This window comes from Myotis daubentonii, chromosome 6 (genome assembly GCF_963259705.1).
Source record: "Myotis daubentonii chromosome 6, mMyoDau2.1, whole genome shotgun sequence".
In the NCBI taxonomy this organism is placed as follows: domain Eukaryota; kingdom Metazoa; phylum Chordata; class Mammalia; order Chiroptera; family Vespertilionidae; genus Myotis; species Myotis daubentonii.
Genome location: NC_081845.1, coordinates 80,085,178 through 80,157,266, shown reverse-complemented (window position 1 = coordinate 80,157,266; position 72,089 = coordinate 80,085,178).

The following is a 72,089-nucleotide window of genomic DNA, read 5'->3' as shown; positions in this document are numbered from 1 at the left end:
GTTGTGGGCTTGATACCCAGTAGGGGGAAAACAGTAGGCTTCGGATTGATGATTCTGTCTCATCATTGATGTTTCTATCTCTCCCTGTCCCTTCCTCTCTCTGAAATCAATACAAAACATATTTTTTAAAAATGGAATTTGAAGCTAATTGTATTTTATTATGACTGCAAAATGCTTCAATGACCCCTAGAAAAACCCTGTCTGTCTGTCTGTGAAGAGCTCTCATTTCTAGGGAATTCTACCCGGGACTTCACTACTGCTTCTCTGGTAGATCTGGTTTAAGCCACTCAAATTTTCCACATGTTACTGTTGCTATCCAAAAAGAAAAGCTGATAATAACTCTTCCTTAGTCCCCTCAGAGGATATGTTAGAGTATGAATTACATGATTTCTTTAAGTTGCTTCCTGCTTCTACAGAAAATTACCCACAATTGAAATGTTAAATATAAATACCATATAAGACATCTGCTGCAGCATTTGAAACCACCCTATCATTAATAAATAAAAAGCAAGGCCATCTACATAATGGGTCAATAGCATTGAAGAAGCAGTCCCAAAAAAGTGAGAGTAGTGTTGGGTGAGAATGCTTTTTAATTCAATTATGTTGAAAGGTTGACTCATTTTTTCCTGTCTGTCACAGGACAAAAATGTGAAAGGCTGAGAATTACATGCAAAACTGAGGAGAATTGAATCTGAGATGTCTGATTTTGATTTGGCTAGCCCATGCTGCTGTACAAAAATAGCCCTGGGCATTAATCTGTCAGGTCCATTATTATGCCTATTTCTGAGATTTATACATTGGTTTATGGTAGCAATAGACATTTATTGAGTGCTGATCACCTGCCAAGCTCAGTGCCGCACACCTTAGTAGCAATGGCCCCAACCCAGTGGGTTTTCAATCTAATAAGACAGGCAAGGCAATTAAGATAGACTCAGAGGAAGAAAATGACTAATGCATGTAGAGGAGACAGAACAGCTTTCCATTCCTTTGCTACACCTTGTGGAGCCCACCATGGTGTCTTTGTTCAAAGAAGCTAAAGAAGTATTTTATAGACCAAGAGGGTGTGAAGACGGATGACAGCAGCATGCTTAGATCATCTGTTCACTTCGGATTTTTTGACATTGATGGGAGTAGTAGATTTTTAGATGTTTTACTAGTCCAATTCAATTCCTCGTGTGAGTTATTTTCTTATCCTCTTTGTTTCCTCAAATCTCATTTTATCCTCCTGCATATATACCATCATTACCATCTTTCTCTACCATGATTATTTAATATCTCTCTTCAAAATGCCTTAATGGCCCCCCTCCCTCATTCTGGGTCATGTAGCATCTTCTTCCTCAAAAGCATTTATTGAGACTCTCTATGCACTTGATAATAAACTTAGTGAATTAAACAGGTATGATCCCTGCCATAAAATAAAAAATAAAAAAATACTAAACCATTCATAGAATGTTTGTATAGCCTTAACAATTATCATAGAACAAATTGTTCATTAACTACCATATGTTAATAAAGGTGTAAGTGCAATCAAAGGAGCTGTGAGTGAAAAGAAAGGTATAGAACTTACATATTTTGAAAGGGTGGAAGTGACAATCATTAGGTTCTCTTTTCCTTAATTTTTAGGACACACCATAATATTCAACTTCATGGGTGGATGAGCATATCATTTAGGATTCTTTGTATTAGAGTGTGAACTTCAGTCCGAACACTTTCTTCACTAGCTGAAAATGTAACTAATTATTTCCAGCCAGGTTGACATCTCTTTTAGTTCAATAACAAAAATAATTTTATACAAATGCATTTCAGTAGTTTTACTTTTAAAGAGATTATAACCACTGGACGATATAAAGAGGACATCTTAAGACAATTTCATTCAGCAGGCAGAGCAGGAAAACATTGACTCTAGGGAAAGCAACTACACAATCCATAAAGTTAGAGACTAATGATTGAGTCTCCAGGGATTACAGGATACTCAAATTCTCTGCAATATCTCAAACTTAAGGTAATGCATTGGGCACACTACAAAACTCTAAAGAAAGAGTCCCTGCCCTTAAAGGAATTATAGTCAAGTTGGGAAAGAAACTAAATTCATTTAAAAATAACCTGATATATAAATAAACTAGGGGCTCGGTGCATAAAAATTCATGCACTGAAGGGGGGGTCCCTCAGCCCAGCCTGCCCCCCTCTCACAGTCTGGGAGCCCTCAGGGGCGGGAGGCGACCTGGCAATCAGGGGAAGGCAACGCCCCCATCGCACCTCTGCTGCTGCCACTGCCGGCAACGCAAGCCTCGGCCGACCCTGGTTACCTGAACCTCGGGCTGGCCCTGGGCAGCAGGGGGGCTGAGGGGACTGAGGGAATCTGGAGGCAGGCACGCAGCAAGGCAGGGCTGAGAGGACTGGGTGCAGCCATCTTGTGGCTGTGGGCGCCGCCATCTTTGAGGGTGGGGCAGTCAATTAGCATATTCCCTCCTTATTGGCTGTGGGCATCGCCATCTTTGAGGGTGTGGCAGTCAATTAGCATATTTCCACCTTATTGGCTGTGGGCACCACCATCTTTGTGACAGAGTGAGGGTCAATTAGCATATTCCCTCTTTATTAAATAGGATAATAAATCAATGAGACCAATGTGTAAGTATAATAACAGTATATGAGAAATTATGGTTTTGGTGGCCTTCAAAGAAATCCAAACCTTGATTAATCTTTTCTGTTTTATATTATTTAATTTTTAACCTCAGATGCATAGACTAGGATTGGTCTTGAAATATATTCATCATTGGTCTATACACAGTCTGTTTTGATTTAATGATTGAGAAATTAATATTGAATGGAAAAATATCAAATATCTATTGGTAGTCAGTCAGGGAAGTTAGGGTATAAGAGGGATCTAGGGCCTATTAAAATATATTTTATTGCATTTTTGCTTAAACTATGTCCCTGCTTTCTACTATTAGATCACATTACTCCCAAATACTCATGGCAAGTATACACAGAGATCCAAGATGAAAAAACATGTTTGCAAGACAGGCACGCGGGCGCGCGGGCGTGCACACACACACACACACAGGATTTTGGGGTATCAGATGTACTTAATTACAGAACTATATGTATATTTGATGCCAGATCTCTTATGTTGCCCTTGTCCCTAACTATGTAACTCAGGGCTTTAATTTTATTCTTCCTCAACTAGAAGTTATCCTCCTTTAACTTACTACTCAAACAAAAATGGAGTGGTTTTTAATTTGTAAGAATTCACTTAAGAAAAAAGCATTCTATTGTGAGAAGTAAGCAACTCAGGGGCTAATGTGAGATGCACATTTTACTGATACTGGTTCAAGGCTGTCCTAGTCTCCAGAGGCCTGTCCCATGTGATGATAATTAACTTTTAATGTAAGCCTGGAAGGCAAAAACACTTAAGAATCATCCAGTTTTCTCCAACAGAATGAACAGGTAAATGTTAACATATGTTTATCAATAGCTTATGTACTTAGCTATTATTATAAAAGAAAAGCCTTGCTTTTCCATCATGTTTGCTGCATTATTTCTCTCAATACAGTATCATAGAGTATTGGGTGGCTAATCTTTAGAAAGGTGTAGTGAGGTCATAGACTCTTAGAGATTAAATGGGTAACAGTAAGTAATCGGCATGCCTGCTGCCACACCCGTTTCTATGCTCATTTTTGGCTGCCATTGCTAATTCATCACATAGTCTTTTTCCTGACTCTGGACTCTATTATAGAGGACTTCATAATTCAATATTTGGAGTAGAAACTTGTACTCCATGTGACATATTTGCCATGTCTGCATTAGACCATAAATTCCCTGAATACAGGGACTATGGCTTTCTTGCCTCACTAATTAGTTTATCCACAAACCACATTGATCTCATTGAAGGTGCTCAGTAACACCTGTTAAGCAAATGAGATACAATAGATCTAAAGAAGCATTTGCCTAACCTAGATGATAGGTGATAGATGATAGATAGATAGATAGATAGATAGATAGATAGATAGATAGATACTAGACAGAGAGATGATAGATAGGTAGATAGATAAGAGAGACAAAAAGAAAGGGAAAATAAAAGAGAAAATATAGGTAGATATATATTACAATTCAGGAAACATTCATATATTAAATAATTTCCCCAACAAGGTAGAGGTATTAGGAATTCGGTCTCCTACTCAATTTGCAACAGTTCTTCTTTCCAGGACACTTCTTTTCTCAAACTAAATGTCACTATATATTTTGAAAAATTAAATGAGAACATTTCTACTTCATTTACTAGTAAAAATTAGAACTATTGAAAATGGACTATTGTCTATGTTTTTATTTTCTACATCATACATTATTGATTTAATTCAATTTTATTTAGCTTTTTATATTTCCATGAGGGTAAAATATACATTACCTAGTCCTTGAACTTTCCAGTATTCATGATCAAACAACTTATTAGCAAATGCTGGACATTTAATATATGGCCCACCCTGATAAATTTAGCCAAATAGTATTTTACATAAATGTCTAGTATGCATGAAACAACCAATTAAAATGGAACCTACTGTTTAACAATTTTTATTAAAAAATAAATAAATAATGAGAGGCTGAACTCCATGTCTAACACAACTCTCTAAATGTACCAAACCAGTGCTATATAAATGGGAAGTCTAGAAATATGTGACTACCCAAGGATACTCCCTCTCTGATTGGACCTTCCAGAGTGACAAACTGTAGTAGCTTTTGTCACACTCAATGTCACTTATCACCAGTTTACTCCAAGAGAGTTAGAAATTTACTTTCTACCAAATCCAACCACCTTTACCTTGGGCAAGAACTGCTTCCTTTTGTTGAAAGGGCACAGATATCAGGTTACTCCTCTTACCTTGAGAGAAAATAAACCCTGAGTAATAATCAACTTTTCACCTAAAATGTTAAAATCTGTACAGAAAAAACTATTATGTCTGAGTTTATACCTAATAATTTGGTAAATGGTTTCCTAAAAATATTGATTTTTTTCAATATGCTCAGATCAGAAATACTAGCCGAGTAGTAACATACGTAATTTGCAACCATAGGTCTCAATCAAAATGTTGATCTTTCCGTTGAGAAACTTAAAAGTCCAGTAGATATGTTTGGGAGAAAAATTATTGTTTTGAAGTAAAACTGACAATAAAATATAATAGTATAAACTATACTATTTCAAATTATACTTTATAAATAAGTACACCTAAAATTCATAGAAAAAAACAGATTTGCACCAAAAACTAAAAATAAAAAGACAGAGGAAAAACAAACCATAGATCAGTGATGGCGAACCTATGACACGCATGTCAGAGGTGACACGCAAACTCATTTATTTTTCTTTGTTAAATGGCACTTAAATATATAAAATAAATATCAAAAATATAAGTCTTTGTTTTACTATGGTTGCAAATATCAAAAAATTTCTGTAAGTGACACGGCACCAGAGTTAAGTTAGGGTTTTTCAAAATGCTGACATGCCGAGCTCAAAAGTTTCGTCATCACTGCCATAGATCAATTGAAATCCCACTGGTGTCTATAAGATATAATGAAAAATAAATCAGTTATAATAATTTTGATCTCAGAATTTTATATGGTTTGCACTTTTGGGAAAAGAACAAGTAGTATAATGTTAGCATCAAGAAAGCATTAGTAGGTGTGCAACAAGATAGTCAAAGACACCAAACCACTCACAGTATAACCTAACTGCTATGGCAGTAAAAGGTGAGAGACTTCATGGCTGCATTCTGACAAGGAATAGCTAGCCTCTATTGTACACTGCTCTGCAGGAGAAGAAACAAAACAAGAGGGCATCTGGGTTTTGTGTAACTAAATTCACCGATGTTTGTCTATGAGTTTCTGTACAACCAGATCTGCTTATTTCAGAGAACCTCCCTCCTATTGATTAGTTAACACTGCTGCCTGAGGAAACAGTGGACAGGGAAGGCAGAGTCTCACTCTCCTGGTTGTCTAGTTGAGTGTCTTTTGATTGGTGTCTTTCATGAATTCTTTTTCTTAGGTTATTTTCATAATCATTAAGAATGTCCAAGAGACTGAAACCCACCCAGAGGAGGAGAACAGAGATATTTTTATATAACATTTATGAGTTTCCTTTCCTTAGATATTCATAACTCAATCACAATTCCTTTTAAAACAAAATACCAAGTTACATAAACAGGTATCTTTCTAATAACATCTACATTCATTTAATTATTTATTTTTAAATTCATTCTTACAACATGAATGTTTTCAGCATCTACCATAACAGTAGAGACCCCATTAGTTGAGGAGAGTAAGAGAGGTCATCATAATCATGGCTATGATGCAGCAAAATAATAATCATAGCTATGACTTACTAGTACTTACTATATGTAGGCACTAAGCTAAATGTTTTAAGTACTACATAGGCAAGATCATTTCTAGTAACACTTTAGAGGAAGGCATTGCATCCTCTAAATCCTTATTGTGCAGATAAGGTCACTGAGACATGATAGGTTAATTCATCTGCACAGTGTTACATAACTACTAAATAACAGACCAACAATTTCATCACTGGCGTTTTTTTAATTAAGTTTATTAGGGTGACATTGGTTAATGAAATTATATGTTTCAAGTGTGCAATTCTATAATACATCCTCTATACACTGAACTGTGTACTCACCTCCCAAGGTCTAGTCTCCTTCCATCACCATGTACTTGACTCCCTTCACTTCTTCATCCTCCCCTCCACCCTCTTCCCCCAGTAACCACAATGCTGCTGTCTATGTCTGTAAGTGTGTTTGTCTGTCTTGTTTGTTCCTTTGTGGCTCTCTCTTTTATATCCCATAGGAGTGAAATCATATGGGTTTTACATCATGACCACATATTAAAGTGGTAAATTTTGCTGCTTTGCCTAAGACACGAGCTCTGTAAAACAACTATCACAGAGGATTCTTCTAAATTATAGTGCTCTTCATCATTATTCAAGAGACCTGGTGTTCAGCATATTACCTCTTTATATATATAAAATTAGGCTGGGATGACGTAATAGTCACGGCCGGTCAGGAGGAGGCTGCACATTCAGGTGAGGCCCAGAGCGGAGACAGAGACGGCGACAGAGACAGGGGGGTCTGGGGAACCTGGGGGGGTCCAGACCGCCGTGCTGGCTTGGGCAGCCCCAGAGAAACACAGACAAGGGAGACTGCTCCAGACACAGTGCACCAGCAGTCCCGCCTCTGCATGTGAGCTGCAGAGGAAACACCTTTTCTGACTGCTCATTGGCTAAACTCCCTGTACGCCACTCGCAGTGTTCTTAGTAACTTGGGTAATAAGAATCCAAGAAGGTGATCTAGGGTTTTTCCACCTCACTCCTGGAGGAAAAAACAAAGGTCTGCTGCTGGAGGGACTAAGAAATGTCATATCCTGCCCTAGCCAGTTTGGCTCAGTGGGTAGAGCCTCGGCCTGTGGACCGCAGGGTCCAGGTTTGATTCTGATCAAGGGCATGTACCTAGGTTGCAGGCTCCTCCCTGGCTGGGGCCCAGGTCAGGGCTAATGCAGGAGGCAACCAATCAAAGTGTCCCTCTCACATTGATGTTTCTCTTTGTCTTTCCCTCTCTCTTCCACGCGCTCTAAAAATCAATGGAAAAATATCCTTAGGTGAGGATAAAAAAAAAAAAAGAAAGAAATGTCATATTCTATGAAAGAGACATCTTGAAAATGCCTAAAGAAAGTTGTCATTTTTTCGTGGTGAAGGCACTGGAGTCCGTGTTGATGAAAACACCTTGGCGGCAGCAGCGGCCAGCAATGGCGGCAGCAGCAGGGTGATGGGGGTGGCACCTTCCCCTGATCAGCCAGTTGCCTCCTGCAGAGGGAGGCCAGACTGAGCTGTCAGTTGGACATCCCCTGAGGGCTCCCAGACTGTGAGAGGGGGCAAGCTGGGATGAGAGACACCCCCCCCCAGTGCAAAATTTCATGCACCGGGCCTCTAATAAGATATAAACAAGTAATCACATACAATAAGAATTTTAAGTAATACAAAATCTAATGAGAAATAAAAGGATGAGCCTATTAATAACATTTATTGAGTTTCTATTGGGTCTATTCTATGCCAGATACATATGCATTACGCCTTTTCTGCAATTTGAAAATCCAAAAAGCTCCAAGACTTAATTTTACATAATTAAATTAGCAATGAAGTCTGACCTGAAATTATGTAAAACTATTTAAACAGTCTTAATTAACCCCACTTCTATTCCACTGCAGAAATATGATGGTGTTTGCATTTCGGGTGCTGTCCTAGATCCCACTGTAGAACTGTTAAATATTATACAATATATGCACCATGCTGTCCTTCTAAAAGGCAAACTAATCTGAATTCCCAAACACATATGACTCCCAGTTTTTCAGATAATGAACCTTAGACCTGTAGCACTTTGACTGATTAAATTGCACATATCAGTCAATTAATACTGATTGGTCAGACATGGAAGCTGAGTCATTATCAATGCAAAGGAATAAGGGAACCATAAAAATAACTAGGCTGTCCACAATCATGGGTATTTCTGAGAAATAAAATCTGGAAGGAGGATTTAGAGTTTCAGAAAATGAGACACTTAACCATCCCTCCTAAAACTCTGTTCATTTTGAGAAAGGAGAGCTCACTGAAGGGTCTTTAGGATGTGGTTGCCTCTGGGTAGCTCTGCTTCTGTGGGTGTGAAGGCAAGTGCCTGGTGTCAAGCCTGAGGCTGCAGATGGAAAGGAGAGCTGCTTGCAGATCTTACAAATCCAGTGTAAGATCTGCTTAAGTAAGATCAAAGTGCTGCCCCTTCCTGGTGGAAGCAGTCCAAAGTCATCAGCCTGCCGCGTAGAGAGACACGCTACAAACCACCAGGGACTTCTTCATCTGTCCATCAGAGAGCAAAGCCTTCTGGGAATAATGCCCCATGCTTCCCTTCAGCCTCCCATATCTTAAGCAGGTCCTTCGCTGGTCAACTCTAACCTGAAATCCTCCAGAGAAGTGGGTTTAGGAAGCCTAATCCCCAGTTAACCAAGTTGGCAATAATACAACCCAGCACAACTTGGCACGAGACAGGAACTGGCAGTATGGGGCTTGGGGCGATGAAGTGAGGTGAGTTATGCAAGTGCAGGGCCAGAGCTTGTCTTCATTTAAAATTTTAATATTTTTTCATCATAGATTTTTTGCATTAATTTTGATTTTTTTAAAACATTGCATTTAAATATGGTTTATGGGGTTTTATGAATTTCTTTTTTAGTTTATTTTTAATATTTGTAATTGATATCAGCGAGGGGAGGGAATGGAGGTAGAAACACCAATGGTGAGAGAGAATCATTGATCTGCACACCCCCACTAGAGTTTGAGCCCATAACCTGGGCATGTGCCCTGACCAGGAATCCAACCATATGTTGACTCAGCCAACTGAGCCATGCTAGCTGGGCCTGAATTTCTTTTTTGATGTGCCCTTAAATTTTGCACCTAAGGTGGATGTCTCACTTATTCACTTATTTTAACCTGTTTCTGACCATGTGTGATCAGAAAACAGGTATTTTGAGTTGCTGCCTAGATATGTAATGATATGACAACCCTGCTCACCCCTGAATCTAGACATTTAGATAAGGACCCCAGTTTAGGATTCTTACCCCAGACCCTCGCTTTGCTTTTCTCAGGGCACCTTTTAAAATTATCACTTAAAGTTGAGCATATGGAAAGTTAGTGACATCCACCCCAACCACCTTATAAGTTATAGATGCCTGCTCCCCTGATCTCTGTCTCCTGTCCCTCATGACCTGGAATGGAGAGCTAACCTTCTGCTGGCTCATTGTGTCCTCTCAATCCCTCCCTTATGGGATCTGTAAGAAATAACTCTTGTGACTTTACTTCCTTTATGAGTGTACCGAAGCTGCGCTTTCAATCAAAATGTCCTTGGGGTTTTCATTTTCCCAAAGTGGGAGCTCGGAAGCTGAGGAAACTACCTGCCAACACTATGTAGGTGGCTTCTGCCTCCTCATTCAGCAGATTATACTCTGCATGTTCTTGATTTAATACACCAGCTACTGGTCCCTTAGTACACCATGTCATCTGGTCATGCATAGTTTCTTGACAGGTTAGGTGACCCCAAACTTCATTTTTGTGCCATTAACACTCCAGTCTGTATCATGGTATTATATTTATGCATTCCTTTTGTCACAGAACATGGGGGTATTCAGAAGTGCCCCGGAGGCGGGGAGGGGGGGGGAAGCTGGGGTAGAGATGGTCAAGGGGAAGGAGAAAGGGGGACATCTGTAACACTTCCAACAATAAAGATAATTTTTTTAAAAGTGCCCTAGGGGAACATCTGCATTGATACATACTCCTATATGCCTTCATGTGTTCTTGTGTACTAGCCATCTAATTTCTTGTTGATGGGTCAACCAATCATCCCATGAGTTTAGGTAGTGGTCTCAGCTTCCAATTTAATGGAACTATTGCCATGTTCTCTCTTGGAATTTAAAATCACTAAACAGCCCTAACTGGTTTGGCTCAGTGGATAGAGCGTTGGCCTGTGGACTGAAAGGTCCCAGGTTCGATTCCGGTCAAGGGCATGTACCTTGGTTGCAGGCACATCCCCAGCAGGAGGTGTGCAGGAGGCAGCTGATCGATGTTTCTCTCATCGATGTTTCTAACTCTCTATCCCTCTCCTTTCCTCTCTGTAAAAAAAAAAAAAAAATCAATAAAATATATTTTTTAAAAAAATAAAATAAAATAAAATCACTAAACAAAAGCCCAACATTATAGGGACAGGAAGCAAAAGTTTTGCTAGTGCAAAATTAAACATAACTATGAGAGGGGTCATTCCCATTTCCACTCCCATGTCTTGGAGCCATAATTCCTGGCCATGAAAGAAACAGTACAATATATTGGTTGCTGATTCAGCGTATATATACATTTTGAAGAACATTTCCCCAGTCCTCCAGCTGATGCCATAGCCAAGCCTTAATAAAAGTTATTCCACTATTTTATAAAGCCAGCTTCTTCACGGTATTGGGGAACATGTCACTATGGCCAGTGAATTTCATGAGCATGAACCCAATGCCATACGTAATTGATTGTAAAATCAGTTCTTGACCAGAGGCAATGTTGTATGGAATTCTATGCTAATGAATAAATCATTCTGTCTGCCCATGGATGGTGCTTTTGGCAAAAGCCTTGTGGTCAAGGATGAAAATCCAAAACCAGTGAAAGATCTGCTTAAGTAAGAGCAAAGTGCTGCCCCTTCCTAATGGGAGCAGTCCAAAGTAGTCAACCTGCTATGAAGTAGCTGGCTACTCCCTTCACCCAGGAAATTCTGCATCTGTCCATTATGTTTTTCTGACACAAAGACTTCCAAAGGATAATGACTGCTGCCTCACTTCCATCTCTCAAAACTCACCAATTCCTTTGCCCAGCTCTAGCCTAGAGCTCCTTAGGAAAGGGGATGCTGGAAAACAGACCCAGTTTGACCAACTCAACAATAAAGCAATCTTTCACATTAGCAAAGGTTCTCTGGACAATATTAATTTAGAAGGACATTCGAAATTAGCAAGTGAGGGTAAAAATACATCATTTTATGAAAGAATCTTTATATTAGCAAACACACAGAAACTGAAAAACATGTTTAGTAAATGGCAAGGGCTCAAGATTAGTTAAAACTTAAGCTATTTGAAGGCAGTAACAGTGATAGCTAAAGCAATGATTGTAGTTTGGCCAAATCATGGAGAATCCTGAATTTCAGGTAAGGTGACTAGACTTTATTTAGCAGCTAAAAGGGTGGCACAGAATTTTTGAGCAGACTGATAAAATAATGACAGTAGTGTTTTATGAAGAATTCCAATGTGACATTTTTGGATATACAGCATAAATTGAAAATAAAGCAAATCTTCACAGGAAGACATATTAGGAAAATTGTTAAGGTCTAATCATTAAGTGTCTGAAATAGAAAGTGTCATTCTATTTTCTCCTCCTCCATTCATTGGCACAATTATAAAACTGAAGCTTCAATCTTTTCTTCCTAATGCATTTTCTTTGTTATTTTCTTCATGAAGTAGAATTCTAATACTGTCTTCTCATCAAAAATTATCAAGAAATTATCTTAATAGATGGATAATATATTAATATACTTTAAGTAGAAGCAGTGCTAATTCTTAAAAGGTTTGGAACCACAGATACCTTTAAACTTAGTGAAAGGTAAGGGTTTTCTCTTTAGAGAAATAAATTTTCACACTGAAATATAAAACATTTCAAATAATTTTACTGAATTCACACATAGACTGAATCCTACACATGAATCCTTAGAAATACTATGATCTTAAGGTCAAGTACCCTTATCCAGAAAAAGAAAGTCATTCCTTTGGCATTTAAACATCCTGAGAAAATGGGACACTTTTTTCAGAGAAGTTTTTATGTGCCCCTAAAATCCTACTACTTAGACACCAACATCCCTTTTGCCTCTGAGAAACTCCACAGAACACAGCTGTAACTGGGTATACAGAAAATATGAGCTCCCTGCTTCCATCCTTCTTTGTCTGCAGATTGAAAACACACTGGCAACTTTTTAAGAAGTCTATTGCAGTTATCATAAAAAAGAACACACACATAAAAATAAAAAATAAATTTACTCTTTACTCCACTCAAGACTGAATCCCAGCTGAGCCAATGGCAGGGATAGGAGGGATGCATGAGGAATAGCAAAGAAATGTTTCCTCTTTGAAAGGGCCACTGCCCCCCCTTCTTAGTTAAGACCTCCTGCTATGCTTTCTCACTTATGATCATAATGCCAGGGACCCAAAACTAGCCAAGAGCACAGTTCGAGGTGTTTTCAGGGTTTGGGGGAGCAATGATGGTCTGCCAGCCTTCTTTTGAACTCAAGCACACAAATGAGCTCTGGCTGAGCAGGGTTTGAGTACACTGTTACCATGAAGCAGAGGGATTACTATACAGTATAGGCCTATTTGGATTCACTAGCATGAACACTAACTAGTTATATGAATTCAGGGCATAGCAACACATACCATTCTTGGTATAGGATAATATTCCTTTATAATATGAGGACCACTTGGTGACATTTACTGTAAAATAGCTACTTACTTGATAAGGGTTTAGAACGGAGAGTGTTATGGACTGAATGTTTGTCCTCCCAAAATTCTTATGCTGAAATATAATCCCTAATATAATAGCATTTGGAGATGAAGCCTTTGGAAGGTAATTAGGTCACAAGGGTGGAACCCTCATGATTAAGATTAGTGCTCGTGCCCTGACCGATTTGGCTCAGTGGATGGAGCGTCGGCCTGCAGATTGAAAGATCCCAGGTTCAATTCTGGTCAAGGGCATATACCTTGATTGCGGGCACATCCCCATTGGGGGGTGTGCAGGAGTCAGCTGATCAATGTTTCTCTCTCATGGATGTTTCTAGCTCTCTATCCTTCTCCCTTCCTCTCTGTAAAAAAAATCAATAAAATATATTAAAAAAAAGATTAGTGCCCTTATAAAAGGCCAGATGGGGGTAAAGGGTGGTAAATGGGAGACATCCATAATACTATCAACAATAAAAAATATATTAAAAATAAAGAAAAAGGCCAAAGGGCTTGCTCTCACTTTCCTGCATCATGTGAAAAAGTCAGCAGTCTGCAATCAAGAAAAAGATTCTTACCAGAAAGCAACCTTGTTGAAACCTTGATCTGAGACTTCTAGCCTCCATGAGTCTGAGAACTACATTTCTGGTGTTTAAAGGCCACCCTCTCCTCTCTAAGACACTTTATTTTAGAAGTCTGAACTAAGATGGAGAGAAAGGAAAAGTCGACTTCCTTTTATTAAATGCCAACTGCATTATTTAGGATCATGCTACTCAAAGTGTAATATGTGGGCCAGCAGCAGCAACAGCAGCACATATGGATTTATCAGTAATGCATAGTTTGGGTGTCATCTAAAACGGCAACATCTAAAACATATGACATGCTAAACTGCAACCAACATATTAACGAGGTCCCCAGACGATGCAGAATCAGGATCCAGCCTAGATTGTTGCACCAAGATTTAAAATACAGTGGCCTAAACAACACAGGAATGCATGCTTGTCTCACTCAACAGTCCAAGGAAGGGAGCTGATTAGGAGACTCTGCAACACATAAAACCTAGTTTCCATCTCGGTTTTTGTAAACTTTTAGTCAGGGGAGGATAAAGGACAAGAGAAATGCAGGGTCGTGTTTTTCCTTTAGTGGTATGACCAGAAGTGGTACAAATTTATGTCCAGAACTTACTAACATGGTTACATCTCCCACAAGAGAGAACACACAATGTAGTCTTAAGTGAGGTGACCCTAACCTCAGGAGTCCTTTCCTTTTTCTCTTTTTTAAGAAGGGAAAATCAGTATCGGTAGGTAGGCAGCAGTGTCTACCACACCTTTATAAGCCAGGCCATTTGCTATCTGGCTTTGACAACCCAATGAAGGAGACGGTGTCACTTTTCACATACACTGAGTGGCCAGATTATTATGACCACCCCATCAGTACAATGAAGTGAATTAGTTATGCAAATAATAATAATAATAAAACCTTGAGAGTATTTGCTTAGGAAGTTTTCAATATTCAGTATTTTTGGAAGTGTCAATGAAGTATTGATGGGGTGGTCATAATAATCTGGCCAGTCATAATAATCTGGCCACTCAGTGTATATTAAGTATGTGAAACAAGACAAATGGAACCAAGACAAATCGTTTAATCATCCTGGCCTTGTATGATTCTGGAGTGACCTAAGAGGAAATCAAGATTCACCTGGATTATATATCTGGAGAGATTTTACTAATATTGTGATACCTCAGATCTCTAAGTTCTAGGATGAAGGAAGATACCTAGATATCTCCTTCTTAGCTTATAAGTGTACTTTTTAATATTTTTTATTTTTTAAATTTATCTTTATTGTTGAAAGTATTACTGATGTCCTCTTCAGGTTTTTTTCCCATGGACCCTTCCACCTCCTACCCGTCCCTCACAGGCCTTTACCACACTATTGTCTGTGTCCATGTGTTATGCATACATGTATATAAGTCCCCCAGTTAATCACTCCCCACCCCTACCTTCCCTCTGAAATTTGTCAGTCTGTTCCCTGCTTCTATGTCTCTGAAAAAAATAAGTGTCCTTTCTTAAGCATGACATATAAATGAAAAAGACTGCATTCTCCTTTCATCCCAGGGGGTTTAGGCACTGCCCCCTGTCACGCTGCTCCAGGGGCCAGGAGGCCTCGTGGCTCCGCTGATCCCAGTGCTAGGAGGCCTCGCTGCTCTGCTGATCCCGGTGCTGGGAGGCCTCACTGCTCCATTGATCCCGGTGCTGGGAGGCCTCGCTGCTCCGCTGATCCCGGTGCTGGGAGGCCTCATGGCTCTGCTGATCCCAGTGCTGGGAGGCCTCGAGGCTCCGCTGATCCCGGTGCTGAGAGGCCTCGCTGTTCCACTGATCCCCGTGCTGGGAGGCATATTACCCTTTTACTATATAGGATAGAGGCCTGGTGGATGGGTGGGGGCTGGCTGGTTTGCCCTGAAGGGTGTCCTGGATCAGGGTGGGGGTCCTGCTTGGGTGCCTGGCCAGCCTGGGTGAGGGGATGATGGCTGTTTGCAGCTGGTCACACCCCCTTCAGGGTGGGGGTCCCCACTGGGGTGCCTGGCCAGCCTGGATGAAGGGATGATGGCTGTTTGCAGCTGGTCACCCCCCTTCAGGGTGCGGGTCCCTATTGGGGTGCCTGGCCAGCCTGGGTGAGGGGCTGAGGGCCGTTTTCAGGCTTGCGGGTGACTGAAGCTCCTCCCAACCTCTCCTTTTTTTCTTTTTTTTCATTCTGGAATTTATTTACCTTCTATGGCTGTCACTGGAGCTGAGAGCCAGTTTTCTCTCAGACCTCGGCTGCTGAAAGCAGGTTTCTGTGCTTTGTTTACCTTCTGTATTTGAAACTTTGTTCGACTCCAGCTCTGAGATCCCGGCTGGCTGAAAGCAGGTTTCTGGGGTTTTGTTTAGCTTCTATATTTGTAACAATGTTTCTTAGAGTTGCAGCTCAGAGCCCAGCAGCAGCAGGCGGGAAACCTGGCTTCCTCCGTTACTGGAGCAAGCAAGCCTCCTGTTCGCAGTCAGTAGCCTGGCTGCCGGCCGCCATTTTGGCTGGCAGTTAATTTGCATATCGCCCTGATTAGCCATTGGGAAGGGTAGCGAAGTTATGGCTAATTACCATGTTTCTCTTTTATTAGATAGGATATTTTTATTGATTTATTTATTTTCTAGAGAAAAAAGAGAAAGGGAGAGGGAGAGAGAAAGAGAGAAAGATTGATGTGAGAGAGAAACATCAATCAATTGCCTCCCATAACCACCCTGACCTGGGAACAAACCCGTAACCTGGGCAGTGCCCTGACCGGGAATTGAACCAACAGCCTTTGGTGTATGGGACAATACTCAACCAACTGAGCCTCACTGGCCAGGGCCAGAGTGGTCTGTTAACAGATAAAAGACAGAGATTAACAAAGGATGGTAACATTGCCTTATCTTAGAAACCAAAGTCTACACTCTAACAAAGGAAGCCCATATTCATATATCACCTGAGTATTTTTCTATATGCCTTGGACACCTCATCATTCAAATCAGGATGATAATATATCCCTCTTAAGCCTGCTCTGATGATTGAATACTAGTATAAGTAAGTTTCCTGGCACCTGAGTTCTCACTAAATTATAGTTTCCCTTATTATCACAATTGTTTATACAAAACTATTAGCAGTGTATCTCATTTGAATTGTAGAGAGTAAGCATAAAACCTTATTTCAAGACATAATTTACTTATTAACCACTCTCACTAAAAGTTTCATTAATAAAATATATTCTTTTCCAGAATTATGTTGTTTCTATAAGCCATAACCATTTCTTTCACCCTGCTACATAAATATTAGTCACTATGAAGTATGGCCCCATTATTTTATTATAAATTATATGAAATATCTGATTATATAAATTATATGAAATATCTGAATTAATTTTAGAACCACCAACCAAGACAATTGAAAAGGCGAAAATGTAGGTCTAAAGATCAGTCCAAAGCTCCTCTTAATTGCAATAATCAATTCTCAAACTTTTTGAGTTTAAACTTTATAATTTTAAATAGTTCTATCTATTGTAATGAATGAGTGAAATTCAAGAACTATGCAAGAATGGTTTTATGTACAATACCACTTACAAGGTGCTTCATAATCACTTTTTATCAGTGTCTCTTAATAAAAGTTCTTAATAAAAATAGGTCACTGATACATTTGTAATTTTGCAAATGTAAATGACAAGGGACCTGTCTAAGATTATACTGCACAGTGTTAGCGGCTTATAGATTTAAGTATTCAGACCCTGACATTCTGTTCTCCCACACCAGCCCACATTGCCTCACTACATTGTAAATTATTGATTTGAAACTGCACTGTTACCTTAATGAGCAAGGCGGGTGTTGTAAAACTTTATGGATTTACTTATTCTGACCTAGTTTATATTAATAATGCCTTACACTTTTATAGCACTTTATTGTGTTCAAAGCCATTTTAAATAATCTGCTTATTTGAGCTTACCACCCACACAAGGGAGGAACCAGATTCCCTGAAGAGAAGCTCGGCCCGAGTTAACCAGTTGCAGAGCTGAGTTTAGTTCTCATGATTCACTCTATTGTTGTCTCTGGTTTATACAAAAACACTCAGTATGTGTTGAGTTACTTATAGAAAAGTAATCCAATGTCAACTCAAAGAAAAAATAGTCCAATCTTTTATCACCTACCAATTGGGTGAGTTCCTTAAACTCTCTAAGCTTCAGTTGAAATTGAGATTATAATGCTTATCTCATAAGGTCATTGGGAGTACCAACTAGGTGATGGCCTTAGAATAGTGCCCAATGCATAGTAAATAATCAGTAAATTGAAGCAATTGTTTAGAAACATGAGGAGATTGCTTTCATTGGGGAAGAAGTATCAAATTAAAATACATTCAGAAAAGTTCAATAACCTGGTACATTAATAGTTGAGTTTGATTCCCAACTCTGACCCTATCATCCTATAACTTTGGGCAAATTATTTAACACATCTATGTTGGTTATTAAATGGAACAATTAATGTGTAGTCTTAACTGTTCTTTGTTATTTGATTCAGTACGTTTTCTGAATAACATTAGCTCTCTTTTTATTCATAGATAGCCACTGTAATCATTCCTATCTTGCTGACTACTGGCTTTTCAGGACATATTATATTTAAAATCTATGGATTCTTATTAAAGCTGTGTTTGCTGGCATAATTTCTCTGACATTGAGATACTAAGGCTATTATCCCAGAAACATTACTTTAATTATTTTCATGTGGTGCTCCAGATAACTAAGTTTAAAATACAGATAACAGGCAAAATTATTTGGAAAGATTTCAACAGAATTCAGGTCATTTGAAAACACCATTTCCATTCTGAATTATTTTAGTGGCTTTCTGTGAGAGTTAAATTTGAATTTAGGGTGTTTTAAGGCTCCTAACAATATTGGGCCAAAATACCTTTTTTTCTTCTTCTTATCTTTCCTTGGACCCTTTGCCTTTGCATGCTCTTTGCTGGTGTTCTCATCACTCCTATGGCTTCAGGGTTGAAATAACAGTTATCCTTGATTCGCTCATCCTTTAATTCTATATAGCATCAGTGGACAAATATCTTTGAGTCTGCCTCTCCAACACCTGTCATATGTAATTATTCATCATCTTCTTTCAAATCTGTTAATAATGTGCTGAACTGTCTCCTGCTTTAGGTCTTCACCACCATCCTACACAATATTACAAGAATATCTTCCTAAATACTTCCTAAAGGACAGTTGGATTATGACATTTCTCGCACTCCCTTATTCCCTACCTTAAACCTATGGAAAGAAAGAAGAAAGGGAGAGAGAAAGAGAATAGAAGGGAGTGGAAGAAGAAAGGAGGGATAGAAAGGATGAAAAGAAGCAGAGAGAAGGGGACAAGAGTGCTGGGGAGGGGAGAAGGAAGGTGTAAAAGTCCAGACTTTCAAAGTCACCTTCTGGTCCAAAGCAACCTTTTCTTTATCAATACTCCATCATGTATCAAATGATGAGTTCCACCTACATGACTTTGTTTACACTGTCCTCTCCAAGTAATATACTGGCTCCTCATCTCTTGCCTAATGAGATTCTATCATTCAAGGACAACTCAAATTGATGGAGCTATTCTTCATTCTATAAACTGGAAGTGATTTCTTTCACTGAACCCCATACCACTTGTTTGGATCATTTTGCATATCATAAGTAAATAATGTAGCATACAAATGTTAGTGCATATTTCAGTTGTTCTACTGAATTATTAGCTCCTTGAAGGTGGAGATTATTTTATTGATACCATGATGCCTAACCAAGCACATTTAATATTCTTATATTTATAAAGGTGAATTTATTTGAGATCATCTCAGATAATGAACTGAGAACTTATAAATCTGATGAATTTTAACCTCTATACAATAGCCAGGTTTGAAAGTTCTACATTTAATATAGCAATGTTATCACTATTCTAATGTTTGTAAATAATCTGAAGTCAATATTTTTTGGTAGGTACATATCTTATATAATGCAGTGCCTGGAATACAGTAAGTCTATAAATAATTGTTAAATGATTAAATGAACAAAGGAACATTTTGGGCTTATCTCTCTTGAATTGTGTCTCTAACAAGTCTGTTTAATAATGGCAAATGTTCATTTTTTGATGGCGCCTTTCCCTTTTTGAAAATAGCCATCAATTGTGAGGCAAACTTGGTGCATAATATTAGCAATCGAGCCAATACGTTTTGACCAAAGGAATGAGAAATTATGGAGTGAAAAGACTGATTTTTATGCCAACTCCAAAATCTGTTTTAACTATCATGTCAAACACAGTATTTATTTAGTCATAACTTACATTGATTCTACCAGAAACATATTTAGAAATAGACCGTCTCTTTTGTTGGCAATTTTGTATTTTGCTGATTGCTATTTCAACAATGCCATATAAAAACTTATTCCTTTGCCTACTCCTTCAATATTACCTGTCAACACCTGAACTAAATTAAATAATAAGCTGTATTATGTATTTAAATCACAGTACATATGAAGTCAGGATTGAGCACCATAGCTTATCAGGCTCTGTGAACGCATGGAATCTTCAAGTGGGAGCAGTGATTCCATTGAAATTGAGATAAACACTTTTCTTCATATAGTTTTATGTATAATCAGAGAAATCATGACAAACTGAACCATTCACATGATTCATAATAGCAATTTTGAAAAGATGTCTTTCTTCTTTACCAAACAAAATATGGGACAAATTACTAAAGATCTATCTGTGGAGAAGTTGAATTCTAGATTTTCTTAGGAAAAAAGCAAGTCTAGTGAATTTCAGAAGCATCAGATAGTTAAGATGGTTTATATATAGCCTTGTCTGCAAGGAGGGTGATATAATAAGTTCCCTGTCCAATTTATAAATAGATAAGATTTTTCCCTTTCAATTTGTTATGGTTGTGGTATTCTAAAATGGTAACAAGAAGCAGAAAAACTTGTGCATAACCTGGAGGATTGTTTGTTTTACCCCAAAGTACTCAATGTTTTACCATATCATCAGATCATTAGCTCCACATGGCAAAATGTACGCTTTGTTATTTTCTTTCAATCTATGCCACAATTTTTGACACAGCTTCTTACAGGTAGTTGGTATCAAATTCTACTTGCTGAAATGAACATGTTAACTTTAAAATATTGGAGAGGTATATTTTAATTTGGCAACACTAAAATAATAGACGATATAATTTCAATGCTGCTCCTCTTCATAGTCCAGCCTCACTAAAGAGTGTTCCATGAAACACTTTATACCAATTCCTTTAAAAAAGGATCTGCATTCAAATAAACTATGGAATTTGTGTATCTCTTAGCTATCCATAGTATTGACCCCAATATATCACTTAACTATCCAAAAATGAAGAACTCTCTTATTTTTTAATCCAAGCCCTCCCAAAAAAATATAATGATGGAAACTTTTGCAAAAAATTCTTATTAGCATTTCACATACATTCTGTAGCACTAGTTCAGAAGAGGCTATCTTAACTAACCATCCATTTCTGAAATACTAGGGAGGCTATTTAATCTAGCCTTATACAGTTTAGCAGAATCTGGAGCAGGGGTCCTCAAACTTTTTAAACAGGGGGCCAGTTCACTGTCCCTCAGACCGTTAGAGGGCCGGACTATAGTTTAAAAAAAACCTATGAACAAATTCCTATGCACACTGCACATATCTTATTTTGAAGAAAAAAAACAAAATGGGAACAAATACAGTATTTGTATTTGCATGTGGCCCGCGGGCCGTAGTTTGAGGACCCCTGATCTGGAGAAATATAAAGAATTTCTGGCTCATGATTTGCAAAGCACAAGCTTGTGGTGTCAAAGCAATTCTCCTTCAAGGACTCCAAATGATCAAATCCTTCTGGCTTGGCTGCTCTATGGTGGAAATCACCTCACAGATTGCTGAGCAGCATTGAGGCAATTCTGTCTCTCTTCTCCTGCTACGGTTAGGATGACGTGTTGGCTCCTTTCCACATTCTGCTCCCATTCACAGATGAGCATTAGAGAGATTTTGGAAATAGAGGCCTTTATGTCTGCCATGAACAAGGTCAATTCAGTGTGGCAGCTGCGAGCTGGTGACATAGACTTATATTGACACAACCCACTTTTTTGCTGCAGAATCACAAAGTGAAAGCACCCGGGGCTCTGCTGCCGTTTTCAATAAGATACGAATTTTTCCCTTCCTTGTATTAAGCAGAGATCTGTCATCTTGACTTGTACACTAAATGGTCCATTCTGACTGCCTTGTTTGTGTCCAATACCAGCCAGAATCCAGAAACATGTGTTAACACTCGGCCTGTTTGGGGGCTGGTTGGAAGGGCCTGAGGCAAGACTCCCTGATGCCTGCTGGAGGCTAGTCAATAATCATTAGCCCTTCAAGTGGTGGATGCCCAACCTAAACTGTATTTATTTATTTAAAAAAAAATCTTTACTTTAAGCCACAGGGAAAGGCATTTTAGAGAACGCAGTTTCCTAGCAGTTACTAGATTGGAATAAAGATACTGTTACAACTGAGTGGGAGGCTGACAGAGGGGGCGCTCTTCTCAATAGAAATAACAGGAAGTTATTAAAGTAAATTAATTAGGCTGTGTCCCACAATACTACTTAGAATCCTGCAGTTATTTTTTATAGCCAACATTTCAAAGTTCATCATTCATGCAAAAAAAAAAAAAAGAAAGAAGAAGAAGAAGAAAGAGAGATTTCTTTGCAAAGCAGAATCTCCAGCATGGTGGCAAAATAATGCATCAAGCTCTTATACAAAGCACTGCATCAGTCAACTCAGCACATCCTATATAATAAAAGGCTAATATGCAAATTGTCCCCTCGACCGGGAGTTCGACCGGGAGTTCAACTGGAAGTCTGACCAGGGGGCAGGGCCCAATGGCCAACCGCCCACAGCCTCTCCCTCTGGCCAGCCCCCCTCCTGATCGGCCCCCTATACTGATCTGGGGCAGGGCCAGCTGGCCAACCACCCATGGCCTCTCCCCCGGCCAGCCCGGGCCCAATTGGCCCCAATCAGGGCGGGCCAGCTGGACCCTACCCGTGCACAAATTCATGCACTGGGCCTCTGGTTAAATATAATCAGTGAATTCTTAGTGCTTTCACTCTGAAAGAAACAAACTGAGGACACTGAAATTAATACAAGGACATAGAAACACAAACAACTTTTTAAACACTGGCTATATCTCGGTTAAATAAGGTATCTTTTATGTGGCACAAATGTTTCTTTATTTCAGTAGTAGAAGGTAAAAAATGCCTATTGTATACAGAGTTTATTAGATAAGAAATTAGTGTTCATATTTGTGTTTTTTCCTCCTGTTAAAATCGATATCTCTCTCTAGATTCTAACATCACAACCTACATTGCACCATCTATGAGTCAAAGAAGCCATCAAGTGAGTTGTGGAGCGCATGCACATGCATTCATCCTTTAATTAAACAAAAACCTTGTAGCTCTGTACCTTAAACCCAGCTCTTTGCCAGGAACATATTTCCTAATTTAAAGCCCATCACTTCCAGCCAAGAAACACAATTGGCCATGCAGCTACTGGAGTAAATTTCCCAAAGAGTCAACAATAATAGGAATCTCAAATCTATACCCATTAATCTGTTGACTTTTATTTAGATAATTTATGCACAGTATCAGCATCAATTTTAAACCCGAGTACAAATGATCATGCATTTCTTCTGATCTGTCTTTTAGGTCCTTACTCAGATGACATTTCCACTTCAAGCTTTGCCTAAGAAGCATTCCCTATAGAACTGAGTCTCTCATTGGACATGGGTTGAGCAAAGACAAGTAGATGGAAATAAGGCTAAGAAGATGAAATAAAAAGATCCAGGGGTGAGGCTACAAGTAGTCAGGATGGAGAAGAAAGAGTCAGGACTACCATTGGGCTGAAGCAGGGTAGAGCCAAGCATCATCCAAAATACAGAACCTTGGAGAAGAGCCACAATACATCCAATCAGAGTCCACCTGAGCTCCCATCAAAAAGGTAAGAAGTGGAAGAGAGCTGCAATACAAGACAGAAACAAGGGCTTTCTGAATGAGGGGATGGGACCTGAAAGATAAGGAAATGAGCAGACCACAAATGGAATCACTATTACTTTGGTGAGAAGTTCTAACTTCCTGCTGGTAGTGACACTAGATTACTAAGAATGCTGAATTGGGAAAACTAAGGAAGGCTATGTCAGAAATAGAGGTAGCATTAAAGGCATGGAAAGCACAAACTTGGATTTGAATATTACTTCCAATTACCACCAATTACTACTTATGCTACTTTAGGGAAATTGCCTAATTTTTCTCTCAGTCTTATCTGGAAAATAACGATAATGTACCTTTCATCACTGCCTATGACAGGATTAAATAAAACAATTCATGTAATGAGCAAAACCTAGTGATTAGGATATAGAAGCATGCAGTAAATGGTTACCTGATATTTTCAATATTATTAATTTTATACTAACAATATTGTACAAGAGTTTTTATTTCCTACAGAGAGCTGTGGCAAAGTGAGAAAAAAGTTATTTTTAAGTCCATAGTCTATATCCTCCAAATCCTGAAACACCAATCAGAAAGAATATATGCATCCTTATGTTCACAGCAGTGTTATTTATAACAGCTAAGATCTGGAAAGAGACCAAATACGCATTGGTAGATAAATGAATAAAAAAGCTGTGATACATTTAGACAATGGAATACTATGAAACTGTAAAAAAGAAGGCTATCTTACTTCTAGGAATATATCCCAAGAAAATAGAAACACCAATCAGAAAGGATATATGCACCCCTATGTTCACAGCAGCACAATTTACAATAGCTAAGATTTGGAAACAGCCTAAGTGCCCATCAGCAGATGAGTGGATTAGAAAACTGCGTTACATCTGCACAATGGAATACTATGCTGCTGTAAAAAAGGAATTCTTACCATTTGCAACAGCATGGATGGAATTGGAGAGCATTATGCTAAGCAAAATAAGCCAGTCAGAGAAAGATAAATATCACATGATCTCACTCATTTGTGGAATATAATGAACAACATAAACTGATGAACAAAAATAGAACCAGGGTCATAGAAGCATTGAACAGACTGTCCAACTTATGAGGGAAGGCAGGGGGTGATGGGTAAGTGATCAACCAAAGGACTTGTATGCATGCATATGAGCATAACCAATGGACACAGACAGTGGGGGGGTGAGGGCATGTGCTGGGGTGTGGGGGCAGCTGGGGAGAGGTCAATGGGGGGAAAAGGAGAGTGAGGTAATACTTTAAACAATAAAGAATTTAAATTTTTTTAAAAAAGAGGCTATATTACCCTTTGAGACAGCATGGAGGGACCTGGAGAATATTATCCTAACTGAAGTTAGAGAAAGACAAATATCACATGATCTCACTTATATGTGGAATCTAATGAACAAAATAAATTGATAAACAAAATAGGTCCAGAGACATGGAATCACGGAACATACTGATGAATCACAGAGGGAAGGAAGGGGGCAGGAAGAGATTGACCAAAAAACTAATATGCATATATGCATAATCCATGGACACAGACAACAGTGAAGTAAAGTCCTGGGGTTGAGTGGAGCTAGATGGAGGAGTGTAATGAGGAAAAACAGGGGACATCTGTAGTACTATCCAATATAATAAAAGAGAAACATGTAAATTAACCATCCCTCCACTACGTTCACCAGCCAATCAGGAGTGAGTATGCAAATAAACCCAACAAAGATGGTGGGTTAATTTGCATACACAAGTGCCAGGCGGAGAGCAGAGAGGGAGAGCTGGCAGCTTGGGGGGACGTGGCTCTCTCAGTAGCTGGGCAGAGAGCAGAGCAGGAGAGTCGGAAGATTGGGGGGCCGGGGCTCCCACAGTCAATCTCAGTGCGGGGAGCAGCAGGATTTCTGGAAATAGTAGTTCTGATGGCAGCCCCAGGACCAGAAGTGGAAGCCTAGATCCTTGGGAGCACCAGGAATGCTGGGAATCATAGTTCTGGTGGCAGATGGATCTCCTAGACACCAGAGCAAAGTGAGCCTGGAGCAAGTTACTGTTGAGGTGGGGGATGGAGGGAAAGCAAAGGTGAGAGACATAAGTAAAATCAGAGTGTCTAGGAAAAATTAAAGGGAAGATATCCTCAACTTCCAGGAAGTCTCCACCAATGAAGCAAACTAAAAAAAAAAATGCCTCTATTATTCTGTGAGCAACAAACCAAACTGGGTTGGGGGGTCTCAGACAATTGGCTCATATGATTGCAAAGACAGACAGAAACTCCAGATTGGAGAAGGATCCCCTGAGGGCTCCCAGACTGGAGAGGGTGTAGGTCGGGCTGAGGGATCAACTCCCACCCCCCACCCCCACGCCACCTCTCCCCCCGTGCACAAATCTTCGTCTACCGGGCCCCTAGTGAACAATAAAGATCATTTTTTAAAGTCCATAATCAAGTCAGAGTGGCATAGCTTAGAACAGCCATGGGCAAACTACGGCCCGCGGGCCAGATCCGGCCCGTTTGAAATGAATAAAACTAAAAAAAAAAAAGACCATACCCTTTTATGTAATGATGTTTACTTTGAATTTATATTAGTTCACACAAACACTCCATCCATGCTTTTGTTCCAGCCCTCAAGTCCAGTTTAAGAACCCATTGTGGCCCTCGAGTCAAAAAGTTTGCCCACCCCTGGCTTAGAATCTCATTTACTTGCATTTTCTTTCCTCTCATAAGTTGTGAAAATATGTAATAACTAGAGGACCAGCACACGAAATTCATGCATGGGTAGGGCCGGCGATCAGAGCCCATCTGTGTGGCAACCAGTGGGGATATCAGGGGGCCCCCATTAGCACCCACCTTGGCTGGCCTGGCGCAGCCTGCTCACCAGCCCCACCCCCCGCCACCACCACCAGTCACATCCCTCTGCAGGGCGACTGGTGGGTGGGGGCCAGGGGGCCCCTGCTGGCACCCACCTTGGCTGGCCTGGGGCCTGCGGGCTTGGGGCAGCTCCTGCATTGAGCGTCTGCCCCCTGGAGGTCAGTGCGTGTCATAGTGACCAGTCATTCTACCAGTTGTTCCATTGCTTGGTAGATTTGCATATTAGGCTTTTATTATGTAGGACAGTCAAGGCCAATGTAATTTGGAGACACACATATGTGGAAAAGCATACTAGGGGTCATCAGAGAACATACTATGCAGTGCATCAGGAAGAAGTGGGAACTTCCCCCTGGATCCTAAGCTCACGATAAAAATTTAAAAAATGCCAAACTACCCAGAATCTACCAGCCCACAACACTGCCTCAATGACAATTTCAATGCAACTGTCATTGTATTTGCTGGACTCTTATAGCTAAATCTGACATATGAAGGAAAAATGATTGAGAAATAGATTAAAACCTGTGCTCTGAGTCACTTCTGGGCAGAAATTCCACTTTTCTTGATTAGCATCACAGGATTTTATATTCCAGGTCTTATTTTCTTTACTCGGGTGTGTTTTAAAATCAGTCATCAATGAGAGTTAGTTGTCTTCCTTTCTCTAGCAGAGAGGTTGCCATAAAGTGTTAAATCATTCTTCACTGAATGAATTGATAAATGTATTATATCACCCTATATATGGAATCAATAAAAAATGTGTGAAAAATACAAATTCCAATTACATCATGATTGAATCACTACTTGTTTTGCTTTCTGGCATTGTAATTTGATTTGATTTCAAAGATTCCTATAATGAGGTTCAACATTTTCATCACTACACTTGAGTTCCTCCTCCAAACATATTTGGATTGATTATGGTCTTTTCTTATTTGGTGACTAATTCCAAGTATATCAGAAAAGCATAATTAAAAACTATTTGTTTCATAAACTATTATATAATTTTCAAATCAATCAGTGTTTCTAAATTTGAATGAACAGCTCTTCTGCAATCCTAAAAGATAGTTTTTTTAAGTTCATTATAAACACACACACACACTACCCGAACTATGGAGCAAGAAGTCATAACCTTAAATCGACCTGGGCCAGTTAGAGTGCTGATACATAATCTACATTATGTGTATTGTTGGTGTGCACTCTCATGGAGTTTTTTAGGAAAAATGAACTTGCAGCACATTTATAAATCAGCATTATTTTCTGATTACAATCGCTTTCCCAATAGGTCAGAATGGGATTGCTAAGAGAATAGAGAAAAGCAGTCTAGGCACTGAGAGAAACCCTCTCTCATGGACACCATCCAGAAGCCCTACTGCGGACAAACTCAACTGAAAGCTGCAGCATCAGTTTGGAAAAAATTCCTTCCCTTCCCAAAACTGTTTCTAGAAGTCAGGATGTGGAAAGAGATAAACTATTAAAGAAAAGGATTTTGCAATTATATCAAAACGTAGAGCAATGTTTCTATTTAGAGAGAATAGGAGTTCTCTTGGTTTGTAAAATAAATTCCTATCCCAAATGCAATATGATGATTAAATTAGAATTAACTGGAAAGCAATAAAAGTAGAGCCACAAAGGCAAAGTTAATGCTTAAGTAGCACCCAGAGGTCCATAAGACTGTTGAGTATGAAGTGGAGGTTGAGGAAAAGGGGCAATAAGCGCCTTCAAGGTAACAGTGGAGGAGTCTCATGGACAATGATTAAAAGCAGGTGTGTATGAGTGAAAGTTTTGTTCAAACCCTGAAGGACTGGGAGGATTTTTCTGGGTTTTCTATATCTATGAATAAAACGAAAAAGGTCTTCAACTTTTCATAGCCTCGAGCTAGGTTCCAATGCCTGACCTTTTCCCCAGTATTCCATTGTCTTTGCTTGTTCCTGACGTGGATTCTTTTTCCTCCTCTGCCATTTCTTGCCTCGTCACTTCTGCACCCAAGCAGTTTTTCTCACTATAACCCAGACATTCTGTACCAGATAGATTCCTGCTGAGAATCTCACAGTTCAATTCTCTACTCCTCTCTTTCTATAAAGCACCTGGTTGCTGGGTAAAAAGAGTTAAATAATAGAGCAGAAAATAACTGTTCATTGGAATGTTCACCATCCAGCTGCTGAGATCCAATCTTTACTTTTTAGTTTTCTCATCTTAAAGTCATTTGTGGAAACCCCTTTTATGTAGACTGTTTCCTAACTTCCTTTGCTGTGGGTCAGAACCCCAAATTAAATAGCCTAATCTTCCAAATACCCATCCTCTTCTAACCATGTTTACAGAATCAAAAACAGGTACTTGTACAAATTAAAATGAACAAAGGTAAATATGTTAATGCCTTTATTCTTATCTGAAGTTTCCCAATCAATACAAAATCATTTATCACCACTTGGTTGTGTTGTCCTGGTTTCTTCATAGCATCCTAAAAGGACTTTTGTTCCTGACCCTAAGCAGGAAGCCAGAATATCAACATAGCAACTCACATTTGTAAACAACCTTAGTATTTCCAAGAAGCTTCATATAAACTACTATCTAATTAAAGATTAGTATTCAAGCCCTGGCTGGTGTGGCTCAGTTGGTTGGAGCGTCATCCCATGCACAGAAAGTTCATGGGTTTGATTCCAAGTCAGGGCACAGACTCAGGTTGTGGGTCCGGTCCCCAGTCTGGGTGCATATGGGAGGCAACTGATAGGTGTTTCTCTCTCACATCAATGTTTCTATCTCTCTCTCTCCCTCTCTAAAAATCAATAAAAACATATTCTCCAGTGAGGATTAAGAAAAAAAAAAGATTAGGATTCAATGAGTTACAGGGACTATCTGCTCCAACCTGTACTTCAGGTCATTTTATATAAAGTAGAGCCTGGCAATCATTTTCTGTAAAAGGTCAAATAAATATTTTAGGTTTTGCATGCCATGAGTCTCTGTTGTAGGATGCAAGTAGCCACAGACAATATGTGAACAAATATGCATTACTGTATTCCAACAAAAATTTACAAAAACAAATGCTGGCTGAATTTGGTCTGTTGCCTGTTGTTTGCTAAAAAGGTGTATTTACTAATCTCTATACATATTTTGTCCCTTCTCATTGCTTTGTTCTTGCATATGGCTGTCACTCAACCTATATATCCCAACTTTGTACAAACTAGAAAAAAGAAAAAATGTGCTCCTCTAAGACAACAATTTAGATATAAAGCAGCCCTTCAGGAGACTGAATTAGAAAAAGATGTTAAGCTCCTTCAGAGTCAGGGCTATATCTAGGTACTAACACTATGAGGCCCTCTGTAGACAGTTCATATTTCTAATTTTGATAAAGGTAAAATATATAGCTTCAGAAATACCTCATGTCATTTGACCTTAGATTACAGGGGTGGGCAAACTTTTTGACTCGAGGGCCACAATGGGTTCTTAAACTGGACTGGAGGGCCGGAACAAAAGCATGGATGGAGTGTTTGTGTGAACTGATATAAATTCAAAGTAAACATCATTACATAAAAGGGTACAATCCTTTTTTTTTTTAGTTTTATTCATTTCAAATGGGCCGGATCCGGCCCGCGGGCCGTAGTTTGCCCACGGCTGCCTTAGAACATTAGCCTTATACATCTAAATTATTTTTCAGCTTTATGTTTTCAATGAAATAAAAAGGGAGTTGTAGTGCCCTAGCCCAGTGGTCGGCAAACTGCAGCTCGACAAACTGTGACTCGCGAGCCACACGCGGCTCTTTGACCCTTGAGTGTGGCTCTTCCACAAAATACTGACTTCTGCGCATGGGCCACGAAGTTTCAATCGCACTGTATGTTTGTGCCTGCACATGGTATTTTGTGGAAGAGCTACACTCAAGGGGCCAAAGAGCCACATGTGGCTCGTGAGCCGCAGTTTGCCGACCACGGCCCTAGCCAATTTGATTCAGTGGATAGAGTGTCAGCCTGTGGACTGAAGGGTTTGATTCTGGTCAAGGACATGTACCTAGGTAGCAGGCTCGATCCCTGGCCCTGGTCAGGGTGTGCGTATGGAAGGCAACCAATCACATCGATGTTTTTCTCTCTCTGTCTCTCCCACTCCTTTCTACTCTCTCTAAAAATCAATGGAAAAATATCTTCAGGTGAGGATTAACCAAAATAAAAGGAAGTTGTAGCAATTCAAAGTTCCCAAATGCAATGTATGAGAAGCCAATGTAGTAATTTTTTTTTTAATTTGCAGGATCTAAACCCTTTCATTTGTTTAAAGATTTCTTCCCCAGATGGATCCAGATGCGAGACAGAGATCATCCCCACTATAATAGGTCAACAATCAGAACTCTCTTTTCAAGTCTTCCCTGAAACTAGCATAGAAATACATGACTAGACAATCAATAAGATGGACCCACCTTGGACTTTGATCTGGAGCCTAGTGACTCAAGAGGAGAAGCATTGGAGAATTACACTTGAGGCCACAACAACTATACCTAGGGAGCAAGGGTGGTCGCTGAGCCACTGGGGTCAGTAGTAGCTTCATCAGAGAGATCTTCTGCTCTGATTTAATTTGTGATTGTGTATGCCACTTAGTTTCTCTTGTTTTGCCCATTATCTGAGCTTTGTTTTCCAGCCTTCTTGGCTACTTTAGAAGCTACATGATAATCTTCCAATAATTTTTTTTTGTTTAAATCATGCAGAATAAGTTTTTCCTGCATGTAGCTAAGAATGTTAATTTGATACAGTCTTTTTCTCCACATTATCACCAATAGGTGTAATACCACTTAAAATTTTATCAATATGCTAGACCAAAATATGTATATCATTACTGGGATAATTTTTAAATACCACAATCTTGGAGTAATTAAATGTATTCTTTTAAATTGTTAGTTTTTATTTTTTAATATTTTTATTGATTTCAGAGAGGAAGGGAGAGATAGAAACATCAATGATGAGAGAGAATCATTGATCAGCTGCCTCCTGCACTCTCCACATTGGGGTTCAAGCCCACAACCCAGGCATGTGCCCTGACCTAGAATTGAATCATGTCCTCCTGGTTCATAGGTCAATGTTCAACCACTGAGCCATGTTGGCTAGGCTAAATTGTTAGTTTCTAAAATTTCTTAAAACTGTACTTATCTTTACCCAATAAACCATAGCACAATCTTTATTACCAGATTTTTTTTATTTTTCTTACCTATTTAATATTACATGTAATGTTTTAATTCTGAATTTATTTTTTATGCATTGTATGAAGAGATGTTCCAAATTGATTTTTTTATTATGAAAATAGTTAACTATTTCAACAATATTCTTTTTTTCCCCATTCTCTACTTCTTTGTAAGGCTGGGTAAGATTATTTGTTTGTTTTCAACAATTCTAGGCTCCCAAATGTTTATCAGAATGCTTATTTACCATACAATTCTAAAATTCTATAATTATGATAGTCCTCTCTATTCAGTGCAATTATCATATACAATTCATGACTATTGAGAAATTAAGAATGAATGACTTAGTAATGTTTTATAGTAGTAAGAGTGTATTTGGGAACTGACTACATCTTGTTTATTATTTCAGCTGACAAAACACAAAGTCCTGATGACAAAAAGTTGATTATGCTAGAATTTGGCCAATGAAATAATCTGGAAACATAAGAAAACAATGAGAGTCTGAAAATGTACACTAAGTGCATAAGAAGATGAAAATCTTCCGGGTCACTGAGTTCCTTGTCCAGAAGCTGAGTTCCTTGTCCAGAAGCTGAAGAGAGAGACTTATCTAAAGTTTCTCACAAGAAGTAAGTGGGCAAAATTTACTCTATGAATAGGTGAAGTTTTAAGTATTACCAAATAGTAACTGTAAAATCATCAAAGATTAAGGAAAAATGATATACAGAAGCCACTGGTTAAGAGATTATGGGGCTCAATCCAAATAGCATAAAACAATGTTGGTTCAGTTAAAATTCTGGAAACATCTAACTCCGATGGGACTGATCCCAGGGTAAGGACTGACATAGGTGTCAGTTATGCCAGCAGACTATACAGACACTGCCAGGAAGTTAGAAGTAATTGAGGTAACTTTTCACATTTTTTGCACAGTTGATAAAATTTATCTTATGATTCACTGTACCTTCAACATATTGGGTCTTCAAAATCGTACTCTTCTCAAAAGTCTTATATGTGAAGGAGCAACTCAGTAAACTTCCACCCAACTTCCCATGACCAATACTGTGACTGGTTTGAAACTGTAATTTTGAAGGTCAACCATTTATTTTTCTATCTCTTGAGATGTTAAGCTAAATACACTGAAAATGTGACTCTAACCAACATGGAAATTTCTTTTTTATATACTGTGTTCTTTAATATTGTAACATATTTCGGGGATGTATTTCTCAGGTCCAAGGGAAAATGTTCCCTCTCTAGTTTTATTTCATAATGGGCTGGGATAGGAGTTAAAGAGAGATGCAAAGTGAGTGTGACTTAGTATGGACAAATTTTATTCTTGAACCAAGATCATTCCAATGTTAATAATGGTGTTCTTAGCAAAAGGAAACCATAATCCAAACAGAATACACTGAAGCAAAAAATTACCCCCAACATTCAGTGAAGATAAACTCTTTTCTTAATATGGTGGGGGAAAGATAAATAAAATATATGGAATTATAGTTCTAAATTGTTGGTGGAAGTGTGGTGTTAATATTCCAATATTAAGAATAAGCTTACTACATGATGAATAGTGACTGTCTTAAGAAATAAATAGTGCTTCCAACGGTAATTCAAGAATCTGCCTAAGTAAATAAAATTCAAAATATATTCAAGAGGAAAAGAATAAATGTAAAAAAATACCACCTCTTCACAAATTTTAATTAGAGCAGAGTGAAACTTGGCAGCTTCATCTGGGATGGTTCAGAAGAGGAGGTCAATGACCTACAATGAACCCAGTTCCCGACTGACAGGTCAGAGAGTGTTTCTACTTAATTAAACCCACGGAGGGAAGTCCTCCTTAGCATTATGTGAAGGATATTGAGAAGAGAAGAGAAAAAGTCTGAGAATGTTTTTCCTCGCTGAGCTTGTGTGAAAGACTGCTTTAGATCTATTGCATGCAAGACATCTCACTTCCACACCCCCAGGCACAGACTCCTACTGGGGCCAGATATGGAGAAAAATCTAGCAGAAGGCATTGCTAGAGTCTGTTTCTGTTACCTTGATAATTTGCTTTTTTTGAAATCCTTATAAAGCATCAGTTGTAACTTAGGAAGCACACAGCCCACCCAGTGAGGCAAAGTGTTCTTTTCTTGACTAAGCATATGCCTGATTCTTGGAGAGAATGTGGGAAGAGGTGAAAAAGCCTCCGCACTTGAGAAATAAAGGACTATTTAATGTTGAATGACAAAATTCAGCCTTTTCAATACTAAAAGTTAAAACCTTCCTCTATATGACACCCAAAGATGGATGCTACATGGTTATTTCACTTTTTCACTGATTCCATCCATTCATTCATTTGTACATGCATGCAATTAATTTTATTGTTCACCTACTAAACTCCAGGCATGCATTAATCTTTGGTGATTAAGTGGTGAAGAGAGATAAAAAGATAAAGTTCTTATTCCCCTGGATCTTATAATTATGGAAAGCCTGCCATTGAAAAATCATGCTTCATGTAAACCTTAGGTTAGAATATCTTAGCTCCTGTAAATAGACATTCAATCTTTGGAATCCAGGCATTTGGCCCACCTGATGGGAGAATTCGGTTGCAAATTTTAGATTCAATTGATGATGATGAGGCCACCCGCGTTGTTAGAGATAAAGGCTAGAATGAGGAGACTCAGTCCTTATCTGACCTGGTGAAGCTGGATGCAGAAAGGATAAACCCAGCACTGGGTAGCCATGCCTCCTTTACCATTATCCTTTGCCCTGTATTGATATATTGAATCCATTACTCATTATTACTAAATACACATTACTGTTCCACCTTTCCTTTCAAACTTCACAATCCTATTGAGTCTCGCCTGTCCTGGAGCTTTTGAATGCCGTATTTTCTAAGCTAGGAGATGGATGTATAGAAAATAAGCAGACAACTAAAATGAGAAAATTATCACTGACCCTGAAAAATATTAAAAGAAAAAGACAAATAGGTAATGGTAGGGAGAGCAAAGATAGAGAATTAATTGAGATAGAATAAGATGAATGTTCTCTCAGAAAAGGTGACATTTAAACCACCAAGGATGATAATAAACCTGACATTTAAAAAGCTAATGAGAAGATTATTCCATACAGAGGAAACTGCTAGTGAAAAGCACCTAAAGCAGTGAAGAGTTTATTGGTCCTAGGAATAGAAATTAGGCTAGGGTAGCAGGGAGTAAGGAGCCAAAAAAAAGGCAGTGTAAGATATCGAAACATTAGGCAGGGACCAGATTAGCAAAGCTGTGATAACATAACTCATCTGATCACTGAGTTTATCTGCCAGGTTCTTGTTTATAACTATTCAGATAGAGAACAATAGTTGAAGCTCTAAAGGATAAAATGAATAATGCCAAACCATGTGAATTATACTTAACAAAAATTAAGATGAGTACTAAATATTTAAATGGCAGCCAGACCACGTCATTAGTCTCCTGAAAACTGCCCTCATTATGACACAGATATGAGGAGGGTTAGTGAATCCTGTGAAGCTTATTAAGAAGAAAAAAAATTACAGGTTTATGTTAACTAGCAATTCAATTAAAAATGAGTATAATTAAAACTGTTGGTTTTTCAATCAAAATTATTAATATTTGGCTGAAACATGATAAAGACTTTAAGATAAAATTAAAATAATGGTGTTTCCAACTCCAATAACAATGTATCACAATATACTACACCTGGCTTCTGGACATTTTTTATTCTCCATGAAATTATCTTTAAAATGGAGTCCATGCCCTAGCTGGTTTGGCTCAGTGATAGAGCGTCAGCCTGCAGACTGAAGGGTCCCAGGTTTGATTCCAGCAAGGGCACATGCCTGGGTTGCAGGCTTGATCCCCAGTAGCGGGGTGTGAAGGAGGCGGCCGATCAATGATTCTTTCTCATCATTGATGTTTCTATCTCTCTCTCTCCCTCTCCCTTCCTCTCTGAAATCAATAACAATAAAAATAAATAAATAAAAATAAAATAGAGTCCACAAGTGGAAGATGGTGCTTCCTCTAAATACCAGCTATCAAATTTGAACATTTTTCTGTTAAACTATTAAAACCAACAAAAAGCTGGAGTAAAATACAGGAGTCAGCATTTGTTGGGACATAAACAATTAAAATATGCCTATAAGCTAAACGCTGTCACAGAAAGTTTGTGAGACAAGTGGAAGAGGGTGTAATACAAAATTTTGGTGCAACACTTGGGCCTGAATTTAAAGCAAAGAAGATTCTCAACTAGTAAAAATATGGTTATGTTTTTAGCTTGAGGTCTTCATTGGAAAATAGGCAGACAAAAATACACTGAATTATATTTGTGAACCCTTATTGTTATTATGGAAGAAAAATCCTAGTTTATAGGATGTCAGAAGGCATTCTATATGGAATCCAACTCATTGAATTCATACTTGTGAGTTAACCATATTCTAGATCAGTGGTTCTCAACCTGTGGGTCGTGACCCCTTTGGGAGTTGAACGACCCTTTCACAGGGGTCGCCTAAGACCATCGGAAAACACATATATAATTACAGATTGTGTACAGTAGAAAAATTACAGTTATGAAGTAGCAACAAAAATAATTTTATCGTTGGGGGTCACCACAACATGAGGAACTGTATTAAAGGGTCGCAGCATTAGGAAGGTTGAAAACCACTGTTCTGGATTATCTGTAATCCATCCTTTAGTAGTTATATATGCTCTTCCAGCTTACTCTACTTGCAATCAGTTAGCTGAAGGTCAGGGAATAAAGATTAATTTTAATATTTGCCTGAGGCAAACAATTCAGAAGGCATAGCTCCTATTAAAATACTAAGTATCCATAAGCCAATATGAAATGTAAATGATTTCTGGGTTATCTCAAACCAAAAACTTGCTACTGCAGGATCTTCTCATCTAAAAATAACTTTTCAAAAGGAAGTTTTTGCTTTTTAAAATATTTTATTGGACCACTGTATCTTTGAGATACAACTGAAGCATTTATAATTAGAACATGTATAGTTTTATCTGAGTTTCCCAGGTAGGTACTGAGTAAATACACTCTTACTGATTTATTTTCTACCTCTAGGTTCCAAGTTTGTTTGTTTATTTGTTTGTCTGGTTGGTTGGTTGGTTGATTCTCTGTACATATGTACATTAAGACAGATTAGACTGACTAAAGATTTATTGGGTACAATTACCTATAGACTTCAGTATCAAAGAACTTAGAAGTTGCTGTACCCAGAAAAAAAATCCCATTGGTTTATTTGCACAAAGAGATTCTACTAAAGGCAAGAAATCAAAAGGTAACAGTTTCTCAAAACTCCAAAAAAAGTATATTTCCTAAACTAAAATCTATTAAATCCAGCTCAATTTATAGAGTTAAAGTTACCTTGCGGCCATGCAGGAACTGTCTAATATTATATTTGCTGCTATAATCCCAAAATGAGATTCTGCTCCTCCAACTCACTCTAAAAATGTCTTCAAATAGTTTCAGTGTAAAAATTTGAAACAAATGCCTGCTGATGATACATTATTGGTTTCTTTAGTATTTTTAAAAACTGACCTAATCATCATTCTTTTGCCTGAAAAATTCAGTTTTTGTTTAGATTTTAGATTAAATTTAACATATTTTAAAGCCAGTGTAATCATCCTAAGGAAACAAAATCTATAAAACTCTAATCACTCAATTTACCAGATTATTATATGGCTTAGTGGGGAAAAACGTGGCTTATTTTTAGGAAGTTGTAGGCAAAGGACCAACATTACTAAAGTGATATGGACCCTTTACTGGGTATGGAGAATGCTCACATACCATTTTCTTTTAAGAATGAATATTCTTCAAGAGGAGAATAGAGACATCTAAAGCAAATAAAAGCTTCAAATAAAGAAGCCTTAGGTTTCTTTTTTTAATAAAGAATACAATAACATGTAACATAAGAAGGGGGTGATGTGGGTTGGGGAGAGGCAAGAGATCTTATAAAGGTTAAGATCTTAAGATCTGATATAACATCGCCCCATTGTTTATAAACGTATTTGGGAATAGATCAGGATGAGAGGAGGTACATACACGGCAAAAATCAGCCATTTAACCCCCTAACACAGGCCAAGACTAGGCACCTCATTTCAGCCACTGGAGAGAAGCATGGTTTTCTAGTTTCTTCCTTTGTTAAACAAAATAAAGCATTTCAGCCTGAAATTACAGAGTGAAATGTCCTGCTATATATTATAAAAGACTAGAGGCCCGGTGCACAGATTCATGCACATTAAAAGGAAATTAATTAGAAGGTGGCCAGTAGGGTGGGACAGGGCAAGACGGCCGGACACACCCTGGAGCCAACCTCCCATGGTCCCTCCCCTGCTGGCCACACCTAGGGTGGCACCACGACTCAAAGGGCATCTGCGGAGTGATTGGGGTCCCTCCAACAGGTGGGGTCTCTAGGCCTGGCCTGCGGGGATTGGGCCAAAACTTGCAGTCTGACATCCTCCAAGGGGTCCCTGAGTACAAGAGGGTACTCTGCAAAGTTGCTATTGCTTGGCAGCTCCTGTGTTGAGTGTCTGCCCCCTGGTGGTCAGTGCGCCTCATACCTACTGGCCAGTTGGCCGGTTGTCCTGTCGGCCAGTCACTTAGCCTTTTATATACAGTGGGGCCTTGACTTATGAGTTTAATTCATTCCATGGCGGAGCTCATAACTCAAATTACTCATATGTCAAATCACTGTGACGTTCGCTGCACCAACTAGCGGTGGGGTATCCGAAGCTGGCTCGTAACCCGAATTTTTTTGAGCTTGCAACTCAAAGCAAAAAATCGGCCGAGAGACGGCTCGTATCTCAAAAAAACTCATTTGTCGGGACACTCATAAGTCAAGGCCCCACTGTATATAGATATCTCCTGGAGAACAGAATAATTTCAGGTACCAAAAAACAGATGTTTCTATTGTAATAATTTCAGCAGACTGCAAAGCAGTATGAACTTTTCTCTAATATTTATTGAATGTCCACTAGAATTCTTCCCTTAAGGGCAATTTATCTGGCTGTCTTGTCCCCTGATGTACTGGAAAAAGGTCTACCTCATATTAGGTGCTCAATATATTTGGTTATTTATGAAAAGAGAGGAGATAATAGAGATGTAGAGTTTAATTCTTTCAATATGCAATGTGAATCCTCTTCCTGGAATTTGACTTGGCTACTACCTCTCACAATGATGACAGTGCAGTAGTGGTTAACGGTTCAAGCTCTAAAATCTGAGAAAATCTATAAGTCATTTCTTGCTTAATTATTTACTAGTTTTATAATATAAGGCAAAATGCTTGACCTTAATAAGGCAGCTTATTCTTAAAAAATATATAAAATAATAGAAGCTATCTTACACAGTGATCATGAGGATCCAACAGAAAAAGGCACATGACTTTAGTAATGTACCTCACTAACACTAAGTGCTCAATGAATGATCATCCAATACAATAAACAATCAAAAAATAAACCAATAAGCATTACTCAACAACAATAACAAAAGTCTAGTCTGTTTTCTAGGTCATTTGTGTTAGTCTGTAGTTTTCACATCCAAAGAGAGTTTTGGGTTTTTTAACGGTCTTAAATAACACAACAGAGGTTTATTTTCATACACATGTGGCAATTAGCAAATAGTATATAATCAACATATAATGAGAGTTGGATATCTTCTAGAAAACTATGCTTTATTTATTAATGTTTTTAAAAAGTAATCAATATTACCAATAATTAAGATACAAAGTCTATCCATTTGACTATGGCTTTTTTTTCCATATAAGCTTATGATGTAGTGTATTGCCCAGGCAGACTACAAGATTTACAATTTCTTTTATAAGACCTTTCAGTTTTTTCCTTAATCTGCCATGAGTACAAATTATTCCTCTCTTATTAGGTGATGCCTACAACAGATAACACCAAGTGGCTCTAAAAAATATATATATTTCTAATCATGTTACAAGTCAATAGGTGGGGAATCACAGCTGTGGTTCTGCTCCAGGATGACAATTCAGTTGACCACTGTTCCAGGGTCTCCTTATTCTGGCCTTCTAGGCCCGCGGTCAGCAAACCACGGCTCGCGAGCCACATGAGGCTCTTTGGCCCCTTGAGTGTGGCTCTTCCACAAAATACCACGTGCGGGTGCGCACGTACAGTGCAATTGAAACTTTGTGGCCCATGCACAAAAGTCAGTATTTTGTGGAAGAGCCGGTATTTTGTGGAAGAGCCACACTGAAGGGGCCACAGAGCCGCATGTGGCTTGCGAGCCGCAGTTTGCTGACCACTGTTAGGCTAAAGCAGCAACCCTTTGTGACTTGTACATTTTTGTGTTAGTGGGAAAGGACCAAAAGAGTTGGGAGAAAAAACTGCAGATGGCTCTTAAATCTTCTTCTCATACATGGCCATTGAGTGAAACATATATCTACATATCATGTGGCTAAGCACAAGTCAGTGAGGCAGGGATCTATTTTACTCCCACACATGTTACATGATAATGTGCAGGGATCTATAACCACCTTTTATCAGAGGGGAGAGTGATAGCTTCATAGAAGTTGAGATTCAAAGTGTCACTACTTATCAACATAATCTCAGTGAAATACAAATCAAGTGCGTATTTCCTCAAAAAGACAGGGAAAATACTTGAAAGCATTTTTTGAATGAAGGTAAATAGTAAAAACTTAATCTCTTTATCCATGTTACTTGAAAGTATATTTGATTGAAGAATAAATTTGTAAATCTGCATGATTTCTTAATGGGAACATATGAACAGAACATTAAGCACACATAAAAATAAAGCTACAGGGCATCACCAATTAATTTAGTCTTCCTGACAAGATATTTCTTTATAAAGGGAAATGGTTTTACATAAGAAGACAAAAACCAATAAAATTATAAAGCTATATTAAAAACCAATCAAAGAGGCTAATCTCTCAGGAAGGACAGTGGATTGATATGCTGGGAAGATGAATCAAACAACATCCAAAGCTGAGAACCAACCCTGAGAGTTGACAATCAATGAATCACCCGACACCTAATCAGTCTGTCTCCTTAGTACACCATGATCTAAAGGCAAATCGATAGCAGTCGATCACAATATGATCTTGCTAAAATGGTGAATAATGAGTGAAGACCAGACATTCAGAAACTTTCTGCAATTTTGCTGTGGGCAATAAAATGTAAGGAGTCCAAGGAGGCGATCATTAAGTTAAAAATGCAGGAAATATGGCCAATCTACAAAAGTTAACATGTCTGATATAGAAGGGATCCCTGACCTGAAGGATAGTGCTATGAACTACAGGCCCCTTTGGTGACTGGAATATATAGCAGAGATGCCCTCCAAAAAGAAAATCCCAGTTTCCCATGAAGGGGACAGAGGTACTAGAGAAGAAAGAAGGGTGAGGCAAAGCCTCACATGCCCTATTATTACTCCCAGTCTTACTAGGCAAGTAATTCTCTTCATCTCCCCACAATGAACTAAACAGAATTGGAGACATATTTAAAGTTACACTATTGAAGCTCCCTTCACAGAAAGGAAATACATCAGGAATGAAGAAGTGTTTCCAAATAACATTATGTGGCTTTCATTAGTATCTCGCAGTTGAGTGTTAACTTGTAAGTTAAATGAAGAATTGCAGGATCTACATTGTTTATTAATGTCAATAGGAGAGCCCCAAAGAGAAAGTTGAGCACAGCTAAGTAGCAATACTTAATAGAAAAGACACCATGAAAGATCAGGAAGGTCATGTCCCAGTTTGCATTTAAGGACACACACAGACACACACACACCTGGAACCAAAATTGGTTGTGTGTGGGAGGTGGAAAAAAATCAAAATGATGAAGCCCTTCTTACCATCTCCCTTGGAGTGACTGTAGGAGTTCCCTGGAGAAATTTCCAAAACTGACTGAGTCTCAGAAACTTGTGTCAAAATTAGTTTGGCAGAATTGTGAGAGCTAATCCAGGAGCTTCCCAGCCAAACATAAAATCAGGACACAGCATTCTGTGTAAACAGAAAAACTTGGAGCTGACATTTCTTTTACACAGATATTTGGAGTGCCTCATTAGGGAAAGACATATTTTAAAGCTAACATGCAGTTACTCTTGGATTTTAAATGAGCACTTTGAAATTTATATAGGTTATTTATTTCAGTAGCTGTTTCCTAACTGTAGGGATTAATAAAGTCTCCATCAGAACTTCTCTACAATAACAACTAGTATTTATTTATTATAACTGTTAACCTAATGCTGAACCTTTAAGTTAATTTCCCAAGGACCTGGATGAATTTATAAAACAAAGAGACAGCATGTTATGAAAAGAAAAGAACACCACCAAGGTATCGGTAGCGAGCCAGAGATTCTAGTAGTGGTTACCTGATCAACCACCTGTGTAACCCTGCAGATTTCCACTTATTTACATACCAGTGTAAGGAACTAAAGTATAAAGGACTCTTGGAGATAAACTATTCACAGATTCTCATTTTACAGAAGCTGCCCCTGGAACTGAAGGGAAAAGTGTTTTCCCAAAGATGCACAGTGAGTCAATGGCAGAGCTAGGATTAGAATCCAGACAGTCTCACTCCTAGTTTGATTCTTTTCCTCTAAATAATCTTTGTGGTTCCTTTTAGTTCTAAAATCTGTGAATATAATGACTTCCTTTTTAGCACTTTTCATCTCTAAAATATGGTTAGAGCATATCTTCTTATTCCTCCCAGCACTCCACTTTATAGATGTAGAAGCAGAAGCTCTGAGTGTAGAAATCATTTACTATCTATAAAAAGTACAACTTGGTCATTCTGAGAACACAGATGTATAGTTCATAACTCTCTGCTTTGCATATGCTCCCATATTCCTCTTAGAATAATTTACAGAGACAGATAACCTTAAACTAGAGTTTATATTCATGTACCTACTCTCCTATCTGTATGATTCTTATCAACATAGACCAAAAAAGAGAATCAGGTGGCCTTCTCTGAGAGGTGTGTGCATGGTCCTCTTTGAATTAAAAAAGAAAAAAGAAAAGACTCAAAGAGAAAAAGTTTTATAAATGTTTGGGTTCCCAAAGTCTGACCTAGTGCCTGACAAATAAATATTAGTGAATGCATAGAATACCTTCAGCATAATCCTAGAGAGCACCTTGAATTTGTTATCTGTATTTTATAATTCCTTTTCAAAGCTTGGACAATTCCAATGTGGATCACCCACATTGTGAAGGACTTTCAAATTGTGCTACTACAATCTCATTTAGGAATTAGATTGAGCTCCACCCCTCCACCTCCAGGAGAGTTTTTGATAATAGGCCACTTTCTACCCTGGAGGAGAGCAAAGCTATCCCTAGACTTTACATATCCCTGTAAGTTCATGAGTTCCGATGAATGTACCTCAGTACTTAGAAGTGCCTATTTCAATAACAATGGCTAAGTTCTGGGAAGATCATTTTATCCTGGCTCTTGAGTGTACCATCTGAAGTCTGGGTTAAGAACTACCGGGCATCAATATGTGCCATTTCACAATTCCACATATTATGGGGAAAAGCAGCAGATGCTAGGAATGGCCCCTACACTAGTCACCTGTGTAAGGTTGCCCTGACTCTTGTAATCTTAGACACAGGCTCCCAAGTTTTCACCTGGCGTATAGCTCTTGAAGACAGGAGGCTGGATAATCCAGTGTGCCTTCCTGAGTCCCCTGTGGGGTCAAGGTTCCCCTTGCCCCTTTCAGTTCGGCTCTCCTTGTTATCTTTGTAACACTTAGCAAAAGATAACAGATTAAGCCAAGTGCACAGATGATGAAATATAAATTAGTAGGCTTTCTAGCCTTTATCCACAGCCCTGTCAGAGTGTATTATCTGATAGATTGAGTTCAGAGCAAGTCAGTTAAATTTCCCCTTATCTGAAACTGAGTGTGAAGTGTGGTAATGTTGCTAAGTGCAGAACAAAAATCTCTCTCTTTTGCATCCCATGACTGCTCCAGGCAACATTCTTGGAAACCTCTGACGAGGAAGGAAGAGAAGACCCTGAGATATATACAGTGTGACAAGCCAGGAGGCTATGCTTCTCGGGTACCCGTCCGATGAACGGCAGTCGCCTGTGGCTGTGACATTACCACACTTTGCTCAGCTTCAGAAAGGGAAATTTAACTGACGACTGCTATGTACTGAAGCCACAGCCTCAACCAGATAATACACCCTGACAACACTGTCAGGCAAAAAAGGCTGTGTTCCCATTGATTTCATCGCATGAGAGACATATTACCCTGAGCAGTGTGTGTTCGAGGGTATATTGTGCACACTGTGGGGATATCAAAGGGAATGCACACTGACTGAGGCAGAAGCAGGCCTCCAGGAAGAGAGTCTCTGAGTGGCCTGCCGGAAACATGCAGCGTTGGGCAACGTAGTGAAGGCGATGCTATTGGAGGTAATTATAATGTGCTTCTCCCTTAGTATCAACTTCTACCTGCTGGGTTTATTTGAGAGAGGAAACCAGTTCAAATATACCAAGAGCAACATTGAACCTCCCCTTCTGGTTCTTTCTTTTTACAGAAAGGTAGCAGATACACCATGTGCAGGGAACAGGGAGTGTGAAAACTGAATATTCAAATCATCCCCAAGTTGACAAAGTTCTGTACTTGAATTTGTAGATATAAAGATCTTCAGAAGTTTCTTACTGTTTTAACTATCATGTAGCAGCAGCTTTTAAAAAATAATGTTGGTACATGTCTACCAACATGAATATAAATCAGTATTAATAGTTCCATTGACTAATTTGGCAAAATCTAAAAACTTCACATAGTAATGCAAAGACAAAAGGAATTAGAGAGAAGAATTTCCTAATTTTATTTTTTAAAGTGGTAGAGATATCTCGTAATTTAAAAAAAAAAAAATAAGGTGTGTTTTATATTTTTTGTGAGTGCTCTGTATGGATCAGAAGGGCAAATAAAGAAATGTGAACAAAAGAAATATATCTTTACTTCTCATAAACTCAAAAAATTCAATTCTAAAATTATCTTGGGACTCAGGCTCAAACATTATTTTATTAACACTGTCATTAAGAAAGTGTTAAATATTCTCCTAGTCCGGTTTCTTTTAACTTTAAAATCTTCCAAAACACTGTTCTCAGGATCATTTGTCTCTCCCACCACTCTAATCATAATTCTTTCCCCTTCTGAAATCTGTCATTTATTGGTATAGTCAGAGTGTTGGACTTCTGTGACGCACTTTTTTGAAACGATAGTAAATTGACATATAGGTAATAATTAAAACCTAAGTTATGGTCAACCTTATCTTAATTGGGTTTAGTCCTATCCACCTACAGGCTCTTTCAAACAAAATGATCAATAAAGGAAGTCAATGATTTGCAGTCATCATTGGTTGTAAGTAAAGATCCAGAGAAAAAGCACCATAAAACCTGCCCAGGCCTTTCTAAAGGAAGGCCTAAATCATAATCAGGGAGTGTGGCTTGTTTTTCAAAAGCCTGTTTTGATGGCATCAACATGTCTTTGCTTAGAATAATAGGCAACTAATGTGGGAAAGGAGAACAAGTGGTGAAGCCAGAGATTCAGGTGTGCTTAAGTCAGTTCATCACTTGCTCCCCCATTATTAAAGAACTAAAGGCCCAGCACACGAAATTCGTGCACAGGTACAGTCCCTAGGCCTGGCCTGCCATCTTCCCTGGCTGCCCACAGCCAGCCCTACCCCCTGCCACCATCCACCCCTGGTTCCCAGTTCACCATTGGGCGATCGGAGCCTGCCGGCCGGGGGAAGGGACCAAGAGGTGGTCAGTGTGCCTCATAGTGACTGGTCGAGCGGTCATTCTGGTTGTTCTGCCATTAAAGTCAATTTGCATGTTACCTTTTTAATATATAGGATGACATCAATACTGGAAAGCAAGGTGACCATCTGCTCCTCTAGTCCATTGAGTAGGGAGGAAGGTTTGAGCTCAGATTGTTCCATGGAGCCCCACTGTGGGGCCCTCCAGGCACATTTCCACCATCCATGAACACTTTTACCAAGTTTACTTTTTTATATGAATAACGTGTAAATAAGCAAATAAAGCACACTTTGAAGTTTATATTATTATAAAGATTATTGATTAAATTATTAATATAAAGATTATGTTAATATAAAATTCAATTATCAACATAAAGAATCAAGATTCACATCATGGTGAATTATATCACCCTTCACTTGACAAGATTTCAGCTTTTTCTATTAGTTGCTATGTTCCATATTAAAGGTGATACATGGGCTTTCTTTTCTTACCATTGCCTGATACATTCCCTTATGTCCTGTTATTTGTAAAGTTTATTTTCATTTTCTAAAAATTATCTTTATTGCTGAAAATACTCCAGATGTCCCCTCCCCACCCCATTTACCTTCCCCAACCCACTCCCTGCCCCTCCCCAGGCCTTCACACATTATCTGTGTCCATAAGTTATGCATATCTATATATATAAAAGCCTAATATGCAAATTGTCCCCATGGAAGTTTGTCCAGGAGTTCAATCTCTCACTATGAAACAGAATGAAGGAAGGCCCTGGCCAGCAGCTGGGGAAGAGAGGCCCCAGCCAGCAGCTGGAGGAAGGCCCTGGCTGGCAGCTGGAAGGCCCCGATCGGCCCTGATTGCCAACCGGGCCAAGGGACCCTACCCATGCATGATTTTCGTGCACTGGGCCTCTAGTATACATATAAGTTTTTTGGTGAATCTCTTCTCGCACCATGCCCTCTGAGATTTGTCAGTCTGATGTGTGCTTCCATGTCTCTGGATCTATTTTGTCAATTTATTTTATTCGTTAGATTCCATATATAAGTGAGATCATGTAATATTTGTCTTTTATTTCACTTAGCGTTATTCTCTCCAGGTCCCTCCCTACTGTCTCAAAGGGTAAAAGATTCTTCTTTTTTATAGCTGCATAGTATTCCATTGTGTAAATGTATCACATCTATTTTATCCACTCACCCCACTGATGGGCGCCTGTGGTATGTCTCTTCTTAACATCATATAGCTGTGTCTTCTTTAACACATTCTGTCTTCTCCTTTAAATTTTTAATTAGCACTATACTTGACTTATCTTGCCACCTTTTATCCTATCCTTTCTATTGCTTCCCCCTTTCTAGTTTTCTCTATGCTGGGGCTGACCAGCAGACCCTGACTGACAGGTGAATGGATTACTCCAACACAATGTTTGCTGTGAAAGAGAGGACTAAGGGACGGCCTAGCTAAAGGAACCAGGCAGCTTTGATTGTCTGCCTCGTTAAGCTTTTATTGTAGCAGCAGTCTGAGATAAAGTTTATCTTTTAGATACAATCAGAAGGGTAAGTAATCTTGGGCGGACACATGTGTTTATAGTGTCCTTTAAGCAAAGACACCCAAAAGATTAAGCATAAGGATACCAGTAAACACCCGGGGGTCTGCTCCTGCACAGACTTGTTTGGAAAGGTCAAGGAATAATTAGGGGAACCACCTTCGGAACTCCCCTAAGTCGGAATTCTAATAAACAGGGCAGGCTGCCTTCTGCACACTATCCCTTTTCTTTTTTTTTTCTTTTTTTAATTTTTAAATTCTTTATTAGTTAAGGTATTACAAATGTGTTCTCATTCCCTTTTCTCAGAATATCCTTCTTACAACTTCCCAACCAAGTCTTGTGTGCTCCCATCTCTAGAGTTAAATGGACAGATTTTTCTTTTTTTAAAGTGGTATAGAAATTTCCCTCCTATACAAGTTATGATGGTTACCACTAAATTTTGAGAAAACTCATTAAAATATTATCAACATCTAGGTAATATCTGTAACCTTCCTCTTCTCTCATCCCCACATATGCTGATAACTGTCTATGTCTGCCTCAAACAACTTCCAGGTGTTGGACTTTATTTGCTAGATCTTAGCTTTTATTCTCCAGTTATACTTTTGATTTTTGGATGAGTGTGTTGGCATGGGGAAAAGCATACTATGTATGTTTGTGTGTGTATACATAGTTACTTTAGATTAATAAACTATATCCTCCAGTAATCTTTGTTCAAAAGTATACAAATGATAAGCTTTCTGATTTTATCAATATACAAAGTGTATTTTTTACCCTCAAAATGAATGAAATTTTATCTGGGTATAAGATTCTAAGTTTAAAATATTCCTATAGAACTTTAAAAATATTGTAGCATTTAATTCTAGTATCTTGCGTATCCATTAATAAATCTGTTGTCAATCTCACCCTTGTTTTTTGTTCCTTTGTAGATTACTTTTTCTTCTCTAAGAGAGCATTTGTGATTTTCCTTCTAAATTTCTTGAATTAAGTGAAAGACTTTCTTGTTACAAACTCTGCTTAAAGCATTGAATCAAATGAGTATAACTTTGGAAATAATTTTTAGATTCAACAAGTATTTACATGTACATATTGTTTGCCCAACATTAAGGGATATAATATTGAGCAAGACACACACTCTAGTTAGGCCCACAGTTTCCTGGAGTGACAGATATTAACCAGTAAATTTGCAAGTCAGTATATCGTTACACTTTGATAAGGGCTAAAAAGGAAAATACAATATGCAATGAATGTAAAATGCTATAGGCAGGACAGGGTGGGGATCAGGGGATAAATCAGAGAAAACTTCCCCCAAAAAATATACTGATGCACTTAAAACATGAGAAGTTATGGAGGTAGTTAGGTAAGATGAAGAGAAAGTGAGGAAATATATAGAATTTAATATTTTTCTAATAGTAGTGAAAATGACACAATTGAGAAACTGAACAAAATTATGATTCTTAAGTAAAAATAACAATTTCCTTAAGCTATCTATAATAACAAAAGCGTAATATGCAAATCGACTGAACAGCAGAACGACCATCCGGACAACCGCGATATGACATACATTGGCACCAGGCCAGCCAAGGCAGGTGTGATGCCATTGGTCAGGGAGGAGCCACCATCGCTCCATGATCGCCCTTGCAGAGGGAGGCCTAGGCCATCAGCCGGTGGACGATCAATCAGTGGGCTCCGCAATCACCCCAAAGAGAGAGGCCCAGGCCACCCTCTATGGGGCGACCGATTGGGGGGCTCTGTGGAACCAGAGAACTGGGAGGGTGTGGCGACAGATGTGGGCAGCACCAGGCCAAGGCAGGTGCGGTGGCGGGCAGGGCCGGGGCTGCAAAAGCTGGGGCTGCGAAGCTGGCAGCTGGTGGAAGGAAGGCCTACCCTTGCAAGAATTTCATGCATCGGGCCTCTAGTCTTATATAATAAATGGGTAATATGCAAATAGACCAAATGGCAGAATGACTGGTCACTATGACACACACTGACCACCAGGAGGCAGACGCTCAACATAGGAGCTGCCCCCTGGTGGTCATTGTGCTCCCACAGTGGGGAGCACTGCTCAGCCACAAGTTGGGCTGACCAGGCTGACAGCTGGCAAGTGCCATGGTGGTGGCGGGAGTGGGCCTAAGCTGCAGTCGGACATCCCCCGTGGGCTTCCAGACTTCTAAAGGGTGGAGGCCAGGCTGAGGGACCCCTCCCTCCATTCCCAGTGCACAAATGTTGTGCACCAGGCCTCTAGTTATTTATAATATGCTTTATATGCTAAAATTCCACAAATAATATATACTGAAGCCTTTCTATATGATGATGCCAACTAGGTTGAAAATGGATGATCTGGAGTTTAAACCAACAGAACTGCTAAATCACAACACAGCACAGTGGACTCAGGGGATTGTGCTCTATAAAGCAATTTCTCAACACTCAAAGGACCTTTCACTAACTGCCTTATGTAAGAGCCTGGGAGACATAATAGTATTCAGGTTCATTTCCCACTTGTAAGGCTATGTCTCATTTCTCAACAGAAAAACACTTAACAAAAACAAAAAACAAACAAACAAAAAAAAAGATTAATGAAGAAAGAGCCCAAGCAAGAATCTGAGTTACTCTCCAGTCTAAAAATGGGAGACTATGCTAGATAATTTTGCTAGAACTTCTTTGATTCTGTAAGTCAAACTCTTGGGCCTTGGGAGTTAGAATCCATTCTAAAATGACGTTTACCTGTGTTCTTCCTTCCCTGTACTATGAAGGCACATTCGTAGAGGAATAACTGTACAGTGTTGAAACCAGGACAGTGGGGAATATAATGAGGTGACTTTATAGGAGTGCAATTCCAGAATGTCCAAGGCATACCTGTATTCAAATCAAGTTGCGTGGTTTAAAAATAACCCCGTGGCAACACAGTACACAGAACAAGGCCAGAGAGTCAATTATTTCCTATCCTTCATTTCCCTGTCTTTCTCTATGTGGCAGAATCAAATAGGTCACAAAGAGGAGAAGAGGTGAATTTGGCTTTCTGCTCACTCACAAGGCAAAGCCAATGGCAAGTCCTATACCTGTGGAATAATCTGCTATTATTCAGCCTATATCAGCAACGCTTAGTTTTAGAATGTCACATAATTTTCAAATATTAAATAATCATAATAATCTGTACCCAATGAAAAACAACTTTACCTTTTTATTTTAATAAGGAGGAAAATAGTAGGAGCAAACCCTCAATTTGTTTCATCTGTTATATTCAAGTGACTGTTTTTCTTCTTTATTTTTTTCCTTTCTTTCCCGCAGATCAACAAGATAAATCTAAGTGCCTAGCTGCTAAAAAAAAGATGAAAGGGGCTCCACTGTGAACTGAAGTTTCAGCTGAGATGCCTTACACTGGCTGATGTTTTGAAATTAGCATGAAACAGCACCAGAGGAAACAGAGGGATTCTTCAGTGTTGCACAAAGGACCCTGTGAACTCTCCAAATGCCTGAGATCTCATTACTGACAACATTTTTTGCCCTCCAAGTTTTCACGTGGTGACCTTATGGCTGCCACTGGGACAGATGCAGGTTTCCTCTCCAGTGAAATGGCACAAACAGGGAGAAGAACTCAGTCTTTAAGAAAGTAAGCTGTGCACCACCGACATAATTAGGAAAGCTGCTTGGGAGGAAAGCGGTGGACATCTAATGAGCGGGCGAGGATAAGGTGAAAAATTAGAGCACGGCTATGTAGTGGAAGCACTGTTTGAGTTTTCCTTTAGGTAGACTGAAAAACAGCATGCTAAGCCTGCTGAAGCCCTTCTAGAGTTTGGGGATTAACAGCTCTAAGGAAGCTTATGCCACTGCTAAAAGGAAGAGAGAGGAGAGTGTTATGCCTCCAGTAGTTGTTTCTGATTATTACTCTTCTAACCCAAATTCACTTTGAAAGGCAGCATCAATGTCAGCAGGAAAGAGTCACAAAAAGATGTTCTTAATGATTTCAATACAAAACACGGCATTTTAGGCAGGCCATGTGACATATTTTGATGAAATTTCAAGGAAAAATTTACAAACAAATACCTGTTTTTAAGAGTAACCATTTTAAGAGTAATAAGGTCAAAGATTCTAAAGTCATTAGATTTTAGAGCCTTTAAATATGTATACTCGTATATATGAACCCTGTAGTAGCTGTGGGAGTTTTGGTATGTTGTCAAAGATCTCTGACCCTCCAATTTGTCATCTATACAAAGACAACAATGGAAGGTCCTATCTCAAAGAAATTTTCTGTGAGAATTACCAAGATAAGCACGTAAAACAATGAAAAGAGTATTGTTCCATAATAATGAATGTTAACTATTTTTCTTGTTGGTATCAAAGATGATGAGGATCTAAACTAAGGCAATGAGTAGTAGTATCAATAGAGGGAATTATGATGACATTTGAGAAATATTTTGGTAGTAAAATTGGGAAAAAGCTGGAGAATCATCAAATATGTGTCTAACAGAGAAATTAAGAATAAATCCCAGAATTTAACATGGACAGCTGAGCAGATGAAATATCATCAATTAAAATATAAAAGAGGATGAAGACTGAATGAGGAAAATCTTGAAGACCTCCAGTTGGGAAATCCTGAAGTCCCCATTGATTATTTCAGGGCAGGTCAACAAAGTTCTTCGTCTTCAAAGATAAAGAGCCCTTGATGGAAACAATAATTAATTGGTACCAGAAACATGTGGAAAATCTGGTGAGTTTTGTGAATTGGAAATAAAGGATTAGAGAGGGCCAAAGACAGAATGATTAATGGTGTCAAATACAGCAAAAAAGAGGGAGGAAAAAATATTCAGAAAGAGGAAACAACATCATGAAAGTCTGGGGGACAAAAAGAGATTTGATGGCTAAAACCAGGGCAAGATAGAGGAAGCAATGTATAATGAGACTAAAGATAAAAGCAGAACGAACATAAGAAAGAGCATGCAATATTTTCGACTTTGCTCAAGGGAATAGTAGCCACTGAATAACCTCAGGAAGGGCTATTGTCTAATCAAATTTTGTCATAAGGAAGACAATATTTTAAAAACTGTGGATAATAGAGACAGAGGAAAAAGCATGGATGCGGAATGACTGTTTAAGAGGCAATTACAGAAACCCAAAGTGGGAACTGAGGTTAGTCAGGACAAGGTAGTGGAGTAACTTAAGTACAGAGACTCAAGACATTTAAAAGGTTAGAGGAAGGGAGAATGAAAACTCAATTTGGGGTTAGGTCTCTAGGTAGATAATAATGGACACAGGAAATAGGTATATTTGTTGGGAAGATAAATAGTATTATGTTAGCTGTTGAAACTTTTTTTAGTTTTTTAAAAATTAAATGTATTGGGGTGACATTGGTTAATAAAATTATATGGGTTTCAAGTGTACATTCTATAACACATGATCTGTATATTGCATTGTGTGCCCACCACCCAAAAGCAAATCTCTTCTTTCACCATATATTCCACTCTCTTTACTCTTTACTACTCCCCCAACCCCCTTCCTTCTGGTAACCACCATACTGCTGTCTATATCTATGAATTGTTCTTTGTGTGGATGTTTTTTATTTGTTCATTTGTTGCTTTCAGTTTTATATCCCACATATAAGTGGAATCATATTGTTCTTGACTTTTTCTGTCTGACTTATTTCACTTAGCATGATAGTCTCAAGATCCATCTATGTTGTCACTAATGGCAGTGTCATTGTAAATATGTACCATATCTTCTTCATCGAATACTTTGGTTGTCTCCATGTCTTGGCCACCATGAATAATACTGCAATGAACATAGGGGTGCACACGTCTTTGTGAATAAATGTTTTCAAAATTTTAGGGTAGATGCCCAGAAGAGGAATTGCTGGGTCATATGGTAACTCTATTCTTCCTTTTTCAAGGAGCCAACATACTGTTTTTCATAGTGGCCTTATCAGCTGATATTCCCACCAGCATGAGTAAAGTTTCCTTTTTCTCCACAGCCTCTCCAACACTTGTTATTACTTGCCTTATTGATAATAGTCATTCTATCTAACAAGTATGAGGTGGTTATCTCATTGGAGTTTTGATTTTTATTTCCCTTATAACTAGTGAAGTTGAGCATCTTTTCATATATATTTGTTGGCTATTTGTATGTCTTCTTGGGAGAAGTGTCTGTTCAGGTCCTCTGCTCATTTTTTAATTGGAGTGTTTGTTTGTTTGGTGTTAAGTTGTATGAGTTCTTTATATATTTTGGATATTAAGCTGTTGTTTGCAAGTATCTTCTCCCATTTGGCTAGTTGCCTTTTTGATTGTTGGCAGTTTCTTTTGCTGTGCAGAAGATTTTAGTTTGATATAGTCCTATTCATTTCTTTTTCTTTACTTCCCTGGTCTTTGGGATCAAGTTTATGAAATCCTCTTTAAGACCAAGGTTCATAAGTTGAGTATCTATATTTTAGTCTAAGTAATTTATTGTTTCAGGTCTTATATTAACTCAAAATGGGTCAAAGGCCTAAATATAAGACCAGTCTGTTGAAACTTTTCATTTCCTTTAGAGATTTGATTTGAAATGTTGTCAGATGTATACGCAGATTTTTGTCTCAGGAGAGAAAATTGTATTGGAAATACAGATCTGGAAGCCCTTAATTAGCCCTTATATTATATCTGGGGTCACAGGAGATGGTGAGAAACTATGTAAAGCAGAGAAGAAAGTGGAAACAGTTTAAAGAGCAAAAGCAGGAGAGCCTAAAAGGTAGACTGTGGTGGAATGACCATTAATAGATGAGGAAAGCCTTGAAGAGTAAAATAATTCAAAGATGTAAAACAAGTTCAGTACTCAGGAATATTGATTGGATCTAAAAACAAAAGTCATCAGGGCCCTTGGGTAGAGAGAACAAATGAAGTGGTAAAAGGACTCTAACTTGACCTGTGTTGATTTACATATTCAATTCAAAAGTTGAGTAAGTAGGTTAGCAACAACTTTAGATAGTGACCTCTCTTCAATAAGACATCCATTCCTAGGGAAGAGGTAAAATAAAGGCTGGGTCTTAAAAAACAAGGAAGTGGTCTAAAGAAAGGGAAGTATAAAATGAAAAGATACCACAGAACGGGAACAGTATGAGAGCCAACTAGTCACTTTACAAAGGTTTCAGGAGGTGAATTTTTATGTTTTTATATTGTAATCTCTATGGATATTTATTCTTTTAAAATGAAAGTTCCTTTCATCATACCTTAGCCACATTGTTCCTTTTACTTGGAAACATCTTCCCACTTCTCTTAGCTTATGTGAGTCTTAGTCTTCCTCAAATTAAAGGAGAGGTCCCATCAGATTTCTTCAATAATAGCAGCTAACACATATTTGCTTATTATATGCCAGCACTTTACATGCATTAACTTATGTAAATTCTTAAAAATCCATGTAAGATAAGTAGTATTATAGAAAGAATGTGAAAACGGTGTTATAGAGAATTTTAGTATTTAAGCTTGTTGAGTTGTGGATCTGGTATCAAATCCAGGGTCTCTGGCTCTAGATTGTGTTCTTAACCACTATAGATACTGCCTCTCTATGAAATCATCATTAAAATAAATTATTTATCAGTTACCAATTCTACCTGAGATTCTTTTTATTTAGCTATATACATATATATTATGTATTTTGTTTCTTTAACTGCATAAAAGAAAAAAAATGTACTAGATGTTCGTTGAGTTTTGATTGGACAACTTACAATCCTTTTTTTTTTTCTTGTAGAAGTACCCAAATTTCCCAAAATTCTATTTTCTTTTCATCCATTTCCACTCCTGCAGTAGATGACCCAGCTCATATTAGTCAGTAAAAACCAAATTTCTTAGAAACACTGATTGATTGAGGAGAAGACACCAATACAGCACAACCAGTGTGAAACCTTGAACTTGTGGGAGGAATTTCCACAGAGATACACTCTTGTCTCCTGGCCTTAAATCTTGAAAAATATGAACTTGAAGCTCTCAGATGAACTACATGGAGCTGAAGACAAAAAAGGTTAATCTGAAAGAAGCAAGAAATGATAATGATAAGGAAAGGGGATAAAGAAGAGAAAGGAGAGGAGAAGAGAGGAAGGATAAAAAGGAGAAAAAAAGGGGGAAAAGAAAACCGAACACGGAAAAGGGAAAAAATTATTTTTAGCACCTGGGTTTTCTGTCACTGAGCTAGTCACTTTCATATAGATTATCTATTTAATATTGAGGCAGCAAACAAATTAAATGAGTAAGCTCAATCTCAGATTTAACTCCAAATTTTAGTTTTATTCACAACTTTATACAGTTTCTTATAAAGTATAAATACTAGTATAATGTCTAGAATTTTTATACTCAGCATGTTAGATAAATTTGCTTCATAATGATGATATGGTAATATACTGATATAAGGTATACTTTTATGAACAGTGTTGTTGTGAAATTTTATTCAGAAAATGAAATGTGTAGTTTACATATTAGAAATATAATAATAGCATCTTTAATTCCTAATGATTGTTACCATATTCCATTGTTATTTAAACTATCCCTCAAGACCTATGGGATAGATTTGTTTTTAATATCAGACAAATACTTTTTTCACCAGTTGTTTAGCTTCAGGGAGACAATAAGGAGAGTATCAATAAAGCAGTATAGGAGAAAGGGTTCAACAGAAAACATATCATTTTAAATTACTCACATCATTGTAGGTTGATATTATAAAAGTTATTTTATAGAGCTAAGCCCAACAAATTCATGCTGGTATTTATTATCATGTTTATGTTACCAGAAGGCTGGTCAGGTTATAAATTGTATTTTCTAATAATATAATTTTGTTAGAAATTCTAATAAAGTTCATAGAAAATCTTTATGTTTCACTGGATTATTTTTTCAGTCATTCAGAAAATGTTTAAAGGTGGACTACTAAAAGATACTTTGTTCACTTTCAGGAAACTCTATATTTCAAAAGCATGTTTAATGTCGATTTTCTGAGAATATGTGTCGAGGTCAGGTCTTAGAGTACTCCTGGATGTGTAATTTGCAACTATGCAAATAAAGGACTGACTGTGGTAAATACAAAAGCAAATATTAAAGTTTACGTTTAGCTCCATACCCCAAAACTCCACATTCCTACGTATTAAAAAGTAAGGCCCACCCTGGCCAGTGTTGCCAGGTGGTTAGAGTGAGTGCCAGCCCACGTACTGAAGGGTCATGGGTTCCAGTCCTGGTCAAGGGCAGGTTTCATCCCAGGCCCTGGTCGGGGTATGTGTGGGAAGCAACCAATCAATGTGTCTCTCTCACACTGATGTTTCTCTCTTCCCTCCTTCCTTTCCACTCTCTCTAAAAATCAATGGAAAAAATATCCTCGGGTGAGGATTAACAAACTAACAAACAAAAAGTAAGGCCATTCCAATGGTAGGATATGTGACATTATAATTCCCAGTATTTCACTTGCCAGAAAAAATGGCATTAATTTTATACTTCAATTTCCTACAGTGGCAAAAAATGGTTATAGTGAACATCTGTTGATTTGGTTTCTCCAGAACTACTCCCCTATGTTGTCTGGTACCAGAGAATTTTTCTCCATACAATGTGGCTCAAGCAAGCCTAACCCTTCTACCACTACAGAGAAGGTTACTCAGTTTGACCAATCAGAATAACCCAAGCACAGTCAGCCAAACCAAACCAAACAAAATCTTTTATATTTTGGCCAAAGAGAGTGGCCATTTAGCTCACTTGTGAAGGAGAAGACACAGAGAGTGAGCTTTGAAGACACCATCTGAATAGGTTGATCCAGACAAAGCTGAATACAGCCACACACCCCAATTTTCTAGTTATGACAGCCAGAAATTTGCCTATTGTAACTTGCAGTCAAAAAGTGTTCTGACTAAAACAGATAGAACTAGTTGAAGTACAGTTAAAATTCTTTTCTAAGGATTTTTCTAAGGACCAAAGAGTTACAAATCAAGACTCTGAGTAAGATACCATCTCAAGTATTTGTGAGTCTCTAATTAGAAATTATGGAATAAAAGCATCACTAGAGAGTTACAGAACTCTCTTAAAAGGCACTGGCTATGATAATAACTTAAGAAACATTTTTACTTTTATAGTAATTCCTGACTTGGGAATTGGTATTGAAAAATTACATATGTTTTTAAAAGAAACTAAATATGAAAAGCATCAAGAGGTTTTTAAAATCTCTAAGTTTGCATCTCATCTTAATTTAGATTTTAATAACATCTATAAAATAAAAATGGTGTTCTATATCAAAACAACTCAGGCAAACACTGTGGGAAAGAATAAGACTTCTGGAGGAGCAGGTAATTCTATAGCCTCCAGGGTTTTCTCTAAATTCCTCACTCGTTAAACCAGGGTTAGCCATCTGAGCTACTAAACTACTGGACATGTCTCAATGTCAATTGAGTTAAATAGTCATAAATTAAGCCTTAATTATGTACTAAAACAGTGCTAGAACTTAGCATTAAGAAACTAATTAAAATTCAGTTCCTAAATGCAAGAATCTAGTCCTCAAGCTTGGAATGCAGAAATGCAAAGTGGAATTTACAATCAAGTGATAGTAATTGTATCATGAATATGCACAACATAAATCAGAAGATAGCAAATTCTCTTTAGGGGAAATAGGGAAAGATAGCTTTGAGCTGATCTTTAGACTGAGTTCACTAGTATGAGGGTATTCCTGGCAGAAAGAAAAGTATGTCAAAGGCTTAATGTCATGAAGATATGGCATAGTTTATTTTGAGTTATAAAGACATTGGTATTGCCACAAAGTGATACACACCGAGAACTAGACAAGACTGGTGAGAAAGTCAGAGTCCACATCATAAAGAATCCTTATGTTGTGTAGTATTTGGGGACTTTATTCTCAGAGAATGGGGAGTGAAACTAACAAAGAAGTTTACAAGTAAATATGAGGCTGTTCTTTTCAGCATTGATTGTTCTATTGAACAATGGACACCTCCAGACTTTTTCTCAAGATGACACTGGTTAAAGCTTACAGTTCATTTGTGTAATGATATGCTACATAAAAATTTTACATTCTTTCTATAAATTAAGCATAGAACGATATACATGATAATATATGTTAAATGAGACGAGTTTCAACACATTATGTATTGAACCCTAGTTCTATTCCCATTACCCCTTTACAGTGATGTGTGTGTGTGTGTGTGTGTGTGTGTTTCCTTTTTCCTCCACTTTCTTAACTTTTAAAATGAGCAGGCACTATTTCTTTAAAAGATAAAAATATTAAAGCCATTGTCATTTTTATTTCTGCAAAATATTTAAAAGTTGGATTTTGCTGCCCAGTACTTTGATCCAGTGTAGTAAGGAGATAAATATTATATTCATTAAAATGTGCTCTACAAAGTATTCAGTGATTCATGAGTGGTACCCAAAATATGCTCATTTGATGTCACCACTAATATATCCAATTACCAAAGCCATATATATGAGAATTATTCTTGACTCTTTTAATCACTCTCCCTCCCATATTAAACATCTACTACTAGTAAATGTATTCAATGTTATATCTATAAAATATTTATTATAGTCATTCATTTCTCTTTATCACCATTACTACAGCCATAACTTAAGCATTCACTATCTCATTACTGAAGTAATTCCTAACTAGTCTCCCGTTCAGCATTCTTGTCATTATCAAGTACCCTTCACAGAGTTGCTAAATGGATGGCAAAAACACAATACTGAACATTTCATTCCCCTATTTAAAGCCCTTTGGGTCACACTATCATGGCAGAGTCTGGATCTGTTAGCATGACAAACAAGATCGTTCATGCCTAAGTCTCTGAATTCTCTAGCTTCATTGTGTACCAATCTCTACCTGATACTTCATGTGTCAATAGATCATTTCTGCTAGTAACTTCCCATCACACGAGGCTTTCTTACATCTATGCCTTTGCTTAGGAGCCTGACCTCCATTTCTAGAACTTCCTGCCCCCAACCTCATCTAGTCTAGTCATCATTTAAAACTCCATTCAATGACCACCTCTTTCTAATCATACACCCACACCATCCTAATTCAAGTTAGAGCTTTGTGCCTTGGCTTGTTGTTTCAATTAAAATATCCTGTCCACACTCTGTTACTGTAGCAACATATATTATTTGTAACTGTCCTTATGTCCAACATTTGGGTTGGATAAATATACATAATTTTTTTAAAATCTGAAAAAATATCTCTTATTAAACCTTATAGCTCCCCCTTTATTATATCATCTCAACAGTAGAAGATCACATTTTGTAAGGATCCTAATTCCTGGTAAAAGAGTCTTTAAAATTCAAAAATCAGCACCAAGTCCTGTCATAAAGTTGGCCCTAAATAAATAGAAACTGCCATTATTTTTATTATAGTTTCTGCATAGAGTAATGATCAAGATCAAACAATTTTAGTCTGAAAAAGTGATATTCAAATACTATCTCCACCACTTAGTTGGTCCATTAACTTTGTTCAAGTTATAAACACAGATTTTTCTTACATGTAAAGAAAGAGCTTTGCCCAGCTGGCATGGTTCAGTGGTTGAGCATCGACCTATGAACCAAGAGATCATGGTTGGATTCCTGGTCAGGGCACATGCCCTGGTTTCAAGCTAGTTCCCAGTAAGAGGCCTACCAGAGGGAGCTGATCAATGATTCTCTCTCATCATTGTTATTTCTACCTCTCTCCCCCTCCCTTCCTCTCTCTGAAATCAATAAAAACATAATTTTTAAAAAAGAAGGGCTTTGTCTTGTCAAGTACTGTAATAGCAATTAAATTAAATCATGGACAAGAACTCAAATAAAAATTCTAATAATCATAATTATTAGAGTAAAAGGGGTTGTAGAAAAATCCCCAAGTGCTTCTAATACATATGAAAAATGTTATACAAGGGCTTTCTTTTATTATCTGAAATAGTAAAATAGTAAACAGTAAAATCTATTTTAGGCAAGTACAATCAGTACCCATGCTTAGAAAGATTGTAGAAAAGCAAACAAGTGAAACACAAGATTCACAGAAGGGGACCAAAAGAATTAATGGAATGAAGTACTAGTACAGAACCTACAATAAAGATTAAAACAATAATGGCTGTTGAATTATTTGAAAACAAAAGGTTGGTCTGTAACATCATCAGTGACTTCAAGTACATAAAGTTTTTGTTTCTTTTTTTTGTTCCAAGTGATGGAGGAATATTTTATGCTTTTAGAGAGTTCCAAATGAGTAGCAGTTAACATTAATGAAAGATGGATTTGAGTTTGCCTCAGAAAAATTTCTTGACAATGCTTGATATAACACAGTAATGAATTACTAAAGGAAATTAAAGAAACTTATCTCAAGTCACATTTAAAAAAAAAAAACACAACATTTGTGTTGAATTTTGCTATTAGCTGGCTTTATTTGGGGAAAGATGAAAGTAAGTAAAATAGGTTTTGTTTTATAAAGAAGTTATTTTATTAAGAAAGATTGGAAAGTCCAACTCTAGCATTTGCCAGCTTTGTAACTATATACAAATTACTGAATTTCTATGAGGTGCAGTTTCTTTAAATGCAAAATTAGAGTAATGATTAGACACATTGCTCATAAACACACATATTATATGGTGCCTTGCTCATAGCAGGCATTCAAGAAATGATATTAAATCATGTTTTGCACCTTCTAAATTTCTTTAGTTACTATGCAAATATTGTTAGCCCTGCTTGGTTATTTAGAATAAAACAGAAACATAAAGTACACTTAGACTTCACAATAGAAGGGTTCCTTTAAAGCTTATTTTTAAAACTAGAGGCTCAGTGCACGAAATTCTTGCACTCGGAAAGGGTCCCTCAGCCCAGCCTGTGCTGAGGAGGGGAGGACACTTCATTTCATAGCCATAAGCTAGAATTAACTGGGTTTTGGCAGCCACATCACACTGCTGGCTTATCTTGAAGTCAATGGAATGGGGGACCCCATGTCTTTTCACACTTTGCTGCTGTTAAGCCCGTCACTCCCATCCATTATTTGGGCTAGAATTACTAGTGTAGACCACTATAATAATCAACATTCCATTTTACATTTTTATATCTTATCCATTAGTCCAGGATTTTTGTAACTTTGCGGCAGGGGGAATCCTCCCAGCTTTTTATTATCTTCACATGTAATAAGCTTGCTTTTCATATGTCCATCTGAGTAAATAGCTAAAATAGCAAATGTAAAGGGAAGAGGAGAGAAATCTAGGGCCTACCCATGGAACTTTCCTTACTGTTATATAAACCCATCATCGATACCCTTTGGGTTCTGTCATTCGATAAGTCCACCAAGCTATAATCATGTATATTTTGTATTTTACCTTATCCATAGGAATATTGTCAGGTATCTTATAAAATGACTTCAAAATTCAAAGCATGTCTATGCCTTTTTTCACCTTTTATTTCAGTAACCCTGAAAAAAATGTGAAATGAGATAGACTAATACATTTTGCTTTTAGTAAATTAATGCTAACCTTTTGTTAAATATTCTTCTCTCTAACTCTAGGAATCTATCCTAATCTAACTCTAGTCTGCAATGGCATTTAGTTTAATTCAAACATTTGTACTTCAGTGAAGGATTCTATGATAGAAATGTTGCTCATATTTTTCTATGTCTAGATTTAATTTATGTAGTTCATATCTATAAAATAATTTTGCAGGTACTTTCTACGTGGCTTGAAACTGGACTGAACACTGAAGAAGCTCTTCAAAAGTGATTACTTTTTTCAATGTCCAGTAGTTTTCCGAGTACAAGTCTTTTACCTTCTTGGTTAAATTTATTCCTAAGTATCTTAATTTTTTTTGTTGTTGCAATGGTAAATGGATTGATTTTAGTTTCTCTTTCTGTGAATTCATTATTGGTATATAAAAGTCGATTTCTGGGTGTTAATTTTGTATCCTGCTACATTGCCGAATTCATTTATTAAATCTAGCAGGTTTTTGGTGGAGTCTTTAGGTGTTTCTATGTACAATATCAAGTCATCTGTGAATAATAACAGTTTTACTTCTTCCCTCCAATTTGGATGCCTTTTATGTTTTATTCTTGTCTGTTCGCATTCTCATTCTTTTAGCCACAAAAAAAGCATCCAATGGAGCAGCTGTGCGAGGTTAGCTTTTAGTTATGGAAGAAAGCAAGTGATGTAGAAATTTTGAATAAGGGTTATAAGCATTCAGGAGGCAGAGCAGAGAATGGGGTACATAGTATAGACAATTAAAGAACATATAGGAGGAAATAAGGGGGAGATTCAGAAAAGAATCAGGGAAGACCAATAGTGTTGGTTCAGTTACAACTTGGGAATCATTAAAGGTTGTGTGAAAAGCACAAGTTAAATTGGATAAAGAAAATCTGTTAAGAGAAAGACAAACAAGTGGTGAAATAATTTTTAAACATTCCACATTTCAAATACCCAATAGATATAAAATTGTGGTTAACTTGTCAAATGTTGTCTCATGAGGTTATTATTCTGAGTAACTTGAAAACTATAGGATGGTGAGGTGAACTTGTAGAAGATGAGGACACAACTGATATTATCGATTATTATTTCCTCTGAGTTTTCAGAACTGTGCTGATGTAATTTCACTCATAACTTGACCAGGTACCCCGACTTTAGCTATAGTATTTCTATGCTCTTATCATCTTTAGCTTATTTTTCCCAATTAAGACTTTGTGAGAAAGGAGAGACGGAAGATGGCGGCGATATAGGCAGACGCAAGAAAAACTGACTGTGCAATGGAAATGTTTGTAAACCACTGATTCTCTACCAGATAGCCTCCAACTCACTATTCCAGTTAATTTCTTGTGTAGTGCAGCTCAGCTCTCCAGCCCCTACCCCAAATAATGCATAGGTTCATGTCTGCATACACAGAAATTCACTAAGATGATTTGCTAATAAAGGACCATCGACTTGAAATTGCCACCTTTTAACAGGAAAGTACCCGACGGCTCTTTGAAATGAGTTTTCAAATTTTCAGAAAGGTTCTCCCCAGGTATCTACAACAAAACCCTAAGTATCCTGAGTTTTATTTTATCATTCCAAAATATCAATTTATAACAACCACAGACACAACTAAAACAAAAACTGGTATGATAAAGTTCTTCCCCAATTATCAGAAGCCAATTTTATTGACAAACTCTATATATTGCTCAGCCCTACTTTCAATCTTATGAGAATACATAAGCACAAATTTAAAATGTTATTCTTCTATTACCTTGTATCAGTGATTTTGAACTGATGTGCTGCAAGAGGCACAGGGGTGTGCCGCACTGACCTCTTTTCCCTTAGATCAGTGGTCGGCAAACTGCGGCTCACGAGCCACATGTGGCTCTTTGGCCCCTTGAGTGTGGCTCTTCCACAAAATACCACGTGCGGGCGCACACGTACAGTGCGAAGTTGACTTAAAACTTTAAGTAAAGTTTATTAAGTTAATTTTAGGGAAGTGAAAGAAGATGTAGTGTCAAGGATTGAGAAAGGTATGTTGAGATGGTTTGGACATATAGAGAGGATGAACGAAAGGAGATAGACGAAACAAGTATACAAGACGAGTGTGGATGGGAGAGTTGGAAGGGGTCGACCTCAGCGAACGTACTTCAATCAGATTGAGGACGTTTTTAGCAAAGGCCAGTTTAGGAGTACCCTAATTAAGTCAATAACAATGTACCTACCTATATAGTTTAAGTTTAAAAAATTTGGCTCTCAAAAGAAATTTCAATCGTTGTACTGTTGATATTTGGCTCTGTTGACTAATGAGTTTGCCGACCACTGCCTTAGATTGTCAAATAAAAAGTTGACAATAGCCAACACAACAAGAGCCATCCGGTGTGAGATAGTCAAAATTATGCCTATTTTTTTTTTTTTTTTTTGTCAGATCAAAAATTTACCTATTTTTTTGTTGAAGGCTGTCTGGTAGAGAATTGTGCTCCAGAACTGTAGTAATTAGTTTACATGTGCCATGAGATTAAAAAAAAAAAAAAAAAAGGTTGAAAATTGTTGCCTTATATAAAACACTTCTGCTCAACTTTGAAGATAGGGGCTTGTGGAACCTAGAGTTAGAAAAAAAGCAGAAGGAAAGTAAAGAGTCTTTCCTCCCTGAAGGGGCGAAAAACCCACTGGCTTAATCTCTAGTTACCAAAGGAACATGATTCTCTCCTCTCTCTGTGGACCTGCCACTTAGATTTATGGGGACAATATTTCCTGGGTCTCTAGATTTATGCCTGATACTGAAGTTGCACAGACAGCCATTTACATTTCTTTAGAAGACTTTTTAACTCTGGAGCTCTTCTAACAACTGCTTTTGAGCAAAGGCGAATTAGGTAACTTTGAAGATCAAAGTGTTGCATTTTGTGCTTCTTCCTTACCAGTGCTATACTGTGTGTAGCTGACACAGCCTGAAGTTACAACATGATATACCATATGTGTTTAAGGGTGGAGAACAAAATCAACCTGGAGGAACTGACAGTCACCTTCAACATACAAATTTGTGACAACTGTTGACTTTCCCTTTTCCTTCAAGAGCCGGAAGGTGGCACCTGACTAATAATTTTAATATTTGAGTTTATGTCATTAAAATATATTATGCTTAGATTGAGGATTTAAACTTTTTATTATTAAGTATAAGACTAGCTACAGCAAATGAACCCTCTGGAGAATAAAAAATGATCCGAAGCAAGAAATATGGGAAAGCAATAAGGCTATCCATCTTCATATTCACAGAGTAGATCAGGACTGTCTTCCAGTGATTATGAAGTAAATATTTTTATAAAAATTTTTACAGGGATTTTAACTGTTTAAATAGCAGTAAGACTGTTAAAATGGGAAGTTAATAAAATATAATTATCTTTTAAATGACTATGACTTGAGCTTAAATTGTAGAGATCTAACTGAATGGGAAACCATGCAAGGAAATGATCCCTTAACCTAGAAGGCCCATAATCTTTTCTTTTCAGCTGAGAGAGCCTACAGTTTTGCTCACTGTGACTTACTGATCACAACATTAGTAAAATTGTGGAAGAATAAATAGGAAAACAAAGATAAAATGTTTTAAAGATGTTCTTTTCTTATAATGTCATTGAACTTCTAAATATTCATCTATTCATTGAAAAAATACTTTTGTTGCCATTCTGTACAAGCTCTCTGTTGTCAGCATGCTGGCTATAAAGAACAAGCCATGATCTTTGTCCTTAAGTTACCCATACGTAGACTAGAAGGCTGTCACAGAGATCATCAAAATGTAATGCAGGTGGCCCTGCCAGCATGATTCAGTGGTTGAACATCAACCTATGAACCAGGAGGTCACAGTTCGATTCCCAGTCAGAGCGTATACCCGGATTGCTCCATCCCCAGTGTGGGGCCTGCAGGAGGCAGCCAATCAATGATTCTCTCTCATCATTGATGCTTCTCTCTATCTCTCTCTCTCTCTCTCTCTCTCTCTCTCTCTCTCTCTCTCTCTCTTCTCAGAAATCAATAAAAATATTTATTTAATGTAATGCAGTGATGACAATGACAGACAAATGCAAAACTATGAGGAAAGCTCAGAGCTAGGCTTCCCCTGAGGAATACAGTGAGAGCAAGTAGGGGAGTCAGGGAAAGCTTTCTAAAAATCGGGGCCTGAACTAAAACATTAGCAGGAATTCTGCAAAAGCAAGTAGGTTAAGAAGATAGAAATGGCATTGTAGGTAAAGGTACTTCAGCAGTGTGTGGGGGGAGGGGAAGAAGGGGGAGTTTCCTTATGTGCTACATTAAAGAGTTTGATATTCGCACTATAAGAGTTAGGACTCCTTTGGGAGGGGTACACACCAATAGGTGACATGATTAAATTTGAGTTATAAAACATCGCTCTGGTGGCAAAATAGAGAGCTCATCACAGCAGGAGAAGGCTGAAGGCAGGCAGACGAGTCGGGAATCTATTGCATGACATGAGAATAGTTAAACCAGAGCAGTATTATAAGGACAAAGAGAAGGGAACCTCTCCCAGAACAATTTAGGGCAGGAAATTGGCAAGATTTCATAATATATGTAGTACAGTATATAAGAAAGTTAAGGTCTATAGCAATTTATTCTAGAGCTGCTGGATGGAAAGCAATACCATTCAATTTGAGGAAATATAAGAGGAAGAAAAGTTATAAAAGGAAACAAATGTGCTCACATTCAGAAATATTGAGAGTAAAGTTCTTATAAGGCAGCCAGGTAGGGCTTTCTGGTTGGCAGATGAACAGGAGACTAAACTGGAGATTAGAGTCTTTAGTGAAAGGTTAGAGCCGACATGAGAACGGTCGGGTTCTCTCAGACAGACTATGATCAGGAAATTAGGGGCTCAAGAAAAAACCCTGGCAACTTCCATCCTTCAAGAAGTGGGCAGAAGTTCAAGGACAGAAACTGAGAAGCTAAGGTCTATTTTCCAAAATCATTCACAAGATTTAAATAGTGTGCTTACTGATAAGCCTAATGGCCTGCATTTTTCTTTTTTTAAAAATGGCAATGAGGACTGCAGATATTTAAATGTGTAAGCTCCACAAATTGAATGTTTCTCTGCCTAAATTTTTATTTCTAAACATAAATTCTAATGAAGTTATTAAGATTTGACTTGGGGTGATGAACACACAATACAATATACAGATGATGTAGTATAGACTTGTACACCTGAAAAAAATAAAAATTTAAAAAAACACTCCTCTTACAAATAAGTCTCCTCTATAAACACTTATACATTTTGTTGTTGTTGTTGTTGGGAAACACTAAAAAGAAGTTTTTAAAGAGTGGCAGTGAAGAATTGGAAAGAGAAGAACTGCCAATGGAATAAATTACCAGATGACGAAAAATAATAAACCAGTTGCTCCCTGCTTTATTAGTCAGGGGTTCGTTTTCTATAAAAGACCATATTGCAAAATTCTATGCATAAAGACAGATTGAAGTTTTCCTTTGGAAAATCAGTTATTTGTTGCTAGTACTTATTTTTACATAGTTAAATCTCTGTTCCTGTCCTTGTCATTTCACATCTGGTACTCCAAAACCCATTCCTCACCACCTGTCTTAGCCTTCTCTTCAATCTGTCCAAATCTTATAGCTAAAACTATCATTAAAATACCTTTTTTTAAATCATAGTTAGGGTTACTTTTCAATTTAATCATTAAGTCTTAAATCAACATTTTCTCTGAGCCCCCAGAGACATTCTGGTAACATCTTCTTAGTCTACCATGAGACTAATAACAAATTTATATATTTTTAATTGTAACAAATGATAATTTATTCTGCTATGCACAATTAAAACAGAAGCAAAAATAGTAACATCTTTTATGTGTAGAGTTAGTAAACTTTTTTAAAAGCCTTTCACCTTATTCATTTTGTTACCTTCTATCTTCGATAGATGTTATTCTTATTTTAAGATGGAAGAAACTGAGACCCAGAGAGTTTAAGGGCCTTATTCAAACTCACTTAAGATCAAAATAAATAACAGAGAAGTTTTCTCAACTATTTGTCCAATGCTTTCTCTATTCTAGTAAAATGATATGCTTACCACTGCCTGGTCTTAATGCCAGGAAGGACAGGGGCCAACATTACTGTTTGTCACTGAGCTAAATAAATGTTTAGACAATAATTTCTCTTAATCTTCTCAACAACCTTTTTTTGAAGGACTAGGACACACAGAGTATAAGGGCCAGTAATATTAGTCATTATAGAAGTAATAAAGTAAGTATTTTAATTTATTTCATAAGTAATAGAGGAATAATTTGAAACTTTGTTTCTTAACCCAAAGTCTGAGCTCTTTCCACCTAAGTGTACTATCTCACACAGTACAAACCTTCAAATCCACCTCCATCTGTTACATTTGCACAACAGACTTTTTATTGAGTGGCTATTGTGTCACGTATTTCAGATAGGGTGACAGTATCACAGAAAGAAAAATGCCATGAGCCCTGACCTTGAGAGGTTCCCAGTCTGGAAGGAACAGAGACAAGTAAACACAGCAGAAAACACAGCTTTTCCTTTGGTAGCAATGGGGGAGGGTTAGAAGTGAAAGAAGTTCTGTTAAAAAGAATTACAAGAAATGTAAATGCTGGTGATTGCCCAGTAACTCTCAAACCAGTGACTCACAAATCTTTCTCTATACCTTAGGACATGTATAATAATAAAAGCGTAATATGCTAATTAGACCGGAAGTCCTTCTGGACGACCTTCCAGATGAAGCCAGGGCTGTGAGGGAAGCCTGGGTCCTGGATGCCAGAGGGAAGCCAGTGCTGGCAGCTGGGGGAAGGAAGCCTACTCTTGCACGAATTTTGTGCATTGGGCCTCTAGTGTTATTATAAGCATAGGTAACCTATATCTCTCAAAGAAACTAAGGACAAATTTTAAGCCATACAACAAACCATTAGTGGAAGTGGGAGACTAATCATGAAATTAAACAAATAATAACATTTCACTTGTAGCACAGTCAGGAAGCATTGTCCTTCAAGGGGTGAAATATACTGGGTTTGGTGCAAATTTTGAATGCACACCTGATAAAGTAATTTGCATGTATGCCTGTTTAGTAAATGCTCATTAGTTATGGCAGTGAAAGGGAGGTGTTGTGCTCTTGAAAATGAATACTGAAATCTTCAGGAAGCAGAATCCTGCTTTGTCTAAAACATTTACTAACCATCATTTAATCAGTGTAATAAAATTATACAGTTCAAATGTCATTTTCTACTGCTGTTGACCCTCCTGCTACTAAATTATTTCCATCTTTCTAAAGTACACAAATTTTACAGAATCAAATTATTCTCATAGAATTAAGTTATCAATAGATGTTTTAGGGACCTAGTATGAGCCACGTACTTAATGGAAGTTTCCTTGACAAAATGGACAAAATTTTGGAAAGACTGGCCTCACTGAGTACAGAAACTAGGTCCTATTCATTCTGCATTACTTTCACACACATTAAATAAAGTCACATTTGTAACAGATTTAGATGGATATTTAGTAAGTGTGGATTTCAGGAGTCTTATTCTTGATAAATTCAAAACCTATTAGAAACATATGGGTTCATTATTTCAATCCAAATTCATCTTTTCAAGTCTAAATGAATTGGTTTTGAAACATGAATTTAGAAAGGCAAAAAGACTAATCAAAGAGGCTCCTAAGACTTCTCGCCCCTGGAGAAGCATATGGATGTTATTTAAAATCAATTCAGAAAAAAAAGACAGTTTGAAATTTCTTATTTAAATCAAAGCTTGTCTTTGCAGAATTACACACTGCATGATGATTAGAGGATGTGCATCAGATGGAGTTCACTTGAGCAATCGACGCAAACCGACTCTGGCTTATGTAAGCAAATAAAAAGAGTTTTTAAAAGATGGTGGCAGCTCCCAGATTTGAATAATTAGGAAAAGTGGAGAGCAGAAAGAATCAAGTAGCAGCAACGTAGCCAGAACTAGAGGCAAAATCCAATCATAGACCTTCTGTAAAGAGAAACCCTATTGCTGCCACCACTAATTTCTCAATCTCGCATCTCAGCTTCCCAGATAATTGGCACTGGACACTGGGTGACACCACTTTCCACTTGCACATCCAGCGAGTTTCTACTGTGCTCTCTACTTGACATTATTTGCTTTTGATTTAAGATCCAGGGTGAGTGGTCTGATTGGCTGAGCCTAGATCACAATATATGGCAATATATGCTATATAGGAAGTTTTAAGGATAAGTATTAAAAACAAGATGATATTGTTTGACACTGTGATAAAATTGCCGTACATTCTTTGCCTCTTATTTTCTGGTTTTGCCCAATTAATCCATTTCTATTTTATTTTAAAAGTCTATAAAGGTCATCCTCTCACAGAATTTAAAGTCACATCTCTCACCCTGGCCAGTGTAGCTCAATTTGTTAGAACATCATCCATGCATGGAAGAGTAACGAGTTCGATTCCCAGTTAGGGCACATACCCAGGTTACAAATTCAACCCCAGTCAGGGCACATATGGGAGGCAATCAATCTATGTTTCTCTCACATAGATGTTCCTCTCTCCCTAGAATCAATAAAAAACATATCCTTCGGCGAGGATTTTAAAAATTAAATTAGCCCTAACCGGTTTGGCTCGGTGGATACAGCGTCAGCCTGCGGACTGAAGGGTCCCAGGTTTGATTCTGGTCAGGGGCATGTACCTTGGTTGCGGACACATTCCCAGTAGGGGGTGTGCAGGAGGCAGCTCATCGATGTTTCTCTCTCATCGATGTTTCTAACTCTCTATCATCCCTCTCCCTTCCTCTCTGTAAAAAAATCAATAAAATGTTTTTTAAAAAATTAAATTAAATTAAAAAATAAAGTCACATCTCTATCCCTTAGGACTTGAATATATCTACATTAGATATGATTGAGTTCCTTTGTATTGAACAGAAAACCTCCAAAACAGAACTGGTTTGAACAATAAAGTTTTCCTACCCCTCACAAAAGAATTTTGGAAATCAACTGCCCAGAATTGGTATGGTGGTTTTATAATTATAAGATCAAGACTTTTCTCTTCCATTATACCATCAACAGCACAAAATGGTCCAGAATGGCTGCCCAGGCTCCACCAATCACATCTGTGTTGCAGGCCAGCAAGTGAAAAAGTGGAAGGCCCAAAATGCTGTTTACCTCTTCCTGTGTAAGGAGCTCTCTGGGAAGTCACACACAAAAATGTCTGCTTACATCTCATTGGCCTTAACTTAGTCACCTGTTTGTACCTAGCTGCTAAAGAGTTAGGAAATATATCTTTAACTTGGGCAGCGACATGTCCAGGCTGAAAATTGAGAGTCTGATAATAATGACAATAGGGGTGAGTGACTACTGGGAGAAGAGGGGGTGTAAACAGTATTGTCTCAGTTCCTTTTTACTGTTCTCTCAGTATTCCATAAGGGGTCTTTCTGTCTCACAAGCAGAACTGGCTGAATAAATGAGCATCATCTTCTGGAATGCCCACAATTCTTTAAAAGTAAACCTCTCTACTATCTGTTCATGGTTTGCCTCCCCATGTACTGCTTCCTGCTCTCCAAATGCAACACCTGTTTCAGGGAATTTTTCTTCCTTCAGTCTCAGTGGTTTCCTATTCTCTTGCCCTTAATTTCAGGGCCCATTGCCTGGTTCTAATATTTGAGTCAGTAACTGGTATCTTATTGAGACTAATTTCATTCAATAAAACATTGGAAATTTGGGGGTAGAAGTTTCAGGGGTGGGGGAGAGAAATCAGCCAACTAACAAATAATTTTTGTATATGTACAATATACCAACTATTGTTCTAAGGACTTAGAATATACCGGGGCACTGATTCAAGTGCAGACAACAGAAACTCTTCTAGATCGTTCAAGCAGAAAAGCATTTAGTACAGTGCACTTACAAAATCATCGGAGCAGCTAAAGCAGTGGTTCTCAACCTTCCTAACACCGCAACCCTTTCAAACAGTTCCTCATGTTGTGGTGACCCCCAACCATAAAATTATTTTCGTTGGTACTTCGTAACTGTAATTTTGCTACTGTTATGAATCATAATGTAAATATCTGATATGCAGGATGTATTTTCACTGTTACAAATTGAACATAATTAAAGCATAGTGATCAATCACAAAAACAATATGTAATTATATATGTGTTTTTCCGATGGTCTTAGGCGACCCCTGTGAAAGGGTCGTTCGACCCCCAAAGGGGTCGCGACCCACAGGTTGAGAACCGCTTCTAAAGGATCCAAACCAAGTTCTCTGCCTTTAACTACGATTCAAAGAACAGCATGAAACAACCGATCTGATAAGGGCAGCTGCTTTCTTTCCCTGTTACCCGAAATCTGGGTGATCAGGAAGCTGCGGGGCCAACTGCTGGTTCCTCTATCACACCGTTTCCCCCAAGATCCAGGCATCAGGGGGCCCGCTTTTGGCCACCAAGTAACATCGCCTCAATCGAAGCCCCATGCCCTGCCTCTTGACACCCGTGAGATCAAGACTGGACACTGAGAACTGTAATGACATTGATGCAGAAAAACGAGCGAGCAAAACCTCCGAAGCTGCGCTTACCTGCAGAACGAGCTGAAGTGACGGAGTGGAGACTGACTGCTTCCCGCTTTGCCATGCTGGTGGCTTTGTGGCGGAACTTGATCTTCTGAAAGGGAGTCTAGAAACTGCCCTAACCCGCCTGGTCTCAAGAGCGAAGTACAGTACATTACACGGGAAGAGAAATGAAGCTTTTGCATCCCGTCT